Source organism: Chelonia mydas, chromosome 13, assembly GCF_015237465.2.
Source record: "Chelonia mydas isolate rCheMyd1 chromosome 13, rCheMyd1.pri.v2, whole genome shotgun sequence".
In the NCBI taxonomy this organism is placed as follows: domain Eukaryota; kingdom Metazoa; phylum Chordata; order Testudines; family Cheloniidae; genus Chelonia; species Chelonia mydas.
This window is the reverse complement of record NC_051253.2, coordinates 4,097,473-4,166,803: the sequence shown is the minus strand read 5'-3', so window position 1 is coordinate 4,166,803 and position 69,331 is coordinate 4,097,473. Positions and strand designations below refer to the sequence as shown.

The window sequence follows — 69,331 nt, the reverse complement described above, 5'->3', positions numbered from 1 at the left end:
GCTGACCGGGCCATTAAAAGTCCGGTCAGTGGCGCAGTGGGGCTAAGGCAGGCTCCCTGCCTGTCGTGGCTTCATGCAGCTCCTGGAAGTAGCAGCACGTCCCCACTCTGGCTCCTATATGTACGGGTAATCGGGGGCTCCGCACACTATCCCCACCCCAAGCGCCGGTTCTGCAGCTCCCATTGGCCAGGAACTGTGGCCAATGGGAGCTGCAGGGGTGGTGCCCGCAGACCGGGTAGTGCGCAGAGCCACCTGGCCGTACCTCCATGTAGAAGCTGGAGGGGTGGGGGGACATGCTGCTGCTTCCAGGAACTGCTTGAGGTAAGCACCGCCTGGAGCCTGCACCCCTGACTCCCTCCCGTGCCTCAACCACCTGCCCCAGCCCTGATTCCCGTCCCGCCCTCCGAACCCCTCAGTCCTAGTCTGGAGCACCTTCCTGCACCCCAAACCCCTCATCCTCATCCCCACCCCAAAGCCTGCCTCCCCAGCTGAAGCCCTCACCCCCCACACACCCCAACTACCTGCCCCAGTACTGATCCCCCTCCTGCACTCTGAACCTCTTGGTCCCAGGCTGGAGCACCCTCCTGCACCCCAAATCCCTCAGCCCTGGCCTCACACCAGAGCCCATACCCCCAGCCGCAGTCTGCACCCCAACCCCCTGCCCCAGCCCGGAGCCCCCTCCCATACTCCGAACCCCTCAGTCCCAGCCCAGAGCCCTCTTCTGCACCCCAAATCCCTCAGCCCCAACCCCACACCAGAGCCCGCATTCCCCAGCCGGAGCCCTCACCAACTCCCACACCCCAACCCCCTGAGCCATCCCGGTAAAAATGAGCAAGTGAGGGAGGGTGGGGAGAGTGAGCAACAGAGGCATGGGGGATGGAGTGAGCAGGGATGGGGCCTCAGAAGGGGCAGGATATGGGCAGGGCCTCAGAGGAGGGGCAGGGCAAAGGTGTTTGGTTTTGTGCAAGTAGAAAGTTGGCAACCCTAGGTGGATGGCAGACAAACACAGGCCTCTGGGCCTAGGCAGCAGGGGAAGTAGGGAGACTCAGGCCCACCCTACTCCACCAGGTCCCAGCCCAGGGCCCTAACAGCGATGGAGTGTTCCATCACTGGGTCAGCGGGGATCCAGCCGAAACCCACTGACCTGGATTCAGGCAACAACACAACCAGACGATAGTCTAGTGTCCCTGGGCTACTTCCTGCATTCCCCCTAAGGTGTACCTGTGACTCAGAGTCGTCCTCCATCTCCCCGGGGTATGCCGCTAATGGAAGTCCCACCAGTGCCTCGGCATCTCTGGCTGCAGGCAGCTCTGACGGCTCCTCCAGGTCCTTGGTGCTGTAGCGGTCTCTGACCAGCTCGAGCCCTAGAAGCAGGCGAGAGGTGTCCATCTCCTCCAGTGGCTCCAGCCCAACGGGACTGCAGGGCCCCCCTTTTATACTTTCTGTCCCGCCCCCCTGCTTTGGGTGGGCACAGATGTCCTGGCTCTGCCCACCAGGGGTGGGCGGGGGTTCCTCCCCATCAGGCTTGGAGGGGGGTCATACCCCTTCACTACACCACACATTATGTTTTGGCACCATTTTCAAGCCTTACCTATATTACTAATAACACTTTCGATTATAAAAACTGAAAGACCTGCAAAAATAAAATGTACTGTTTGTTTATTTTCTCAGTTTGGATGATGAAAATGGACTAGTCGGTTTCACTTTTGTTTGTAGTCAGCTTCACTTTCTGAGTCCCAATTACTATCTTAATACTACAGTGCATGGGTTGCAAACAGTGCAAGCATATGATTAAATTCCTACAAAAATGTTTCATTGAGGATGTTTTATTCAATTTATTTATTGAATAGAAACATTTCTTTTAAATTTTGTCGCATAGCCTCCTTGTACAGCCAGCTAGACTCCCTTAGGATTGCGCACTCTACCTTTGTACGTAGTAATCTGAGCTACCATCACTTGGACATCTAAGCACCAGAACACCACCTAAGAAGGTGCAAGTTCCCACCATACTTTAATGTACTCTCACGTCTTCCTCTGGCTCCTAGGCAGCTAAGTGAGACCCTCCTAGCCTCCCCTACGCATGGACCACGTGGGTGTAGGTCAAAGGGAGTCCAAGCTACTGTAAAGTTTTATATCACCTATGGCATCACCTCTGAATTTGGCCAATTGACTTCAATGGGGCAGTCACAGCAGTAAGAAAAATGGTTGATAGTGAGTGCGTGGAGGATCTCTCCTTAGATGAATTTGCTGAACCCCACAGTACTTCTCTGGTACATTTACGCTGGGAGCAGGGAGCATTTAACAGCCTCTTGGCCTCTCCTCTCTTCCTTCAATCTCTGCCTGTTCGGTGTCAATTTTAAGCCCACAAGTTGCCTCAGCTGGGTATTAGAGGCTGTGGTATCATAGCTCCTTCAGGACTTGTGAGTTAATAATTAAGAATTTACCTAAGCATTAGAGACCAACTTCCTAGCTAGATCTGGCTAAGACACAGCTAACAACTAATTTTGTTCAGGCAAACCATTTTGTAACTACAGTAACCATAAGCAGGTAAATCCTACCTATGGGTCTGTGTTTTTGTGTTCCCAGCTGCCTACTAAGAGGTGCCCAGGAGGTTCTGAATAGCATCTTGCCAGGAGCCCTAAGGTGGCACCAAAACTGTATAAAGTGGCCTAGATTGCAGTGTTCCTCATCTTTCATATGATGGTGTGGCCCATGGAGACTACAGGGCCCAGCCTTCAATGCTCCATCTAGGACACACGGCTAAAGGTGTAGAGCTTAGCGTTGCTGGGACACGAGGTATGCAAATGTGGCACATGCATAATGCATCAGGGCTTTTGGTAGTGAACCCAGCCATCATGAGGAAAGAACGCTTGGGTCAGATCGTACCTGAATGGGAGACCAGAGACTCCAGCGTACACCTGTCATAAGTTTTCCAGGGACCTGTGCTGGTGATACAATAGGTAATCCCCTTCCTTCTGAGCCACTACTGAACCAAAGGCCCAGGAGGATTCACATCTAGAGAAAATGCTCCTAGCTGCCTGTGGCCATTAAAGAACACAAGTCACTTTCTATATGTGTCGGAGCGTGAACCCAGGTGTTGTGGCCAAATTCCACACGAAACTATATCCCACCTACCTACATTCCCCCGGGATGCAGGATTTTGCTTCACATCCTTTCATAAGCTGTTGTGCGGTGCTGTGTCATGGCTGCATTTCAGTGGCCAGCAAACTGATCCCCACCAAAGCAGTGTGGTTAATTCGTTCACATCCAGAACGCTCTTTGAGATCCCTGGATGAAGAGTGCTGAGGACGAGCAGAGAATTACTCTGTCCCAGAACATTGTGGGGTCATTTTTTCTTTTTACTCTGCAGTCTGTGGTGCAAGCTGGTGGGCTTGTCTTCTGGAGGGCACATTCTGCGGTGCATGGAGTCTGCCTGCTGCTAACCTAGGAATCTGGGCTCTTTAGTTCTCTTTGGCTGTGTAGCTCCTCATGCTTCTGTGAGCGTATTTAAGTGTGCGCAGAGAGTTTGCTCCATTTATCTTACACTTGCCTATCATCTTGTGACCATTGTGTTACTGATTCATTTCCTGTCATCTGACGCCTTGACCTGCCAAAAGATAGATTCCATGACTACTGACCTTCCCTGCTAAACCAGGATAAGCCACAAAGTTTGAAGGTGGAGCCAAGCCAAAAGGTCTGGCTTGGGGGAGCCGGGTCACTGGAGCTGAACTCTGAGCATGGAAAAGGAAGTTCAGAAACTGATCTGTGTGGTCAGTGTGATCATTGGGAAGTGATGCCAAATAAATCTCTGGCAGCTTAGGTCCTCCTCTGGCTCGGACACATAGCTGGTTACTCTGCTCATGCTTAGCCTGAACGTTCGTTGCCTCGCCCATCTCTTAGTTCCACAGTTCTTGTACACGAGGAAAACCCTAGCAAGATCACGCGTGTGTGGACAGAAGTGGGGTGGGGGGGGGGGAGCTGAGAGAGGAAAGCATTAGGAGGAAGAACATGGACATGACAGGCCAGTTAGCATTTCTCTGAGCACCGTCTTCTCCCCCCAGCATACTTTCAGTGTTGGCAGCCAGCACAGTGGGTAGAAGCTTTCCAGACGCTCTTACTGTCTGCTTTACAAACCGGAGGCTGAAAAGCCAGGACAGAGTCAATATGGATCCCTCGCCTTTTGCTGCCCATGAAACGTGAACTTAGGTGCATCCGTCCATTCCGTTTCCTTGCAGCATGACGTATCTCGCTTGGCTGGCGCCTGGGGCCCTTTAGCTACAAGAATATTGAGGTTCAAAAACCTCTCGCCTGCTCAACCTCCTCCTGCTCTCATCAGGACAGTGAAATTAAAATTATGTTACTAGAAACCAGATTGTTCTCCAGAAACTACCCCCACCATGCCCCATGCACTGGGATGATGTTTTCTCCTCATGCACACAGATAACTTCTTTGGCGTTATTTTTATATTTAGTTCCTCCCACACGGTTTCCCTCTTTTCGCCAGGGAACAGCAATTCCTTTTAACCCTTCAGGAACCAAAACAGTAACTGAATAAATCCCCAAAGCCCCGATCGCCATACACAGCAGTGGATAACAGTCAAAAGATGGGTACAATTTGAGGTCCTGAGGAAGCACCTCACCAGCTCTGTCCCACCAAGTAACCAACCCAGAATGCTGGAACCTGATAAAGGAGCAGTTTTGGGGGCTGAAGTCAGACCAGACTCACCCCTCTAGAGTTCACCCCTGTGCACTGCAAGGCCTACATACCACTGAAGCCCTTGAAAACCTGGCATCTGGTTCAAACTGAAGTGGGTGGGACCATCTCTGTATTTGCATCTAATCCTGGGCTGGATGCCTGTTAGACTCTAAGCTGCCCAGGGCAAGGATTCTCCCTTCATCTGTGTGTGTCCAGTGCCTAGCACCATGCAGAGCCAATCCCGACTGGGGCCATGGGCACCACCGTCATGTAAATGATCAGTAATATTATACCCCTCTCTCCCCTCCACTCCCTTAGTGGAGAGCACCCAGGTCTTTCCCTTTGAGATACTACAGGAAGACTGCCCAGCCGGAGGCAGCCTATTGCAGGAGACTGTCCATCACGGAACAGTTACCAACAGGGTCTGTTTATTAGAGATTGCCTTAATCCTAGTGGGGCAGGAGGGTTCAGAGCTACCACACAGGAGGATCCCGGATTCCCATGTCCAGGGCTAATTCAGTAACCATAGCCCATAACTGCATTCACGTGATTTGCAAAGAACATACGGGTTAAGATTTTAGGCTTCCCTCCCGCCCGCTCTGCAGTCCAAGGCAATACCTACAAGAAGCCTGTGTGGAACAATCTCCCCAGAGAAGTCCTCGTACGTGCCATTCCAAACCAGATGGGACAAGGCCTCAGAGTCCACTCCGCAGGAGAAGGTCCTGCACAGGTGGAAGGAGCATGGCGGATGGACTTGCCGGTCTCTTCCAGCTCTAGTTTCCGTGACTACCTTGCCACAAACAGCAGCTCGGCTTGGTTTTGCAGTGTTTAAGCGGGCGAAGCACCCACTGACTTTGAATGGAGTTTGATGCAAGGATGGCAGGGCCCAGGGCGGCCAGCAACTGAGGGCACTGCTCGCTTTTCCCGTGACGGAGACTCCGTCAGCTTTCGCTTTAAACAAACCCAGTTGCTGGAATTAGTGGAGTTAGGCTAATGCTCCATACTACAGTCAAGTGCCAAAAGGATCCCTTGAGGGCTGCAGCCTGGAGTCAGCAATGAACATGAGCTCCGACTTCTCCAACTATCTAGATACTTATCTGGCCCTCCCAGTCATGAATGGATTTTTTCCTCACAGCACCCCAGTGTGGTAGGAAAGGGTTACCCCCATTTTACAGATGGGAAACCAAGGCACAGGTCAGATGAAGTGACTTGCCCAAGAACACACAGGAAATCCGTGGCTGTGTGGGCAATTGAAGCCATGTCTCCCAGTCTACTGCCCTAGCCACGGGACCAGCAGTCAAGCAGTGCAGGACAAAATGCTTCTTGGCCACATGGCTGACCTTCCTTTTCTGACCCTGCTCTGCAATCCTGGGGTTGCGTAGGTCACCGTGCCGCTAGGAGTGGTAACAGTTTGGGATTCACTTGCAGTCCAGGTCTCTGATTCAGCACACTCCCTTTTGCCCAGGCAACTCGCCACACCCGCAAACCTGGACAGGAACGGGCATCATGTGGGCAATTTTCTGTACATGTGCAAATGGGACAGCTGGGTTTGGGGTGCACAAAGCATATGCAATTGGTGCATTCAGCTGCCGGGATCAGAATCGGCTGTGCATATTCCAGGGGAGGCTGAAAATGGACCCCTTAATGAGCCCCAAGTGCAGCCCACCTGCCTTCACTGGACTGCTCCTTGGTAACCTTTACTGGCTAAAATGATGAGATTACTCCTGGTCATTCAAACCTGAGCTCTCAGACCCTGCCCACCTATGCCCTGGAATTGCTGCAATTAGTGCTGTGCTTACAGCTGTCCCTGCTCGTATACAATTCCACGGTCGTTACAGTATATGGACCAGTGCAGCAGCTGGGGGGGCGGAGAAGAGGGCTTGGTTAAACCCGCCTGCGTTTGTTGAGCTCGGAAAGAGTTAACAGCAGAACAACCTGCCATTGGCTGGAAAGGCAACGCCCCTTTTTTCTCTTTTCTCAAATTATTATCGAAATAACAAGTCTGGGCTGTTATCACGCTGGGACCCGGGTGTCAGCTTGCAGGCTGCCTTTTTTCCAATCTTGTTTAATCTTTAACATAAAAATGCTGAGCTGGCTTCTTTAGTCAATTTAAATATTATGCAACCACAGCTAATGTAGTTTGCAGCTGTTTCACAAGAGCTCCCCTGCATCGGGAGCCCACGGCACAGACACCCACTCTGCCTTTACCCTCTGGGGCCGAGGGGTCTCTGTCCTGGCTACCTTGCTCCTCCAAGGGGTCTCCAGGATGTTACTCTGCTTCCCCAGTAGATTGCCTTGTTGGTATCTTGTTTGGGGCAGACCAGATTCTCGCTGGAAAGGAGAAGATGCCAGATGGACAGTCCTGGGGCCTGACCTCCTCTGACTGTCCACAGAACTCGTACGGGAAAGGCAGCCGTGGCACAAGCCTCCCCCCTTGCGACCCCATCAACAGGCCTCACCCCTAATTTGGAGTCACCACCTAGATAGGGAAGAGGGACGCTGTAACCTTTTGTCCCCTCTTCCGCCAGCTCAGCAGGGCTTTGCCCTTCTCACTGCCTGCAGCCGGCTCAGCCTGCTAACACCTGTGGAGAAGGGGCATCTTTCACCCCGCACCTTGGATTGGCACATTTTCCTACCCAAAGGACAGAAGTCTGTTTTCCTCAGCTTGGAGATGAGCCGCAGGGATCCCCCGAGAAGAGCCTAAGTTGGACAGTGCCCAGTATAAACCAAAGGCACTTAGAAAATCAAAGCAAATGGCATTGCTCTACATGCTCCAGGAGGGCCAGCTCCACTCCTCAGCTCCCTAGACCTTGGCCGTTACATCCACCCTGGCTAGTCTACGCTTCTGGCTCCCCCTCAACTCCCTGGCTGCAAGCTGGAGGCAGCTCTGGCTCATCAGCCCCCTGCTGACCAGCTCCAGGAACATGCACCGTGCTCCGTTTAACTCCCCCTTGTGGGGAAAGCTGGAAGGTTGCAGCTGGGCAGGTCAGAGACCCAGAACACCGGGCTCCCAGCTGCAGCAAGGCAAACCCTGCCGCGAGAAAGCTGAATTCTGTGGTATCTTGGGGACATGCCCAGTTCTGCAGCATGGCGGTGTCTACAAAGCCCTGATCATACCGGGGCAAGTCCCACGAGGCGCGCGGCGGAGAGGAGCAGCTCTCCACAAGGGTTTAGGAAGAGATGGGTTTGTGCTGCATGGCTGGACCCCAAACACGGCAGGCACAGTTTCCATTCAAACTCAGCATCACCAACCCCAGATGAGTCAGGCCCCCCAAAATCATGAGATTGAAAAGAAAATCTCCTGATTTTTAAGTCAAATCATAAACTTGGGGTTCTTTTCACTTGGTTTCTGATTTTTGAGCCATTAGGCTGCACTCGGGTCATATTTTGATGCTTTTCTACACCTTCACAAGGATCAGAAATATGCTCTTTTTTTTTCATTGAAAGCTGAGATTTTCCCTTAATCCCTGGACTCCAGGAGCTGGGGCTTGACAGCAAACTCCAAATACCATGAGGCCGGTGACAAAATCATGAGTACTGGCAACACGGCAAACTGCACCTTTTTCTCCAAATGCTGCTCACACAATGCTACTCAGAGCGGGTTTGGGAGACCCCTGGTAGTCACACCATTTAATGTGAGCAATAGGCCCATCGCTGGCCTTGGCATAAGTGGGTGCAATTCCCATTGAACTCATCCGGCCACTTCCCAGAGCTGTGTGGGAGCCGGGCCACTGGCCCGACTCCAGCATTTTAGCCTGGGAGCGTTGTTGGGTCTTCCAGCCACCGGACCAGTGAAGTGCAGGTGTGTTGTGGAGAAGAATCCAGACCAAGCTCTTTTCTTTATTCCAAAGACACGTGCAGCCTGTGGGGGGCAGGGAAAGACCTCTGTCTTTCTGACCCTGTAGACTGGGCTAGCTAATGCTTTTAACCCAGGACACCCGCAGGTGAAACCTAGACTAGATTCTTGTGCCCATGTGGAATGGATTCTGGTTATGAGACCAGGTAGGAAGAGACTATCAGGAGCCTATCAGGAAATATGGGTGAAGATGCTGGTTAGGAGGGCAGGGTATATCAGAAGGGCACTGTTCTTGGTACCAGATGCCAATGTGAATGCAGATTGATGCCTCTCCACAATACACTTAGGCCTATTCTGACGAAGAGGCCTGGTCCGAAGGCACACGCACCATGGCCCCACAGAGAGACCTTTGCTGCACAGGAATAGGCTGGAACATGCACATCAGAAAAAGTCACAAGGCAAATGTTGATTAAAATGGTCCAGCTTTTCCCCCAGCCCACACAGATGCAGCTATTGTTCAGGACATGAAGCCAGCAATTCCCCTTCCACACATCTGTGCACAAAGCCATACGACAGAGATGGGACTATTCTCTTCTCCCTGATTTCTTCCACATCAGAAGAAGAGAATGGGTTCCCTTGTGGTGAGAGAAAGCCCCAGTTCTTGCAGCATTCCAAGCTCCAAACTGGGTTTGCAGACATGACGTTCATTTCCTTCAGCGCTCTCCAACCTTCGTTCTGGTAACTAGCTCGGGACACCATTTCCCAGCAGAAAAACTTGTCTGTAGCAAGGTCAAAGGGGTAATCCTTGGACGAGCTGAATAATGAAACCATCCCACTAGCATTAGCAGAGCCATGAATTTAAGGGGCTTTGCAGAAGTGGATGGGGCCAATAGTCATATCAGCCCCTTTGCAGGGCACACGATGGCCTGTCTCCCTAAAGTCAGAGCCCCAATGGGGGCAGTTATGTGACATGCATAAACATACTTGACTCCTTTAGGGCCAGATCCTGCAGCCTCGGGAAGTCCTTGGAGCCAGGGCAGTTCTGACGCAGTGAGAAGAACCCAGCCACAGGGTAGTTACGCAACCGGCTTCTGTGCACCCGAGCACTCGTCCACGGTGACTCTCCCTGCATTGCCCGGCAAGGGACTTTGCGGCCGAGCCAGGGTTGTGGCAAGAGGTTCCAGGACTCCGGTGAATCCTGCAGCAACAGGGGGAGTGCAGGAACCACAGATGTGAATGCAGCCCTGAGGGTGTGAAGCTTCACTCCTGCAGTGAACCCTGGATGCTGCCTGTTTATACAGGATTCAGACATGGCTCAGGACTGGCCCCCACATCCTCAGCTGTATGTCCGATGGCTCAGCAGGTTCCTCCCTTGCTGGGAAGCTAGCTGAGGAAAAAAGGGTGCCCTGCCAATTCGCATTTTAATCTCTCCCCAGCTTCCGAGCCCACAGGGAGGGAAGCTGTTCTCACCCAGGTGCTTCATGCCCCTGGGACAGTTCACATTTCAGGGCATGTTGCCTTTGCTGGCAGTTAGCCAAATCTAGTGTCTTTCCAAGAGTTTCTGAGCCCACCTAGGTCCTACCATAGCCCATAGGCTCTGGACGTTCCCACCGCGGGTAAACCCAGCCAGCCTGTGACAAGTAACGCAGGTTTCAGAGCTAGCTGGCCAGAGACCTGGGTCCTGCTGTAGCCTGTTTCATTGCCATCCAGGAAAAAACGGAGCTGTGAACTGAGCACTTCTGAAGATCTGCTACCCCCTGCCCCCCACCAGCACTCTAAGGATTAAAAAGCATGTGGCCATTCAGACCTTGCTGAATGCTTTGGCCAGCCCAGGCGTGGCAAACCGCTGCTAACGAGGGCAAAAACCACTTCAGCTCACCGATTGAGATCAGCTAGGCATGAAAGTCAAGCCATTCCCAATGGGAGTTTCCACTGCCCTCGGAAGACTTCATTGTCTTTGACAGCGTATGCTGCTGTCATTGCAGTCAGCGAGGAGGGGAAGCAGATAGCTCCTGAGGACCGGGCATCCTAATCCTCCACATCACTATCTCAGCACTGTAACTAACAAACTAGTTGAATGCCCAGGGCCAGAGGCTCAGCTGGTACCAACTGACGTCCCTTCACTGAAGTCGCTGAATGACGATTTCAATAGCCGAAACCCTGGCCCACGAGCGCTAATGTCACGGCACTTGGTTTGGTTCCATCAGCATCATTATTACTCAGGTGTGTTACAGGAGCAGCTGGAGGCTGTACCCAAGAACAGGGCCCCGTTGTGCTAGGCCCTGTACGCTCCGCTAGTGAGAGAGAATCTTTGCCCTGCAGAGTTTACAATGTACAGAGATAAGAGAGACCAAGCGTGGGAGAAAAGGAAGATTAGTAGCCCTGTCTTTACAGAGGGTGCCCAGGGTTGCTCAGGAAAGCTCTGGCAGAGCCAGGAATTTATCCCCTCTCTCCTGAGTCCCAATCTAGCACCTTAGCCACATACTTTTAAATTCAAAGCAGTCACATACAGCGTGCTAATGTTATAACAGGCTCATGATCTGATATGTCCCCTATCAGGGAACTGTGTCTGGCAGAGAGATGGGACCAGATTTCTAGCAGGGCTTTTCTATCGCTAAAGGCTGTGGTTCACCAGTAAGCATCAGTCTGACAAAAATGCGCGTGAAGAATGGCCCATTAACTCCCTGCTGCCTGGAAGGCTTTTAGGCTTAACGTACTTTGTGCATAGCGTTTTTAAAAGAAATTCAATAGAGGGTCAAAGCCACTCGGAGATGCTATGCGATTTCGATCCTGTGAAACGGAATGCCGGCTCTGTCTCTGCACTGGGACAAGTATCATTGCTGGGGCTTGGGATTTGGAAGACTATTCAGCCTAATTTCTGCATCATTTAAAAGTCGAGGTGTTACTACAGTGGTGAAAGGTCACCAATTGCTTGGTGCCTTGTGCTCAATGTCTATCTTGGCAGGATACTGCTTTGCCAGTTACAATCAAGGGTGCCAGGAGAGCTGTTAAAGGTCACCACTGTTTCAGTGCTTGCAAAGAGGTGCCACTGCAGGGCTATGTACCCTTTAGCTAAACTGAATGTAAACAGGATGGGAACTTCAATCAGAACCAACTGGAATTAAGCTGATTCCACCAAAGTAACACTATGCCACAGAGATGCACTAAACCACATTCAAATATGACCATATTTGCCTGTTCCCCATAATGCACGAGGGGGAAATATTTGATACACTATGTTAATGACACACGTTTGTTGACCCCTGTAGATTGCCTGCTCTGATCACCAGGGGAAATGAGAGTAGTAAATATACCTTAGGACCTGGTGTGCATATTTGTGCATCCCGATTCCAGGGCACAATGGCTGCAATTGCAGTAACACACAGCAAATGCACACTTTGGCACCTGAGAACGAGGTGCGCAGGTCTGAACATCTGGGCCACGGCACCTTGATAACTCATGGGCAGCTGAAAGGCAGGTAAGTGTTTCCTTAGCTTAGTATAGGACAAAGCGTATAGCCTAATCTATTTAATGGCCTTTGAAGTTTCCACCACCCGTGAAACATTTCCCTCCAGCAGGGATCCAGAAACTAGCCTACTCATTTGATGCTGGAGAGAGACAATGAAGTGCAAACCAAGTTGTCTCAGCTGAGGAATGCAGAGTTTTACCTGTATCAACATCAAACCTTCCCAGGGCAAATCCTGACTCCGCCCAGACGGGCCCACAATGCTCCAGGGGTTGGGAATAAGTAGGATTTACAAAACTTGGCAGAGGGGTTGCACCTCCAGCAGCCCACAATGCACCTCAGGGCTTTTCAAACGGTCACGCATGTGCGTGCGCAGGGCGAGGAGGGAGGTGTGCAGGCCTGAGGCTCTCGGAGTGGCCTGGAGTCCAGAGCTCCCCACTCCCTGCACGGCCTGGTCCCTCCAGCTGTGTTCTGGGTTCAGGTTTGTCACGAAGGGAACCATTGCATGGGGCAAATCTACACCATTTTTAGGCTCTGCAGAGCCACTTGTCGTTACCTTTGCATCCGAGCACTTTGGTAATGCAAACATGCTGGCACACTTGAAATGCCACCACTGTGTTTATTTGAACCCTGAAGCTGTCCTAGTGGACAGGACAATAAAGTCTGGGTTGGGTGGGTTTGGTTTGTGTGTTACAATGTGTCAGGAAAAAATACCCCAAACCAAAACCCAACCACAAGCCCGTTTTTTAGGTGAAAGTTTAAAAAGATGTTTGCTCCAGTATAAAAACACTCTCAGCCCTTTAATGATATTATTGTGTTATTATAGTGATAGGAAACTGCAGGGGGCTGCAGGCTTCCAGACCTTCAACAGCCAGCAGGAGACATCTAGAAGAAAAACAGTAATCCCTGAATCTGATCATCAGTAGATCTCAAAGCACTTTACAAAGGAAATCAATATCATTATCCCCATTTTACAGATGGGGAAACTGAGGCACAGATCAGCGACGGGACTTGCCCATAGTCACCCAGCAGGTCAGTGGAAGAGCCAGGAACAGAACCCACATCTCTTCTGAGTCCCACTTCAGTGCTCTCCTCACTAGGCAACACTGCCTCCCAAAGTTACCTTCCAAACTATCAAAGCAGTGCATGGAGGTTTGTGATTTCTGTTACAGGGTAAGGGCTTTACAAGGGTGCTACGTTACACAGAAACGCTACATACACAGCACGCATTTTGAACAGCAGAGCTCGTCAAGCTCTCTGGAACGCAGTCCTCGTCTCCGCTGGGATTTCAGTCAGTGGTGGAAGCCCCCAAGCACGCTTGTCCCCGGCGCTGCATGATTTGAACAGTTTCCTTGTAGGTAAGCCGTGCCAGCGGGCAAATCAGAGCCGCATTAGTGCGGCAGCACCAGTGGCTGGAATCCCAGCGGAGACGAGGCCTGACTTGCTTTCTGTGCAGAAGCACCATTTCTGAGGCGCCCTGGGGCAGAGTCCTCAATTCTCTCCTCCTTTGCTGGACTGCGGGTTTCCTTACACTGGAAATGCTTCTGTGTAGACGCTCATGACAGCGGGGGGAGGGGTCCTCCCATCAGCGAAGTTCCCCCAAGCGGCGGTAGCGAGCTGACGGAAGAACCCTCCCATTGATCGAGCGCTGTCTACGCCAGGGGCTAGGACAGTTTTACTCCGTTGCGAGGGGATGTGGGATCTTTCACGCCCTGAGCGACACAGCTGGGTCGATTTAACTTTTGAGTGTAGACCCAGCCTAAGGCAAGGCAGCTGTAGTGTGTGTGTGTGTGTGTGTGTCCGTCCGTCCCCACCACGAAAGGGTTAATTTGTACACAGCCCTAGTTTCCCCAAGCAGCAAGCACCAGTGTCTGGGGTTCTCAGGGTATTGTCAGCCAGCGTGGGTTCCTTGTGTTAATACGTTGGTTAGTGAGGAGAGGAGATTCCTAGATCCACATAGGGCAGGCGTTAGCCCTCACTCCAGCTCAGCCGTGCAGTTCTGCAGAAATTCTCTCTCTTAATAAACAGTCCTTATTTTGCTAATTTGTCTCTGGACTCTTCAATATTCCAAGCACTAGAGGAGCCAGTTACTCCGCGTAACCAGTTAGCGGGGCCCCAACGATAACTCCCAAGCTTAGCACATGGGCGTTCTGGGCCAGATGTGCAGCCCTCTGTCTGTCTGGCATGCATGGCTCTCGCAGAACAAGCAGTGCACCTGGGGACTCCCCTGACGCTGGAGAATCCCAGGGTGGCGTAAGAAGGGCATAGCCCGTTCTCAGCCACCACCAGGGAAGGCTGGCAGCAGGAAGGGCTGTGGCCAAAGTGGCAGTCCCTGGGCAGCGTAACAGGACCTGGAGGACCGTTCCTGCTGGTACTGTTTTGGCTAGGGGCCGAAAGGGCCCTGCTCAGCCCAAGGATGGAGGAGGTGTACAGGTGGCTTAGAGCCACCCTTTTCCCCCTGCCCCCAGGCCATGCACGTACACAAAGCTCTCTGGCTCCAAATCTGCTCTACCTGCTATGCATTCAGCCCCAAATGTCGAGCTCCACCCATTCACTGCACTGCCTCAATTTCCTGTCCTCTCCTTTTGCCCCTCCAGAGCCTGTGGCCTGCACCCTCCAGCCTGACTCAGAAGTCTGGCCAACGTTTGCCTCGTTTAGCTACCCCCGAACTGTTATAGCCCTGGGCAGCTCAGGCTGATAATGAGAGCTCCAAGGACCTGGACAGGAAACCCTCACCGTCTCAACTGGAACAAACTGGCAATGTTATCCCATTAAATGTGCATTCTCAGGCAATAAAAACCATCCTGTTTCTGGGTATCTCAGTTGCTGCATTGTTAGCCTGCTGGCTGGGACAGATGCAGAAATTCAGAACAACAGGATTAAAATACATATGGGAGAGTTCTCTTTATTAACTCAGCTGCCCCTTTCCTTAACTAGGTTTCTGTGCCCAGCTTCACTGGACCCTGCAGAAAGACTCAGGCAAGAGAGGTACCTGACCTGGGTGTCTGTGCTCCTAGAATGGGCACAGCCCCCAAGCAATGCCAAACCCCAGTGGGCACCTATTAGAATTACTCAGTTCTTTTGCCTGTAGTTTTCAGGTCACCATAGGTCCATGTAGCCCAGCGAACTGCCTCAGACAGTGCCCAGCGCCAGCTGCTTCAGAGGAAGGTGCAAGGATTTCTGCAGAAGGAGCAATGGGATACCTGGCCCACAGGGAAACTCCCATGAGTGACAGGTTGGCCTGAGACCTGAGGCAGGAGGATTTAGAGCGGGTTGATGTTTTTAGTATTTACCGTTGTGGTGTTGGATGTTCTTGCTGTGCCTCGCCACGTGGCTGAGATCTGAGACAGCTGGAGGTCTCGGTGGAGGAGCACAGATCGTCCCTGGAAGGGGCCAGCTATGCATAAGGGGTTATAAGTCTGTCATGTATATCTCCAAACCATTGGGAGCCATCAGGGCAGTTGTGGTCCTAGCGTCCCCTTCCCACATTTCGCTGATGCTTTCATACAAGTTCTCAGCAGGGCAGTTCTTGGTAGACTTGTCCCTTTTCTTGGGCTTTTTCCAGTTGACATCTACTGCCTCGTAGGCTGGTTCTGGGGATGGGTTCCTGCTGTGCTCAGTCCAGGATCCAACACTGATAGACTCATAGCAGGGCTCAGTGCGTGAGACTCGGCCTGGTGTGGACTGATACCCCGCCCTGACATCTCCAAGATGGGCAGCTGGCCACCCCTGTTCTCCTTGGCCCGTCTCCCCAGGGTCCATTCCTTCAGAGAGGGACGGAGCAGAGCCTTGGTGTTTCTTCTTCTTGCCAGCTTTGCACACCGTCGAGTACATTTCTTCTACCTATAAAAGAACACCTGCGGTTAGTGGGGATTCCTGTACAGCAGTGGGACAACAGAACCTGCCCGTGTATTCCTGCCTGTGACTCACGCTCTGCCCACTTGCTTCATAAAGTCACCAGTCCCACGCACAGAATTAAGGGCATCCAGGCATTTACGCAGCAAAGGTCAATCTAGACCAGGGGGTAACGGAGCCATGAGACAGAAAAGGTTGAGAACAACTGATCTAGACGTAACAGGCCAAATTCAACCCTGGAACAGCTGAACTGCGCCCATTTATGCCAGGCCTGGTTTCGCCCCAAGACCTGGATTTCAAAGAGGCTCTACATCTACCCGACCTGCCAGCAGGATTAACAGAGGCCCAAAGCACTTCCTAAACCATCAGCCCCTGACCCCTGTAACAGGGGTATTATATCAAGGCACGTTAACTTGAGGGCAATAGCTTAGTACTAATTCAGCAGGAGGCACGCCCAGCTGCCCAGGACACCTGAAGCGAGGGTGCGGAAATGGGGGAAGTTGCCTCCATCAGCCCCAGCCCAGATTTGTTACAGGGAATACTGGGCAGCCGTTTCAGCCGCCCTGTTCCTACCCGGGATGATCCTGAGAATTCAGTTCCTTTGATTTGCCTCCCATCCTTCCCTCCGGGGAAACATCTGATCCAAGAGAAACACAAGGAGCCTCCTCCCAGAAGCCTTTAGCCTTGGTGATGGACTGACTCAGCTCCCGATATAAACCCCTGGACAAAGTGCCCAGTACTTCTCAGTGCCCACCACAGCCCTCCTAGGAAGGCTCATGGTTTTGCAATTAGGACACCATCTACTGGTGAGGTTTCAGGGTCTAAACTTGGCTAACAACCCCCTTCTCCTTTCACTAACTTCCTCTTCGGGCAAGCCCGCGAAGCTCCGATCCTAGAGGGATCCATTTCAGAGTCTTGTCCTCACCTGCCTCTTGTGATTATTCGTATTCCTCTACTGCAGGAGGGCCCGGCAGCTCCCCTCGGGGATCAGGGCCCCACAGTGCTAGCTGCTGCACAGACGCACACTAAAAAGACAGTCCCTGCCCGTAAAAGCCCATGATCTAGGTTACAGCAAGAGAGCAACGTGCCGCAGGGAGATGAGACGAATGGGGCGGGGGGTGACGTAACAGCAAAGTGAGTAAATTATAGCACAAAAAGCCAAGGTCCTGGAACATCCTCTGCCGAGCTGCGGTCAGTGGCAAGTCCCTTGCAGGCATCACGGTAGCAGCACAGAGGGCTGGGGGCTGTCTGCAGTCCAGCCTGACAGCTTCTAGCGAGGAGACTTTGGCACATGGCTCTCCAGGCAGGTGCAGCATCCTCGGTGGAGGGCTGGTGGCTGTGCAACCCCCCGGCCCCCCCACTATGCAGCAACTCAGCCCGCGTCTGGCCAATTCAGTCTCGCTTTGGGGAGGCGTTTTTTCCGACGGGGCTGGGTCTTTGGGACACGGGGTCTGAGCAGGGAGGAGCTCTGCTGCCGTGGGGGGGAGCCTTGCCCGTATAATCACTTGTGTATGGCCCGGCCCAGCACTGCACGGCTGGTCTGTGTAGCAATGCACACGACGGCGCGTTACACCTTCAAACTCCACCCGCACGCCCAGGCCCAAGCGAGCTACTGCACGGGCAGAACAGGCCCCTCTTGGCACCGTTCCCCCGGTGTGGCGTGGCCAAGGGAAGGCCCGCGCCTTGCTAATGGGATGTCGATGCTACAGCGGGGAACGAGCCTCCCAGCCTGGGGAGACAGCCGTGTGCTAGCACGCTAAAAAGAGCCGGGTGGCAGAGGCTCCGACTAGCCACCCGAAACTACCCCCTCGGTGCAAGCTCGCGTGGCTAGCCCGCGCCGCTGCCAAAGCGCCCGCACTGCTCTCTATTAGTGCTCAGCATGAGCCCCGCCACCGGCCTTCTGTCTACCCAGCTCACATACCCAGAGCGTCAGCCCCGGCACCTTTGGCCCCAAAAGCCAGGGAGTGGGAGCTGCTGTTTATATTGCTATTTAGCTGTGGGGCTCGGCAAGCGAACATCACTGGCTCTGGACGCTCCCTTGGGAGACAGAGGAGGAGGAGTTGCTGGCACTCACATTCCCCTGCCCCCCCCCAGCCCCACCGGCCCCGCCGCTGAGGCTTGGGATGGTAACAATCAGCCTTTTGCTTTCTCTGAAGCTGTTAATGCTCTTTTGCCTTCTGGTCCCTGTAAATGCACAACCCTCGCCAGGGCTGGCTGGAGATGCTGCCACGGACCAGCCAGCAACAGTCCAGGAAACCCCGCCGGACGCTGGAGCCAGAAAGCTGGCGAGACAGGAGGGATTTTAAAAATAACACAGTGCGGAGACAGAAGGACTGGCAATCTGCTGCTGAATTCCCTCTGTCTCTACACGCTTAGTGGCTCGGTTCCTCCGGTTTGGACCATGGTTTGGCTTCTTGCAAACTGAACCGAGCTGGCCTCCCTCCCTCTCTCCTCCTCCTGAGCCACTTTATCCCAGCCCAAGTCACAGGTGCAGCTAGCTGCTCCTCTGGGACCGAGTCTGGAGTCCTCCGCTCTGCAACCAGAGGTCCACCCCCTTCTGTGGAGAAGCCACGTTTACCCACTGGCCCCTCTTGCAGGCTGCCCAGTTATGTATGAGACATCAAATCCTGTGACTCCAGAATTCCTGAGTTCTTAGTTCCGTGGGGGTAAAAGTTCATTGTGTCGTTGCCCGGAGCTCACTAGCTTCCCACAGTTCCACCATTGTCTGCAGTGGAAACAATCTACCTGTCTTCTCCCTGCCAGGCTGCTGGGTCTACCGTCTGTTAGCAGCTCTCAGCTGAGCCACGGCCAGGTCAGCGGCCATCGTCCCAGCTCGCCAAGGGGAAGGAGCATTATCCAGATGGTGCCTGCGCTCTGACAACATAAGGAAGGAGGAGGGAATTGGGCAAGGCTGGAAAAAGGCCTCCTGGATTTCTGATATGTGCAGCCCTATTAGGGGATCCCTTGCCATAACAACAGTCACTGGGCAAGTTCAGCCCTGCCCAAAGTCACCAGCGTTATCCTGGCTTACACCTGCCCTGGCCTTGGCCCGTTCTTTGCAGGGATCGCCCTCTGCAAAAATTCAGACCTGGGGTAAACGGGGGACAAACCTACTGAAGTGAATGGATTTGCCTTTGTCCCAGGGACTGGCTTCTGAGGAGCCAGCCAGCCAGCCAGCCAGCCTCCCTGTGACCGGCTCTTACTAGGGAGAGCAAGTTTCACCTGCGCATCATTAAGTGGACAAGTTGCTGAGCTGCAGTTAGTTAGTTAAGGAACACTGGGTTGCAAGGGCTCACAGGTGCCAGGCACCTTCCCCCCCGGCCACCACTAGGCAGGCCACCCAGAACAGCTGGAAGTGAGGGGCTAGCAGAACTCGAACCCAGCCCACAGGCACTCTCCACAAGAATCCAGCCCGGGGACGATGACTGGCCCCACCGATTGGCCTGACCAAACCATTTAAGCCAGAAGGAGGCGCAAGGAGTTGTCCAAGAAACTGAGCGATTTCCCAAGTGACTAATGCTCCCCAATTCCAGCTCTGACCCCTGGCTTAGAATCTGGCTCTGACCACCCTGGCTCTGACCACTAGATCAAACTGTCCCAGTCCTGACACTGGGCTGTATAAAGAGTTATAAAGCGCTCAGTCAGGAGGCCCCAGGACAGAGGAAGCTCCTGGGGAGAGAGAAGCTACTCCCAGTGATGCCACCCTGGAGAGTAGAGGCATCTGCTCAGATCCCCCCCAAAATGCAAAGAGGGAAAACTCCCAAGGAGAAAGACAAAGACCCCAGTTGTACAGGGGAGAAGTTACAGAGCTCCAAGCAGTGGAGAGGCCTGGAGACTTAGAGCAGGAAGAGACAGCTTATTTACATACCATGCTTAATAAACCAGACTCCAGAAGTGGCGCTTTTCACTGTATGCAAGTCTCATTGAACGTACTGAAAGCTTACTAGGGGAAACTGAGGCAGGCATAAGTGTGGTTCAACACTGGGCTGCCAGGGGGCACTTGTGGGATGAGTGCCTGCCGTTACAGCCAGGTCTGAATCCAGCACTTTGACTCAATGAAGCTTACACCCACGCACCCAGAGCCGGTATTTGTTAAAAAGGTCAAGTATATTTCACAAAAATGTCGACAGAAACAAAATGTTTTTTATTTAATTGAAATTTCCCACAATGTGTGTTTATTGGTGAAAAGACTGCCAATTTTCTGTGGATACAAACATCCCCACTGGTTTCCAGTGGAAAAAGTTTGGGGGAGGAATAAAAACAAGGGGGAAGAGGCTGGGATTTCACCCACAGCTCAGAATGGTTGGCTGAAAAATTTTGATCAAAATTTAAAATTTTTCTTTTGCAAAAAGTTTTATTTTTCTGAAAAACACTTTCATCAACCCCTCCCCCCATCTCACCCTCCTCCACCCCCACCCCAACTTTTTATCGGAAAGATTTTCACCAGCTCTAAGGGCTACGTACACATGCAGACGTGTGCACATGTTTAAGGGAAGTGTTTTCCCTCGGTCATTCCAAGGGGTCTCGCCCTCCCAAACCAATTTTGTATCCCCTCAGCCACCTGTGGAGTTGAATCCCGAGAGCCTGAGCCACGGCTTACCTAAAGCAAAGCGAAGCCTCCTGTTTCCTCCCATCAGCTTTGGATAAGGCCCTGACTGAACTGCCCGATGCCCCAGTGATCCCCCAAGGTGAGATCTGCCTTAGGGATTGTGGTGAACCCTTGTACCCTGCTGCACAGTTGATCCCCTGCAAGCTCATGGGCTCCTGAACTCAGTTGATAAGCTACTCATCAGCCCGGCAGATGCCCGGTTACAACAGCGAAGACAGGATAAACTGTTTTACTCCCTTCCAGAAGCACAGGCAAAATCCAGCCTAATCCAAATCCAGAGTTAATCCAAACCCCCTCCTTCCCTTCTGACGTGTGATTAAGGAAGGTCAGCTCATCAGTACAGGCAGGGGGAGGTTGGCACTCCTAGGAGCAGAGGATTTAATAGACCTAGAACCTTAGTCCAATAGGCATCAGCACCAGCACCAGCCCCATCAAGCTTTGTTTGAGGCGGACCTGGAATCTTCCTGTAAGGAAACCTTCTAAGGGTCATCTTGCAGCTAGTCTGCACCCACACCCCCCTGAGAATGAAAGCAACAATAACACTGGTTAAGTGTGTTCTTTAGTGGGGAAGGGAAGGAGGTGAGAATCTAGTTTAAGGGGGAAAGAAATCAAGGCCCACGTTTTCAGAACGGCATGCACATTTGCATGTGTATTTACTAAGATTGCGCACACAATTCCCAACACTTGGGCCTTTCACAGGCACAATATTTACAATTCTGGGGCTCCAGGCTCTAGTTCCACTTAGAACTTTCTGAAAGCTTAAAAATTATCCAGAGCTTCTGGCTTCCTTCTTGCGTTCAAGTTCTCTTCCCCCATTCCACAGGGGGGACCCAATCTCCATGACAGTGGGTTTGCAAGTCAATTCTCACCTCCTTCACCTTTCGTTACTAGAGGTGATGAGTTTGGATGAATATCCTCAAACTCGCTGTTCCCACACTGTTTGCTTTGACTAGTCATTATTCATGGCGAGTGGTTGGCTGCCAAAGTCACATTTCTGCTCCTTGATTGAATAACTGAAACATTTCAAATGGAAGGAGCTGACAAATAATGAATAAAATAGGTAGATTCATAAAGTTTAAGGTGAGATCATTTACCCTGAACCTCCTGTATAACAGGGGCCAGAGAATAAAGCACTCTGCTCTTTGGGGCTTGTCAGTCCTTGTGCTCTGTGTTTCTGCAGCTCCCAGCAATGGCCCCCTCTTGGTGCTATCGATAATAAATATACCCTTCCTGCTGACACTCAGGAGGCTGGCAGGATTTGTAACCATTTCCACAGATCTCCCCAGCCACCTGAATCCCCACAAATAAAGAACAATGTGACCCCCTGGATAATGGCAAGCCAAGCTCGGGGCTTCCATTCAGGGCCAGGCAGTGTGTTCCTACCCACCTAGCACCGACACTGCCCGTCTCCCATCCCACAGCATTGTGAGGCTCAGCGCGGGAGGAGGTGATGGATGTTACTGTACCTTCACCGCTGGGGGGTTACAGGCAGCTCCTTCCCAGCCTTCTGTGTCTGCAGGCCCCACGGAGGATTCACTCTGTGTCTCGTCCTGGAGCTCTGGCTGGAAATTCTTCTTCGCCTTGCGGATGCAGGCGTACTCAGCCGTCACTGCCTTGTCCGCCTCACTGAGAGGGGACGCCTCCACTGGGCTTCCCAAGACGGGCATTGGTTGAGGACCTTCCTGAGTCACGGCCGCACACTCGTACAGCACCTCCGGGGCTGGTTTCAGCGGGGCTGAGAAGAACAGGTTTGAGTAAGTCTGGTCAGGACTCAGGGCATCAGCCGACGGGTTGGAATGGGGGATCTGGGGCAGTTCTCGGTGCAGCAGGATGCTGAAGCTCGAGCTATACGCAGCTCCTTCTCCATCCCCCAAAGACCCTGATGGGTAAAGGAAATCCACGCTGGCTGGTCTTTGGTCTGGGAAGAGAAGAGAAGAGAAGGTGCGTGAGGAGTCTGCGCTGGCTCTTGTAGGGGACACTGGCTGGCTCTTTCAATGGACTCACCAAGCAGAGTTAGAAAGATAAGTGATAATAATACCCTGCCCTTGTCAATCCCCCTTCACCGGGAAGCTCATTCACAGCGTGAGTGAGTGTCATTGCTCATGCTAACGAGGATGACTTGCACGTGCAACTACCCCGTGTGGACACGTGTGATTGCAGGAATACACCAGCCATCCAGTAGCAGGCAACGCGGCCCTACCAGAGAGGATGTTGGGAGAACTACTACCCTATCCCTGCAACTGGAAGGCTGCGCTGCTCCTCAGGCATAGACACCATCTCCCTTTGCATCGGCGCACTCCCAGCCCCAGAGCCGCCAGATCTCTCTGCACGTCAGCTCCAGCTATGGTAGAATTTTACAGCCACTCACGCTCATCCACGTGCTTCACCCTGTTGAGCTCATGCAGTTTGGTGTCCGATTTACTGAGTGATCGGAGCTGCATCTGCCTCAGCAACGACTGCAAAGAAAGGAGGAGACGCACCGGTGAGACTCATAAGAGCGGCCACACTGGGTCAGACCAAGGGTCCACCTAGGCCAGTGTCTGGACTTCCGACAGTGGCTGGTGCCAGATGCTTCAGAGGGAATGAACAGAACAGGGCAATTGACAGAGTGATCCATCCCATCATCCGGTCCCAGCTTCTGGCAGTCAGAGGCTTAGGGACACCCAGACCATGGGATTGGATCCCCGACCGTCTTAGCTGATAGCCATTGACAGGCCTATTCTCCATCAACTTATCTAATTCTTTTTTTAACCCAATTATACTTTTAGCCTTCACAACAGCCCCTGGCAACGAGTGCCACAGGTTCATTGTGTGCTGTGTGGTGAAGTACTTCCTTTCGCTTGTTTTAAACCTGCCGCCTATTCATTTCATTAGGTGACCCCTGGCTCTTGTCCTACGTGAAGGGGTAAACAACACTTCTTTACCCATTGTCTCCACACCAGTCATGATTGTGTAGACCTCAATTCTCTCTCCCCTCAGTCGTCTCTTTTCCAAGTTGAACAGTCCCAGTCTTATTAATCTCTCCTCATATGGAAGCTGATCCACACCCCTAATCAGTTTTGTTGCCCTTCTCTGTATTTTTTCCATCTCTAATATCTCTTTTTCAGATGGGGAGCCCAGAACCGCACGTAGCATTCGAGGAGTGGGGGTACCGTGGATTTATATCTTGTCATTATGATATTTTTGGTCTTATCTGTCCCTTTCCTAACATTCTGTTTGCTTTTTTGACTGTCGCTGCCCATCGAGCAGATGTTTGCAGAGAACTATCCACAATGACTCCAAGATCTCTGAGTGGTAACCGCTAATTTAGACCCCATCATTTTGTAGGTGTACTTGGGATGATGTTTTCCAATGTGCAGTACAATTTGCATTTACCAACCCTGCCTGCCATTTGCTTGGCTACTACCCATTTTGGGGGATCCCTACAGCCAGGCTGCACTGCCCCAGGCCCTCCCCAAATGGCTCCACCCAGCAAGACTGCTCCATCCGCCTAGTGCCATGCTGGTGAACTTTACCTTCTGATTTAAGCACCATCCAGCAACAGCTAGGGCTCAGTGCCTTCTCCCTGTCACATACTATGCTTGGTGGAGGCTGGTCTCTGCTGTTTAACGAGCACTCCAGCCCCCTGCTGCTCGTGTTTTTGAATTAATGCCTCGGAATAAAATAACTCAGCTTTCCAGTGCATCTCTGGACACCAAAATATGCTGCTTCGGCTAGAACCTGGCTCCCAGCTCAGCTGGTCCCTCCCAGAGCAGTACCACAGACACCATTCGACAGGCCGTCCCAATTCCCCTTCCCGCGGGCTGCTGACTCCAGGCAGAGAAGACTCGCTCCACCTTCCACTTCGACAGCTCTTCCCCAGAGGCTTCCAGACAATCCTAGCGAGGTGCTGAGCACCCCCAATTCCCACTGAGCCAGGAGAAGGTGCTCAGCACCGTGCAGGATGGGGCTCTAAGACAGCTCATTTCTAGAGCTTTTCCTGCAACAGCTGCTGTCCAGGAGACGGCCATCCTGGCCCTTTCCTAAGGCAGTGCCGCTGGGCTCCCCCTAGGCCACCCATGCTCCCCTGGGGCAGGAGTAGCAGCCCCCCCTGGTTGTTGCGTGACTTTGGGGCCATAAGCTTATCTAGCCAATGTGCGCACTTACCACATCTACCAGCTTCACCCCGTCCGGTGGGACCACCTTCTTCCTAGCTTTCCTGCAAGGAGAGGGATTAAGCTAAAGGTTGGATGGTGGTGAAGGATCCGCCAGCAAGCACCCCGTGAGAAGAGCTCTCCTGTGGCCTGGAGGGCAACATTTTCAGACATGACCAGTGTTTCTGGGGGCCCTTGTGGAGAGACCTCCAACAGGCCTGATTTTCAGCCTGCCCCTGGGAATCAGGCCCCAGTGAGACGTCTCTAGTTGGGCACCCAAAATCACAGGTCACTTTCTAAAGCCTCGGCTTTAACGTATGGTCTCCGTGGCGCACTGGTGAATGCTAATCACCCAAGGAATCTGCTTCTCACGGCTAGCCCAGTGGATCCAGGGGTATTGTATCCAGGGTCTTACACATGCCCATCACCGTTATATCTAAGGCCACGTTTCCTACTGCAGTACAGTGGTCACGCGGACATTAGGAGCATACACCGAATGCTGGGAATGAGCCTAACGAGAGCACCATCGGCGAGCGCTCTCTGCTTCCTGAGACTTCTCAGTGCATCGTGCAGCTGCGCGGATCAGTCAGACGAACACACCACATCCTGCCTGCACGGGCACCAGCTGCAGCATGCCCGTGACCTTGTGCCTTGTCGGCACTGCACAGCTCCTAAGCTTGTACAACACGGTGCATCGCATTTGTTCCCGCCTCACTGCACCTGTGCCTGGGAGCCTGCCCGCCACTCTGGATCTATGCCCATGTGCTCCTGTGAGCACACCCGCCACTCTGAATCCACGCCCACGCGCTCTTGTGAGCATGCCCGCCACTCGGGATTCACTGTGCCCATACACCACTGTGAGTGTCCTGCCTTGTATCTTTCCAGAGCCCCCTCTAGCCAGGCCTGGACACTGTGTGAGGTGGCAAGCCGACTCTCTGTGCTTCCTGCAGCACTGCTCTCCTGAGGGCAGCTGTCACTTGGCCCCCACTCCCCTGCTCTTTGCCCTGCCTGTCTGGGCTCTCCGACAGCCTGATGCTGCAGAGCGCCCTGCTGCGCTCGACGTGGGAATCCTGCCCACTCCCTTTATCTTTACAAGACCTTCGACATGCTCAGTTGCATCTAACCCTGATGGAAACCTCAGGGCTCCCTCTTCAAAGGGCCTGGCATCTCCGCAGCTGTGCCGTGCCCTCCTTAGTTTACACACCAGCCTATGGGAAGTGTTTAATGAGGATCTGGTGGGACTGACACATGCCTCCGGGCCCTGGCAGCCTTCCTGGGCTCATGCTGCTGCCAAGGGGCGGAGGGGTGTTGCTAGGATCACTTCCCCCTGCATTTCAGACTCCCCTAACCTCCCTGCTCTGAATCGCTATGGTGGCGTAAGGGCCAACTCCTCCTATTAGCCATACCCCACCCCACATGGCATGGTGACACTGGGAGCAATGGCCCAACCCCACCTCCAATGGGTAGCCCTAAGCCTCCCTAGGCCCTTCCCAGGACAATCCTGTCTGGCCTTTAGTTCAAGCCCCGCCTCTGCAAGAAGGGGGATCTTTACTGGTCCCTTGGGTGGGGGGTTTAAGGCAGGTCCCACTGTACTCAGCCAGGACAGATATGTCCGGCCCCCTTTTTATGACAGCGATGGGCAGCTGCTGTGCCAGGCAAGTGCTGGGGCCAGAAGACCAGGCGGTGGAGAAGCATGGGGAGAGGCCCAGTCGTAGCTGAGAGCATAGGGCTGATTCTGATCCCATCCCCGCCCTGGGAGCCTAGCTGGGCTTTGTGGCTTGTGGTTTGGGTTGGCTGGAAGAAGCCGCCAGTTTGGGAGATACCGGCCTCTCCCTAGCCTGTGACTCATCTGTTTGCAGCCAGTGCAGCGCTGGCTTGGAGCTTTGTTCCTGCTTTGATGCTGGGGAACAAACCTGGCAGGGATAGTCCTTGGTGGAGGGGAGAGGAGTGAAGCAGGAGGGTGGGAGCTTTTGGAATCTAGTTGCATGTCTGCAGCAGGGGGTTTCAGGCAACTGAAATCCAGGCACTGGGGTCCTCACACTCCTGCACTGCTGGGCAACAGGGATAGGTGGGTATCCACACAGCATCAGCTAAGCTCCCCCAGCCTTGCCCCAGCATGCACAGCTCCATGGTTGGTTGGTTGCATTTGAGGGACAGTGGGACGGGGTGGGGGAGAGGGGCTGACATACAGACTGCCACTACTTAAGCCAAAGGAGATCCATGTATGAATTAACCCTTCCATGACCCATGCAAAACTCCTGAGGTTTGCTCTGCCCTGACGCGTGGTTTACACTGTGAGAGGGAGGCTCAGACACGTACCTTCTGCAGGCAGCACACAGGGCTGAGAGGAAGACCAGGACACCGAGCAATGCCAGTCCCAGGGCGGCAGTGAAGGAGGGCGGATGGGGCCCAGCCATCCTTTCACCACGATCTGGAGCCACTTCAGAAATCCACTTCACGCAGAGCTCTGCAGGAAGAGAACACTGGTAACTAGTGCACCCGAAGGAGAATGCAGAGGGCAATGCCCTCTAATGTCCCCGTCTCGGGCTGGGGCAGGCATGGGATCACGCAAGCGAGGGAAGTAATAGTGTCATGCTTAAAAATTTTATTAAAGCTAAAGTTAAAAAAATTATAGACTACATAAGTTGGGAAAAGAGTGTCTGTACATCTGGGTGTACTGCTTAGATTATCCACAAATATAAAGCTAGTTTTTAAAAGTCATATCATATATAGAGTACATAATCAGCAATAACCCAAGTTTAGGTGAACAGATTTAACAATACAGTTTAAAGTATCAGAATCTGAATACTCGGGTACATCACTCATGAGAAGTTGGACAGAGATTTGGTTGTGGAAAGCAAAAATATATCCATGAGTGGAGACTGTCCCTCCGTAATTGAGAATTCGGTAGGTTGTCTGTTTAGAGCCAGGTCTGAGCACGATGCCGGGCCCCAGCTACTCCTGTCCTCCTGTCTGTCTATCCCAAGCACAAAGCACCATAACAAGCAGTTGGTTGGCATGTCTTGAGTTTACAGCAATGTATCCACACGCAGTAGCCCAGCCCAGGATTCAGGCACCGATTGGCCCAGTGGGTCGCATCACCTGAGCCAAGAGTTTCAGGTGAATGCAGCTACAATAGCATCTTCCCAGCGTGGATGGGGAGCCACAATCCTTGCAGCCGATCTCCTGCTCCTCCTACCTCCGCTTCCCAAAGCAGCACCTCTCCCGCTGCAGCTACTGTAAGTTAGGAAGTTTAATTCAACAGCATAGACAGGGAGTCCAACAAAAATGGATCGAACCCCAGCACAGAGCGCAGCTCCACCCTGGAGGCAGGTACTAGCCGCTCAATAGCTACCTAAAGGATCTGCCTCGTGAATTACACTTCGGCAACCCGCACTAGCTTGTCCTGCCAATGAAGTCTCCTAGAACTGAACTGCTGAAATTCGTATGGATTTGCCACCAGGGGGAGCCAATAAGGAAGAAAAAGCAGCCGTCGTCAATGGACGCTTTGAGCCAAAGCATTCCTGGGGGCTGCCACTGTCTCCAGATCTGGCCCAATTTCCCCTTTTCCTAGACAAATGCTGAATGGCTGGAGTAAACAGACCTCCCTCTTTGCTGAGTTTCCGGGGCTCCAGGGCTGTATCCTGTACGTACTCTCTCTCAAGTGTCCTTTCGGGCAGAGTGGGCCGTGAGCCTGTGATCTCCCAGGTAGAGGTGTTTTGGGGGATGGATGCGGTTCCTCCCCTGGAAGGCAGAGTTGCCGCTCAGCAAGAGGGCACCCTCTTCCTTACTGCTGCTTTGCACCAAGCCATGGGAGAATCCTACGTGGCTGTTCCTGGCACAGCCCAGCCAGGTGGATTCCGGCATCGCTAATTCTCACCGTTCTATCACGAGTCTGGCTCAAGTTGGTGCTTTTCTTGAAGCCCCAGCTCCTGGGGGCATCACGTTATTAGGTGCCAATTGCAGCTTCCATTTAAAAGAAAAAGTTCCTAGCCCTAGAAACGCTCAAGAACATGACTCAAGTGCTCCCTAAAGACTCAAACAGCACGAGGCCAAGAAAAAGGACCCCAAATGACAAGATTTTGAAAAATCTCGTCATTTTTAAGCCACTCTTATGATCTCTGGGGGCCTGACACCTGATCTTCGAATACTTGGGGCTGCCAATACTAGGATTCCAACTATAAGCCAGGGGTCTAATGATTCCGGGGCCAAGTGGGCGTGACAACACTGAATTCTGGAGCCGTGGCACTTTGTCCTGGAGCCAGCTCGATGCTGGAGTAATGGCACCTGCTTGGAAGAAAGGAAGGGAGGAAAAAGAAGAGAAAAAGATGGGAGCCCAGCGCATGAGACTGCATTTGAACTCTGACCCACCTAATGCAGTAGAATCAGAAAGGGAGGTGGAGGGAAAGTTTCAATCTGGCCCATCAGCAGGTTCTTAACAGAGCAAGCACAGGGGTGATGTGCTTGGAAATGAATATGGAGTCAGACCAGCCAGGTATTTTACACTGAGCGGGGCTAAGAACAGGGCATCTGCTCTGCATTCAAGCGGGCATGGGAGTTGCGGGCTGAATCCAGGCTGGGATTCAGGTCCCATGGTGCTGCTGTCTCACAAGCCATTCTGGTCTTCACTGGTGGAAACCTTGCAAGATCGTCTGTTCTCATGAGATTTCTCCTTAGGTTCAAATCTCCCAAGAATGGCTGTTCAGGCCCTGAGATCTCAGTGGGTAACAGGCCCCTCCTGGTTCTGATCCAAAACTAAAGGTATAATGGCGTGGAGGAGAAGCTCTGATCCAGAGAGTCAGATCCTCCTGAAATTCAGGGAGTTTCAGCCATGAGGCTCTGGGTGGGGCCCAGCTTTTGGTTTAGATTCAACACATTTTTAAATCTAAAATGAGAGGCAGCCCCCAAGCCTGAAATCCCCAAGCTGGGTATTGGGTCCATGCAAAGTTGGGAGCCTCAGTGTAGCAAAAAATTCACGAGGGAGAGTTGGGTTGGCATTAAGTATTGCCATGGGGAAAAGTCCTGGGAGCTCCCATTCCCAGCCCCCGGAGCATCCGGCCTTGGTCTGGTGGCTGCATCACCGACCCCGCCCTGCAATCCCACTGTCCTTCCTCGGAAGGACACAGCTCGTACCCCCGAGTGTGCCTGCTGCCAGACTCTGCCAGGACATCCCAGAAGCCCTCTGCCATTAACAGCCTGCCTGCCTGCACTAGCCCAGCTATCACACCGTCACGCGCCCCCTCCTTGGGGCAACACCACATGGCAGATGGATCAGCCCGTTGGGACGTGGAAGGGCCACTCTGGCACTGGAAACAGGTGCCCCAATGTGCGCATATGGCTTGTGTGGACAGGCCTGACAAGGCCAAGTCCAGCTGGGGCCAGGGCTTATCTGCAAGACACTTTCGTGCTGCGTGCGTCCAGGTCACCCAACTGCTCTTTCCCCACGCCCTCCCCCCACTCACCACTCTGGCCGGCACATCGAGACCCTGGTCTCGTGGCTCCGGGGACGGGGTGGCGAGTGGAAATGCTGTGCCCACCGTCAGAGAGCTCAGCGGCCGCACATCTTCACGGCCTCTTGCAGAAGCAGGCTTGAGTTGTGGGGTGAGTAACAATGGGAAGGCAAACAGGCTCTGTGTCAGCACACAGGAAACCATGAGGGCTTCACAGTTAATCGCACCGCCCGCTTCCCACAGCCCAGCCAGCCACCAGACCTGCTTTAGCAGCTGTGTACAGTGGGAGTGGTTCTGGTATTCTCCTTGGGCCCTGATCCTGGGGCCTCAGCAGGCACTCCCCGCTCCCAGGCTTAGGCCCTCAAGAAGTTCAGCTCTGTAGAGCCGCAGCTTGCCAGTGACACGAGTCCTGTAGGCAAACGAACCCCCGCGAGAGCCATCCTCCGAGCTGGTGCAAGCAGATGCCATGCCGCTGGCTTCGTGGAGTTAGAGCTGGTTTAACGCAGCCGGTGGAGCAGCGTCACTGACATCAGCTCTGAGTGTGGCCCCAGGCCTTGGAGTCCAGGTCACACCAGCGGGGGAAAGCAGCCCCTCTCTGGTCTCTGATACGTACTGTGAGAGCTGATCTCTGCCAAGGTCAGAAGGGGGCTTAATGGGGAAGGGAAAACAAATGCATGTGGGACAGAAGAGCAGGGCTGCAGGCTCACCGCCCTTTGCCCTAGATATGCAGCAGGTTTTGAATCTCAGCCCGCCCCGGTGCTATTTCAGAATCCAGTGCTGGCCTTCTGCAAACCTGCTATGGCCTTTTTCCATTTCCCATGCACATTAAGTCACCACTGTGTGAGCCCAGCCACATCCTGGGCTCAAGGTATGGCCCCAATGACTGGTTCAGATGCTGTCTGTGACTGGGGGGCCCAATAACCAGGATGGGTTTTTTGGAGAGGACTGGCCAGCCATTCCTCTGCCTGGAAAAGGCAGAGACAAGACGCAGCCTCTGCTGGCTGGATTCTCCGCTCCTGCACACATCATATCTGGTACTGGAAACAAATTCCTTTCCTGGCCCGGCCTTTGCTAATTTCCCCTGGCTGTGGCAGCTTGCCCAGCCCCTGCTGGCATGAGGCGTGAGACCAGACTGGGGCTTCAGCCCCTGGACGTCCTCGCTGGCAGCGCAAGGCACCAGCCATTCACCAGTCTGGCTTGTAGCAAAAGTCACACGACTGGGGCGGTGCTGACTTACGGGGCTGGGGCGCAGCCAGATGTCTCACAGGAGCTCCTGGGGCCTGCAAACCAGTGGCTGTGTCTCGCTCCACCCACAGTCCACAGACAGACCCACACTGAGCAGTACCCTGCTCCCAACTGCCCCCTTCAGAGGGGCTGAGTGCTTCCACGCAGCCACGCTGGCCAGCCAGGCTTCGGGCAGTGCACTGAGGACAAGTCTCGGCTGCTGTCCCCTCCTGCCCAAGCTGCCGGAGCGAGTGGCAGAGGACTGGGGACGTTCATCACATGGCACGGGGGGTGTGGGATGTTCTCCCACCCGGAGGGATAGGAGGGAGGAGTGGCCCGGCTGGGAGAAGAGCCATCTTAGAACCTGCTTCAGCCTGACCATCGCCTGCCGCCCTGTTCACGAGCAGGCTTGGAACATGGCCCACCCACGTGAGTAGGAGCCAGGTGTTAAACATGGCACATAAGGACTCAGCCACATCACCAGCTCAGTAACAATCTGTAGTGCTGCTGACCCCTTTAGCAGGCCCCCCAATGCCGTCCCCAAGGGGCTGACGCTTTCCTGCATGCAAGCAGGCATGTAGTCACATCCTCTCTTTCTGGGCTGGCTCCAGTTCCATCTATCAGGGCAATCAGTTTCCTGTACTCCCCCTGCACCAGGCGTGCTCCTTGCAAAAGGGACCACAAAACGAAAAAGCCACAGCTCCCCTCCACCTGGCCTGCCAACCCCCCCCAGCGCGCTCACTGTGGTCTCCAGTGCATCCGACGGGCTGCAAGAGAAACAAGACGAGAGAGAGAGAGTGTGCGGCGGTGCAAGGTTTTGCAGAAAAGAGCAAACTGTGCAACAGCACAAGGGGTTAGCAAAACTTCCTGTGATGTGGGACATGAACCTGCTGTTGCCTCTTACCAACTACGGGCCTGGCCCTGAAAGGGCACCAGCAACTGTGTCTAAGCAGGGTGCTTGCACGGTTTCCATCATCACCGTGCAGAGGGGTTTCTCTTAGGCCACGGCTACACTACAAAATTAAGTGTGTCTACACTTAACTCCTGTTGTCGGTGGTACGTGTCCTCCCTTGCATCAGTTGTACTGTCAGTGCAGGGCATTGTGAGATGGCTCCTGAAAGACAGTCGACGTAAGGGACAGATAAGAAGACAGAAAATGTCACATTGACTCTAAATAAATCCATGGTACGTCCACATCTTGAATACTGCATGCAGATATGGTCGCCCCATCTCAAAAAAAGATATATTGGAATTGGAAAAGGTTCCGAAAAGGGCAACAAAAATTATTAGGGGTATGGAACGGCTGCCACATGAAGAGTGATTAGTAAAAGACTGGGACTTTTCATCTTGGAAAAGTAGATGACTACGGGGGGATATGATTGAGGTCTATAAAATCATGCCTGGTGTGGAGAAAGTAAATAAGGAAGTGTTATTTACTCCTTCTCATTACACAAGAACTAGGGGTCACCAAATGAAATTAATAGACAGCAGGTTTAAAACAAACAAAAGGAAGTATTTTTTCCACACAACACACAGTCAACCTGTGGAACTCCTTGCCAGAGGATGTTGTGAAGGCCAAGACTATAACAGGGTTCAAAAAAGAACTAGATACATTCTTGCAGGATAGGTCCATCAATGGCTATTTAGCCAGGCTGGGCAGGGATGGTGTCCCTAGCCTCTGTTTGCCAGAAGCTGGGAATGGGTCACAGGGGATGGATCACTTGATTCCCTGTTCTGTTCATTCCCTCTGGGGCACCTGGCATTGGCCACTGTTAAAAGACTGGATACTGGGCTAGATGGACCTTTGGTTTGACCCAGTCCAGCCGTTCTTAAGTTCTTAAGCAACACAAAGTCACTGTGCTGATTCATAGCTGTGGAGGATGTCGCCCTGTGTTTGTGAACTGGGTGCCAGCACTGGAGTTTACCTAGTTATGGCACAGACTAGGGATGGGGTAAGATTTGCTTCAGTGCCACCCACCTGGCAAGAATTAGCCATATTTGAACCCACCCAGGCTCTCCATTGGGCAGCACTTCCCGTGCAGAAAGGAGCTCTGCGCCTGTTTATAGAACGCTTGGCTGTAGGGCACGAGTCACAGGCAGTTCTAAGGGTGGGAGTTTCAAGGCCACATGCGTGTTGTCACACCACCGTTGAAAATGATGCATTTTCTGCCTTTGAGGTTTCACCCACTTCCCTCTTTGCAAAAAAGTCACCTCTTGGGAGGGGGACTCTCCTGCCTTAGCCGTTCTCTTGTTAAAGGGAAAGAACAACCCAATGAGCTTTAGAATCACAGATGCGGACAATGTGTTGGGCTCTGAGACGACTGTGAATCCTCCTTGTCCTATTCTCTCCTCCTTCGGCCAGGGGAGGCAGTGCCAGGCGGCATGGAGAGGCCAGAGTGTCAGCAGCAAGCTCGCCAGCATCCTCTCTGCCACTGATTCTCGGGGGGCCCATGGGAAGGTCACTTACACTATGTGCCTTGGATCTCCCTCTCTTTAAAAAGGGGATAATGGTATCGAAGCTCTAGGAAGCTTGGGAGTCTTAATGTCTGCCAAGGGCCTAGAGAATCTTGGAGTGCTGTAGAAGGACAAAGTATTTTATTTTGCATAGTCCTATGGAAAATAAGTCACACCTGGCCTAAGCCTGCTTATCTGTGGCTGGCCCTTCTCCCATACCCACGCATGCAGGCCAAGTGTCCAGGCACAGGGCCCTAGGCAACCCAACAGACAGCATAAACCCAAGGACCACACTGCCAAGGTGGATGTGGTGCTGAGTCCAGGAACTAGGAGAAGGCGAGAGTCCTATTTTCCAGGGCTCTTTCCGGAATCCCACTTTCCCCAGAAGATGTGGCAAAGCACAGTTGTTCCCCAGCTGCATCCACAATTCTCTTCCCGACCCCCTAACCTCGATGGGCAGGCTGCAAAATGAGCCGGGGGTTCCCACCCCCATGCAGATGGAAGGATGGGGGTTGCAAGAGAATGACTTAGGGCAACCTCCCATCGTTGCAGCTGCCATGCTGAAAGGAAGTCAGTGAAGGAAGGACAGGCAATGAAACAGCTGCTGCTCACGTCAACGGCCAAGAAGGCACAAAGACAGATTCACTACCTAGAAAAACAGCTCGCAGTCTGGATCGGGCAGAGCAGAAGCACACAACTTCAACAGCATCCCTGGAGGGGAAAGAACCAGCTCAGCCGTGCTGTTGGGCCCTGTGTGTGCCTCCTAAGTGCCCCGTCACCCTGCCCAATACTAAAGTACCTAGAAAAGGAAAACGAAGTCAGGCAACTACCCGGCTTCAGTCAGCCCATGGCAGGCCCTAGTGTCAGCCCCACACGTTGAAATTAGGGCTGATCTCCCTCATCTCCCTTTGATTACAGCAAGAGTGCACTCAGCAACTCCAGGATCAGCCTCCTAACAAAGCAACACAATCTCCAGCCACATCGCATTGGAAACAGAAGCCCTCAACCCTTCCTCAGCAGTCGAAGGCCATGTGCCTGGGGAAGCCACTTGAGAAATGGGAGCCGAAGGAAGCCACAGTCCCATAGACTGACCGATCTCTTCACAGGCTTGTGCGCCCGAAGGTACAAGCCAACGTGCGCAACAAATCCTTGCCCAAACAAACAGAGCACTGCCCTCGGACAGCACTTGCCACCTGAGAATCTCACCATCCTTTGAAAATGTTAGTGACCAAAGCCTCCACACCCAGAGAGGAATTATTCCAAGTTTTACAGATGGCAAAGCTGAGACAGAGGTTAAGTGATTTGCCCGAAGAGACAGCAAGTCAGTGCCAGAGCTGAGAAGATAACCTGAATTTTCTGACTTCCCGTTTGATGCTTTTACTAGACAACACTGCCTCTCTCTCGGAGGGGACAGGTCTTTTATGGGATACTCGCAGGACAAACACTAATTTTAGTCAGGTTTCAGAGTAACAGCCGTGTTAGTCTGTATTCGCAAAAAGAAAAGGAGGACTTGTGGCACCTTAGAGACTAACCAATTTATTTGAGCATGAGCTTTCGTGAGCTACAGCTCACTTCATCGGATTCATACTGTGGAAATTGCAGAAGACATTATATACACAGACACCATGAAACAATACCTCCTCCCACCCCACTCTCCTGCTGGTAATAGCTTATCTAAAGTGATCATCAAGTTGGGCCATTTCCAGCACAAATCCAGGTTTTCTCACCCTCCGCCCCCCCACCGACAAACTCACTCTCTTGCTGGTAATAGCCCATCCAAAGTGACCACTCTCTTCACAATGTGTATGATAATCAAGGTGGGCCATTTCCTGCAGAAATCCAGGTTCGTGGTTTTTGGAGTGGGGTGAGGGGGTGAGAGAACCTGGATTTCTGCAGGAAATGGCCCACCTTGATTATCATACACATTGTGAAGAGAGTGGTCACTTTGGATAGGCTATTACCAGCAGGAGAGTGAGTTTGTGGGGGGGGGGGGGGGGGAGGGTGAGAAAACCTGGATTTGTGCTGGAAATGGCCCAACTTGATGATCACTTTAGATAAGCTATTACCAGCAGGAGAGTGGGGTGGGAGGAGGTATTGTTTCATGGTCTCTGTGTGTATATAATGTCTTCTGCAATTTCCACAGTATGCATCCGATGAAGTGAGCTGTAGCTCACGAAAGCTCATGCTCAAATAAATTGGTTAGTCTCTACGGTGCCACAAGTCCTCCTTTTAATTTTAGGAAGTTCCCTTAGCTAGCACAGTCCTAGTGCAGCCTTAGAGTGTGGGTCCCGCAAAGCAAAGCTAACGCTCAAATCGACGGATACCTGGTCATGCACACATACTATGCATCCTCCAATATTTTTCACCCCTTAGCAGCCTTCCAATGCTGCCAAGTGTAGCTGCAGTCCAGAAGCATGAACACAGTGTCGGGTGTGCACTACAGCACGCTGATAGATTATTCTTTTGCTGCACAGAGCTACCACAATATCTACTCCCACCTGTTTTCGGAAGACCCAGTGCTTTAGGACCATATAATACAGATACAGCCTTTAGTATGGGGATCGGCAACCTTTGGCACGCGGCCTGTCGGGGTAAGCCCCTGGTGGGCCAGGCCGGTTTGTTTACCTGCAGCGTCCATAGGTTCGGCTGATTGCAGCTCCCACTGGCCGTGGTTCACCATCCCAGGCCTATGGGGGCTGCAGGAAGTGGTGCAGGCCAAGGGACGTGCTGGCTACCGCTTCCCACAGCCCCCATTAGCCTGGAGCGGCGAACCTGCGGCCAGTGCGAGCGGCGAACCTGCGGCCAGTGCGAGCGGCGAACCTGCGGACGCTGCAGGTAAACAAACAGGCCCGCCAGGGGCTTACCCTGACAGGCCGCATGCCAAGGGTTGCCGATCCCTCCTTTAGTATCAACGTACCAGCGTGAGGAGGTAAACATTACTGTCTATGTAGCACCAGCGAGCCGAGCCCCAGCCTCACGTTATAGGCAGCTTTCTTCCTGAAAGTTTTCAGCCAGGTTTTAACATTTCCTCAAGGCCCATCAAGTGTCCAGATGGCCTTGTACAATAATTCCATAAAATACAAATCACAACAGTCAGAACACTCAACCAGCAAAAAATGATCCCAGAACCCACAATGAGATAATGCTCTCATCTGGCCTCAAACTCTATGAATTTAAGAAAAAACAGAAGAACAAGGCAGGAATGAGGAGTGGGAGGGGAATCCTACATCTGTTGACAAAAGTATGATTACTTTTGAGAAAACACACTTTTGGGAGGCTGGAGTCAGCATTATGGACTATGAATCGGGGTCATCTGAAATTTTAAAATTTAACGGCTGACTCTGCTTACCCTTACTTACATGAGGAGTCTCTCCTTCTGCGAGTAGCCTCATGGAAGTCAGTGGGCCTCATTGCATGCATAAGGGCATGTCACACAATTAAGGGTTTGCAGGATCAAGTCCTTAAATGGACTTTGAAATGTGCAATTAAGCTCCCTGGCAATAAAGCTATTGACCCAAGCCCCTGCAGCTGTTCTCTAAGGTAAAGACGTACAGCAGTGCTGCACAGAGGACGAGCTTTACAGGCCATAGCAGCTTTGATCAGGCAATTACCATTATTAGCATGTGTTCAGAATACAGAAACACCCGGGCACTAGGAGAATTAGTGGGGAAAGCATGCAAAGGTAGGTGCTAATCAAGCATGAAAATAGTTCATTGCTGTTGATTCCCCCCCCCCCTTTTTTTTTTTTTTTGGCTGTTACAAGTAGGGCTTACATCCAAGCTAGGCTGCAAGAGTACCCGAAATGAAATTCACTGGGAGATGAAATTCGACAGGTTGTGTAAAAAAGGAGGTCAGACCAGATGATCCAATGGTCCCTTGTGGTGAGAAAAAAAAAAATCAATGAACATGAATCCACATTTAAGAAATAGCAGCTTGAAAGAGAGATGCCCTCAAAATCCCCCAAAACATTGGCTCAACTTTTTGCTGTTATTTGAGGAGGAGAAGGAGAGAGGAAGGTCACAAGCTGGGCACCACCAGAGATCATCAGCTGGACTGTGGCTGACACGGCTCTCAGGGACTCAGGGCGAGGAGGGGGGGGGTTATTGAAAAAAAGACGGTTTCTCCTTATCAAGATTTCTACAACAGCAAAAGCAGCCAGAGAGGTTCACTTCAACGAGAACTGCAGTCAGCCCAGGGCAGTATCATGGGAGGCTAATAATGATAAAGCACTAACAAATCCGAGAAGAACTTTTCAAACCTGAACTGAGCATAGAAGCACATGGCCAGCAATTCAGCAACAGAACCCATGGGAAGATGGGCAGGCTCTGAGCGACAGCTTTGGCTAATGGCTGGGGGTGGTGTGGTTTGGGTTTTTGAAGAGCCGTGCTGAATTTATGAAGGTTAGACTCAGAATGGCCAGGGCTACGGGCACAAAAACACAAACACTTCCGATTGCAGTGCTTACTGCTCCATGTAGGGTGGGGTTTTAAAAAGCATTCAGCGTTGGCCTAACTCTTCTCCCCGGAAGTCCATGGCAAAACTCTGAATGATTGCCATACAGAGCTGGGCCAATGCCAAGCACTCTTTAGGTGCCCGACAGCTTAGGCCCTGTTTTTGATCACAGCATAGGTGCTGCTGTTTACACTAAAAATAAGTAGAAAAAATAAATAGAAGTTTTGGTAAAGACACCTGTGGCTTTAAATGTTAGGTTGCCCTCCCATACCTTGAACACCATGGAAAACTTGAGATTCAGAAATTTGATTATTTTGTGCCTCCCTTCTGCTGACTGAGACAATAAAACTGTTTCTGCTGAACTGTATGTATTTTTAAAACATGAGGCAGGCACTGCTAGAGAGGTTTCTGATGCAAATATTGGGCTGGAAACAGCAAGGTAGCAGTTCTGGTGAGAATTCTCATTGCTACGTTTATAGAAAGCCAGATTACAAAATACCGAGTCGTGCTGTACGCCAGGAAGGTGCTTTTAGAGAGATGTGTTTGGTAGTTACTAGAATCATTCACCTGCTTCTGAAACCTCCATTTACACAGTTTGAAATCCCGGATATATGCTGTTATTTCTGTGATCAGTCTCTCCACCCCTAACAACCTCAACTCCCGTGGTGTGGTCAGTGATACTGGGGATTTCTACAAGAAGGTGGCTCAACCCAAACAATCAGGGGCCTGACTTTTCTTCTCTCCCACCCCTCCACCACAGGTGCTGAGCCTCCAGTTTCAACTGATTCCAAACTCAGCATTTCTGAAAACCAGGCACTAGGAAATGAAATAGTCCCCACTGTTCTTAACAGGGTGTCAGTTGCAGGGCTGTGAAGTTCCACTCATGAGATGCCAGACACATTATCAAGCTCAGGGGACCTTTCTGTGCATTTAAGCCTAGATGCTCCAATGGGTATAAATCTTAATTTGCACAAAGCTGACAGCCCTCACTGGCCAGTGACTAACACATGGACATTTGTTAAGTAACCTGACCAATACAGAGATAATTGGGGAGCAAGAATCTTGCCATTCCAGCAGTGCCAGCCTAACATTTATGTACAAAACTTAGAGGGTTATGAACAAAACTGGTTCAGATACAGGAGATGCAGCAATGTTTTTCAGTAGTTGATAAGGGGACACCTGAGTTTGCTTGGTAAGAAACGAGAAACACTTACTTTACAGAGACTCAGAAGAAGCCAGATAGCATGAAGAGCAGAAATCCATCCATATCCTCTTCCTTCCATATCCTTCCTTCCCTTCTATGCCTGCTCCCCTTGCACTGCAGAATACAACTGTTCTGAACTACACATTCTGGAGTGTTTCAAACATCTTGATTGTGCCTCTTTCTCAGGCTGCTCCTTTGTTCAACCCTGATTTTCAGCCAGAGATAGAGATGCCTTTGAGCTGAGACACCAGGCAGTCTAATACCACAGCTCATTTCCTGGCCTGCAAAAGTCATCATATCACCCAACTGACTTACTTTCTCTCTACTCTGCTTTTGCAGAAAACATGCAGGTGGATGGGATCAGCAGGACTATGTGCAACGGCACCCGCGCCTGGCCATTCATCAGAACTTGGCCTTATTTCTATCACCATTTACTCCTGGGAAAATTCTGCGCCACAAATTAAAAATTCTGCGCACAATATTTTAAAATTCTGCAAATTTTGTCAAAAACAACACTACATAATCACACCAGTTTCAATTATTTTGGTAATTTTATTTCAAAATACCTGTCAGTAAGTATGTCTGTAACAATACGGAGACACAAAAAAATTCCCCCAGGAGTAGAGTTAAAGAAACCCCCATGACAACCCGCTTCCTGTTTCTCTGGCACACCCCCCTCCAAGCCCAGCCAGGTAGCCAGACACCCACAACCCCTCTCCCCCAGAGCCCAGCTGCGGGCCCCCACCAGCCAATATACCTGAATCCCATACCCTGCCCCAAGAGCCCAGCTGTGAGGTCCCCCCCTTGCCCAGATATCCGCTCCCCTTCCCCCCCCCAAAGCCCAGCCATGGGACCTCACCCACCTTGACACCCACCCACTACCCCTCAGAGTCCAGCTGTGGGCCCCCTTCAGCCCAAACATCCATCCCCTGCCCCCCAAAGTCCAGCTGTGACCCCCCAACCCAGACACCCACCCTCCTCCCCTCAGAGCCCATGGATCCAGAGGGAGAAACAGCCTGATGCTGGGTCCAAGGCTTATGTGGAGTTTCCTGCATGCTGCAGTCTCCTTCCCTTAGTGTGTGCTGGGAACTGCAACTGCTAGGAACTCTCTGCTCTTCCCCTCCTATTCCCCACCCCACAGCAATGTCTTTTATGTGTGAGCTGGGCTCTGCCAGGTCCAGCAGCCCCTAGTGGCAGCCAGCAGCCCATTTCTGTGGGGGAAAGGAAACTGCGTGCACATTAATTTCTGCAAAATTCTGCATTGTGCAGTGGTGCAGAATTCCCCCAGAAGCATATAACACCTGTAGGGGTTGCTTGATTTGTTTTGTAGATTAATATAGTGAAAAAGAATAAGTTACCTTTTGGTATAGTATTGTTCATTGTGAAGGATCACAAAATGCTTTACAAAGAGAGATCGCTTTATCCACCATTGACATGCAACCGTCTCAAGGTGTAAGTGTTTAGGACGGTATGTGAGGAGGCAACTGAAACCACTTAGAAAATTCAAGGGACTTAAAATGCAGTTATGCTTATTGGATAACGAAACTAACACACCCGCCCTCACAAAATAAATAAATAAAAGATGACATGCCCACGAATACTGGCAAAAGAAGTTCCCATGCAAGACTCCTCCACCCTGACATGCTTTTCCAGTACCGGATCTCTCACACAGAGACAGACAGCCATGTGGAGCTGTGAATCTTACCACAAATTGTCACAAAGAGCACTCATATGAGACCACTAACTGTAACTTGGGAGCTAAGTGCGTTAACCTTCTTCACCACCTGTCTCCCATTTCCCAACCCAAAACAGCTTTGAATTAACCCAATGCAGAGAGAAGACCCATACTTAGTCACAGAATGATAATGCTTGTGGTGTTGGTGCTGATTAGTTGCAGGCTTGGAAGGAGACTGATGTGTTCAAGACAAAATCCACATCACTTTCATTTACACTGTAAACAGAAGAGATGAAACTTCAGCTCCTGTTTAAGGTCTTATGATAGTGCCCATTGCTGTAGGATCGAGTATTTCTCAGAAAAGGACAATCACGAAAGATCTAATTTTCTTCCTGCATCCCTGAAGTAGGCAAGAAGTTAGCGGTTTTTTTTAAAATGTATTTTCTCTCTCTCATTCTTGCCATCACTTCCTTTTCTGCTCTTAAGTCATGGGGAGGAGCCGGGAGAGAAAACTTCCACACCTCGGTCTGAGGCTGTGAAAGCTGTGGTCATTTGAATTCAATTGCCCTGCCCCTGTAGTCAAGGAAGCACTGTCTGCAGCTCTCGTGACTGTTACCCTTGAGGTTGACAGCTCTGTAATCCTTCAAAGGCATCTGAGAGGTGGAGATAAAAAAGCAAAACAAGTCTCTTCTAAGATAACAGGGGTCAGATATCTTTTACTTAAAAAAAAGTGTTTTCTCAAGACACCTGCAAAAATTACAGAATCAGAAAATAAAGGTGCACTAGAAAACACTTGAATGTATAGGCCTCTGCCTAACACAGAACGCCTGATAGAATCAACACCTCCTCTACAGCAAGAGCTGGCCACCACCGACAGAACCTGTCTGGGAGATTTTTCAACTGCCTGAGATTGCCTGTACCCACTGCAGGGCAGGAGAGTCTGCTCAGCTCTCCTGCCTCCAGGATTGCATGAGCTCTTTCACAGGGATAGGTATGTGTGGTGGGTACACCTGGATCTTGTGTCGTTTTGTATGGTTCTGTGGTGTTTCATAACAAGGAGAACCTACTTGTTCACATAGAGATCTAGAGCAGAAAAACTCAAAGCAGCCAGAGAGAAAGCAAAAGGCTGCCTGCAGTATTGTTACTGGCCGGCAGGTATGTAGCTGACCTGTTATGTACTTAGCTACTTATGTGGTTGCCACATTCCCCTACCTCTGGCACTCAGTGCTGTGATATGGAATGGGGCAGCATTCCATATTGGCAACATTAGCATGCAGGCTGACTTCACAGGGAGGGCCTTTTGTACTAGTTTGGGACCCAGTAATACTTTTGCAGTCAGCTGGCAATAGTGCAAGGCCTGGGGATCTCAGAACTTAACACGGTCCTGCCTCTTCTCTTTCTGTTCAGTGTGCTCGTGCTCTAAAGAGCTACTCTAAATATCACAGCAACATCAGAACTAATAGGGACAAACCCAGCATTGACCCCTGTGTCCCTGAGTGACACCCAGAGCCAAGGATAGAGGGAAGCTGATAGCTGAAGTGACCCGCCCTGGTTTTCACCAAAACCAGACTGTCTTTTCTGCAGTGCTGAAATGTGTTTGGGACTCAGTTCCCAGCCTAGTAGATAAACACACAGAGACACAACCCACTGAGTCTCCAAGGCAGAGTGACAGGCCATGGGGCTCCCATGGTTCTTCCCACCAGCTGATCTGTGAACCACTATGGTATCACCTGGGTGGCTATAGACTCTCTGGATGGAGAGAACTGCCATGGTGATAACTGGGAAAAGGGAACAAAAGCAGGGTGTAGTGGCCTTATTTCTTTATAGCAGGTCAATGTAATCAGCTTGGGCCTTCTGAACACCTTCAGGACTGAGCAAGTACTCACTCCCCCCTCTCCCCACCCAGGAAAGCTCAGCTCAGATAGCATCTGTTTTTTTGGGAGAACTGCTGCTTTTCACTCCAGTTTCACAGCTGGGTTGCCCAAGACCAGAGGAGATGGCCCAGCTCATCCCGGTTTCAACGCACGGAGTGCTGGCTCAGACATAATGACAACCAGTACATCACATCAACAACTTTCCTTGAAGACTAAAACTCAGTCATTTTCTTGTGTGTCTCCGCTTTCTTCTGCTCCTGCTGCAGGCTGGCTTCCTGGGCCCGCAGCTGCCCCAGCTGTCTGTGAGCACCAGCTAGTTTCTCCTGCAGCTGGGCTGCGGCAATACTGTGCCTGAAAGCAGAAGACAGGCACATTAAGGATATCTCGCATGTTAAGAACAAAGGTTCCTCATTAACATCTCCATTTTACTGCTAGGAATCCCACTCTCAGCAGTGGGGTGGATGTAAATGACCTGCTGGGAGCCATGAAGTGTCAGATATCAAGCAAAACATGAGCCAGAGAACTGTGATTGTTCTTGCCAGAGTACTACTCATAGGAATACTACAAGGATGGCCCCGATCAGTGTAAAAAAACAAAGAGAAAATTCTGCAGGACTCTGGAGGGTTCTCCTCCTTCCCCAATTTGGATTCTGGCCCAGGGGTCCTTGCCTTCTTAAGGCAGCAATCAGACACACAATCTGGTCCAAGTCATGGTTTGGAAGCTTTTGCCTACCACTTTATTCTAGGTCTCCTCCCATGCCAGTGGGTAGAGTAGGAACAGTGACAAACACCTTAGTATAAGTTCAGCTCTTCTCCTATAGAGAGCCACCTCAAGAGGTCATCTAGTCCCCTGCACTCACGGCAGGATTAGGTAGTTTCTATCTAGACCATCCCTGAGTACCCATTCTGAGTCCTCTTCAAAACTCTTACTTTTTAATGTAACATAATCCAACTCTTCACCTTCAGCTCCCATGACCCGCATGATCCACCCAAAGCCTGAGGAACAGGCAACCCAAAATCATTCTGGAACCCCAACTGGGGTTTCCCCATACCGTCCAACGTTGCGTGCCAGGGCCTCCTGGATTCCCTTGATGGTCTTCTGCGTTTGGTCAATCTTCTCCATTGTCTGGAAGAGGCGGACACTGAGGGCCTTCTTGGTGCTCTTACTGGCATGGTAGATCTCCTTGTTGTTTCTCTCCACTGGTGTCATCCCTCCATCCTGCTCCCCAGAGCCCTTCCCCTGAAGCTTCTCATTCAGAAAGTCAAAGACATTGCGAGAGGTCTTGCGGCTCCCTGCAGAGGGACGGCCAACATGGTTTGCCTTCACTCGCCGTTTCCTTGACTTAGCTGGATCCAGCTTCTTCTTCTGAAGGATCTCGGCACATTGGTCAAGGGACTTCCCTTTAGGCAGCACTATGGCTTGCACGGGCTCCACTCGGCCCTCAGCATTCTTCCCCAAACCTGAGGGAGGAAGAAGGGCACAAGATAGAAGCCAAATGCTAACAGTGGAGTCTCTTCATCCACCAATGATTCCTCCCATCCACCTCTGCACAGCCACCAGGCTCAGAACAACAGAAAACAGTCTGTTGGGGCTCAGTGCCGTTACCCTTGACGTCAACAGGAGCAGTGTTGGACTACATACTTGATGGTAACAAGAGATAAGATGCACCTTCCCCCATACACACACGATTCACACTGTTACGCACACATGAGCCTCAATGATACAGAACAGGGTCATGCAGCTGAGGTGTTGCAGGGAAGCCACGCTTGGATTTGCACTGTCACCTCCTTGAGCAGAGAAGACACTCCCCTTCAAAAGCAGTTTCAGTCTCTCCACAAGAACAGGAGGCAAGCATGGGCAGCAGGCTGGCTTCCCAAGCCCACTGGGCTTAGCAGAACTTCAGTACAAGTTGTCTGGAATCAGAAGCTGGCTTTGAAGTCTGTGTTTGGGGCTAGAAGTCCCTGAGCCAGATCCCCCACTACCTAATGCCCTACAGGACAGCTGAATAGCTAAAGCTCTGCTCTAACAGCTTTAATCATTTGGCCATTGCTTTAAAATCCCCCCCACCGATGTATCACTGAACATGAATGTCAACAAGCACACACCTGCATCCCCCCAAACATCGATATTAAAACTTTATCCCTTATCTGTACTAGGTCATATTTCAGCACCACCACACGTGTAAGCCTGCATTTAGAATTGAATGCATACCCCATTTTGGGCCTGATCCAAGCAATGCTGATTAGACTTACTGTCAATGGACAGAGGATTTAGTGTCAACCCATTCCCCCACTCTGCAGGAACAAGCCCCTGGTCCCTTTGTGAGGCTGGGATTAAGCAGCAGGCAACACACGCAGGCTTCTTGTCCTGCGGGTATTTTATTCTTCTGCCCTTACCTTTTCCAAACTCATATCCCATTTGAGCGAGTAGTTTGGAGCCGATGCCACGAGTATGGGCCTCCCAGCCACCAAAGGAGGAGCTGCAAGCTGGAGCCCCTTCCCCGTTCTCCAAGGGTTCCGAATCGATCACTGTAGCACAAAAAGGAGATTGATCAGTAAGGCTGAGGAAGCAAAGCACCAAGTGAAAACCTCAACAGGTATGAAGCTGTGAGCAATGGTGCAAAAACCAGCAACCTCTCCCTCCACACAAGCACTCAGCAACTTCACAGCCTCTTCTTCAGACCTCCGGAGTACAATCAGTTCTGGCCCCCCCCCCGTTCCTACTGAGCAGCCACTCCCAAATGCATCAGCCCAGGTGAGGAGCATGAGGAGTAAGTAGGGTTTTAAATGCTGGGGTTCACGCGGAGATCCCTATTTACTACACACAGAAACCCCTAAGTCAAGCAGAATCATCCAGCAGTGTTAGTGGATCCTTTCCATGCTCCTGGGGTCTGGCTAGATTTCACAGCTTCATCAGGACAGAATTCAGCATGCCGAAGAACATCATTCTGTGCTTCCATCGTACTTTTAACAGGTTCAATGGCACGGAGGAGCCTTTTCTCTATTTACCTAAAATTAAGGATCCCAGGACACTCCCTGTTTGTTTCTACGATGTGGTTAGGGCACTAACATAGGACTAGGGAGAGCCAGATCCCTGCTCTGCCAGACTCCCAGTGTGACCTTCAGCAAGTCACCTAGGGAACTGAGGCACGCAGAGGCACCTGTACAGTGGCGATAACAGCACTGCCCTGCCTCACAGGACAAGTGCATTAAAGATTTCAAGGCGCTCAGGTATTACAGTGATGGGTGCCATGTAAATATGTAAGACAGATGTCCTGGTGTCCTAGCAACGTCCTTTGGAAATTTGAAGTCTCCTTGTTTTTCATTTCATTTTCAAACTTTTTTTTAGTAAATAATTAATTAGCTCGACCAGAGTCACACAGCAAAACCGCACCACCACCACAGGGGTTCCTACTCCCAAACCGCATTTCACTCCGGTATGCTCTCTAGTCCCATTGGGGGTGAACTATGTTTCTTTTTCATTTAAGCTATTTATCTGCATCAGCTTAGTGAAAACCATTAGCATGAAACATCACAGAGATTTTAACTGGAGACAGTGATATGCATGATACTTAATGTCCTTTCATCTCCTCCTGCAGCAGAACAAGAGGTACAAAACATTGTCAAAGTTCTGACAAGTCGGGCAATGGTCAAAGAGGTCCTGAATTAAATAGCAGACCTTGATCACGGACAATTGCAGTTCACTCTCTGCCTTGTCTACCTTTAGCATAGCCAGAGTCATCTACATTGTCTTCCTCAGACTCGGGAGAGGAAGAGTCTTCCTCGCTTCGCAGTGGTGGCATGATGCCATCTCCCTCCACGACAGCCTCCTTCAGCAGCAATGACTCAAACTTCACCGTGTAGTAACCACTGTCAACATCTGTGGGAGGAAAAGCAATGGACCACATGAGCAAATCTCCATGAAATTACTCCTGGGGGAATTCTGCGCATCTGCGGACATGCAGAATTAATCTGTCTCATATAATTTTGTATTTTCCCGCATAAAAAACATTTTGTCTCAGAAGTGCTGCAGTTCTGCCTTTTGCCCACCAGAGGCTGCTGTGGCACCATAACAGCCAGCTGCGGTCATGCCGGCTGTTCTAGCACCACAGTGACCTCTGGTGGGCAATAGGCAGAACTGTGGCACTAATTAGGCAAAATGTATTTTATGCGGGAAAATACAAAATTCTATGCCCAGTGTTGCAGAATTCCCCCAGGAATAGAGTTCATCACAGCACCCTGCCCATGGAGCCAGGTTAGGACAGAGTGGGGCACACACGGCTGCTGGGGGTTCAGAATGGCTAGTGGGGGGGACAGATTGGAGCATGGGCTCAGGAGTTAGTGGGGTGACAGCGTTGAGACAGACTGCAGAGACCCATGAGGAGGAGAGGTGTTGGAATAGGGGCAAAAGTGCCTGACTGACAGAGAGGCTTGGGATCAGACAGGGTCTGCATGGGGGAGGCTTCCCAACATCCTAACAAGCCCCCCCAACCCCAAAGAAAAACCTCTCCCACCCACACCCAAACCCAAGAGGCTCATTCCTAGGCTCCTTCCCTCTCCCTCAGCTCTTCCGTTACCCCTGACCCCCCCAAAGCCTTTGCACTGCTTCTGAAAAGTGCAGGAAATACAGTTCTGTATTCACAAAAAGAAAAGGAGTACTTGTGGCACCTTAGAGACTAACCAATTTATTTGAGCATAAGCTTCCGTGAGCTACAGCTCACTTCATCGGATGCATGCATCCGATGAAGCGAGCTGGAGCTCACGGAAGCTTATGCTCAAATAAATTGGTTAGTCTCTAAGGTGCCACAAGTACTCCTTTTCTTTTTGCAAATACAGACTAACACGGCTGTTACTCTGAAACAGTTCTGTATTGTAATTTAAATGAATTACACAAAGTTCTGTATTAATATGCCTAGTAAGGAATCTATTTGTCAAAAAAAATTACCAGAATTTTTTTTTGGTCTGTATTGTTACAGACATACTTGCTGACAGATATTTTGAAATAAATTACCAAAATAATTGTAACTAGCATGATTATGTTACGCTATTTTGACAATATGTAGAATTTTCAAATATGTGCAGAATTTTTAATTTTTGGTGCAGAAGTCTCCCAGGAGAACAAAATGTAACTAGAGGACCATGTTCATTCCATCTTAGCTAATCACACTGACTTAAATGGAATGACACCTATGATGAGTTTGGTCCAGGAACATGGATTTAAAAGTCTCCTCTTGGCTTTTTCTGCTTCATCTATTTTGGGTTTTCTGTTAGAAGGTGGATCTATCATCACCCACTGCTACCATCAGATACTGCCACATGGTACAAACATAGAGCTAGTGTCATAATAAACAGTACTAGGGTCATCACTTATCTTCAGTTTCTAATGGTTCCAGTGTGTTTTACAGCATCTGAGCACATTACTCAGAGTTTGTTCTTACAGGGGAAGGACGACACATTTGAAGAAATATAAGAAATGCTACTTCACAGAGCTTTGAGATGAAGTGTGAGGAACAAATCCAACCTCCCCACACACACAGTGAAGCACCAGTCTAACACTCCTCTCAGTGACTGGTGTGCAGGTGAAGTTCTCTAGCTTTGTTTAAACTGGAACTGGATTAAAACAGAGCCAGTGGTTCCAAGTATCGAATTTCGGTATTTGACAAGATATCAGGAATGATATTTGGACAAAGCTGAACAGGGGGTAGGAAAATAAAGGACAATTTACTGAATGTCTAGTTGTTTGTATTGATTTTTTCATTCTCTCTTTCATTTCTATGTCCTCTGCTCTGCTACTATTCTCTTCTCCCAAGTCTCCCAAACTTTCCCTGTAGATCCCTCCCACCACTTTTATGCCCTCCCATCCCTAAATCCTTCTCTGGTTCCCCTTTCTTAAAGATCATCTGCCTTTGAGGATCTCAAAGCACTTTACAAACATTAATGAATTAAGCATCACAACATCTGAGATCCCCCATAAGCCACCCCCAAAGTCTGTGGCAGAGAACTCAGTTGTCTCGGACTCCCAGTCCTGGGCTTTAGCCTACAAGACCATCCTTTGCTCTGTTTTGTCTTAGGAGTTTAGTTAGAATGAAGATTGACATACTTCTGTTCACCTTTCAACACCCACCCAGATAAAACAAGACTCACCAGTGATTTTTGCAGCATACCATATTCCATCATGGTGCTTTGCCAAGCAAGCTGAGCCCACTTCTAGAGAGCTGAGATTGGGCTCCTGAAATGGATGAAGCTCGTCTACAGATACCACTTGCCCATGGGAAAACCTGCAGGGGATATAGGGAGACGCAATCAGATCTGCCCTTGTTCGAAGGGGATTCTAGAAAAAGTTTCCTTCCCTTATGGAATTATGGGCAAATTGTCTGCATTGTTCTCACCAATAACTGTGAAGATCTCACCACTAGAATAGTTTCAACTGCATAACTTATTCTTCACTGTGTCTTAAAAAGAGACTGTTTTATAGCATTACTGTGTTCTATTAAACAAGTGTCACATTTCACCGCAGAAGCGGCTGCATTTCACGGGCCAGTGACAAATCCATTAAAAAAAATGACAGGGCTCACATCTTTTAGGATAAGATACACTAGCTAAATGCAAAGTTCTTATTAAGATGTGCTATTTTCCCTACAGTAGATTTTATTTTTCCCTCTTTAGCCAATATTCATTTAGCTACCCAATATATTAGAACTAATCCTTGTACTTTTCCCTCTAAGGATTTTCCATTTTCTCCATGGGTTAGCTGAAGGAGTGTACGCCCACTGACAAAGCACAGTAAAATGACAACACTTTAAACAAATAGAAAATTGTTCGGCAAAGTTGCAGCTGATTTAAAAACCAAGTAAGGTGAGATATTTACAAGCGAGAAGTTGTTCCCACGGGCTGACATTGCCACTAATTGCCCTCTTACTACACAATGGAGAGAAGCTTTTTTACCGACAATTCTCTTTAAATCTGCATTTGCCATCCAAGAAGAATGGACATGGCTTCAAGGACTTGTGAGTTGGGTAGAGATACAGCACTCTGACTCCTGCACTGCCATCTTCCAAACACTCTGTCCCCACAATCATGGCATTATGGTACTCCAGGGTACCCCATGGACTGTAGTACGGCGCTTTAACCTTCATCCCACTCACTTCCTCCTCCTCTTCCTCAGATGCTTCTTCCTCTTCACTGTACTTTGATTCATTTCCCCCATCTGCCTCTCCATCTTGCTTTGGAGAGGCCTCATCTTCAATACTCAATGGCTTGAGTTCAGCAATAGCTTCCTTAAAAGCAGCATACTCCTCATCATTGCCGGACCTGCCTGAATTACTGTCCTGTTTTAGGTGACCTGCTGGAGAGATGAAGGGTGCATCTGTGTCTAAAGTAGCCAGTAGTTTACTCTTTTTCACTGACACCAGGCTGGATTCAGTCAGTTCTATCAATTGTTTCAAATCCTCCTGCAGTTGGATCAAGTCAGACTGCTGTGATGGATCCAGCCCCGCCCCTAAAGCCAGTTCCACTTGCTGCAATTGTGCTTTATAGGTTTGAATTGCTGTTTCCAGACTCTCCTCATCCATTGTTATCATGCAAAAAGCTGTTTCGTTGATTCCTTTCTGGGAATTCAGTACATTCTCAAGTAATTTACTAGACAGTGATGTGAAACATTGAATCTTTGTCCCAACCAGCTGTCAATCTTCTTGGTGGTCCTGTGTTTTCTTCCCTTTGGTGCAACCAAATGAAGATCACTGCAGTGAACAAATATTATAAAGCTGTGTTAAAGAAAGGGTTCACAAGGAAGGTAGCCATTCTAAATTGAACAAAGCATCTTTAATGCAGACAGCTACCACCATGTGGCATTATACCCACCTAGCACGAGTCATGTACATTCAACCTGACACATCGCATTTGCAAAACAGAGAATTAAAGTGCAAACTATTAAGCTTTTAACTTAGCTCAGCGAATTCAAGCATGATATGTTATCCTCTCTTCATAACTATTGCATTGCTTCTCTGTCCCTTTAAACCTGCAGCCCCATGACATAACACCATCACTGCCTACCTCCTCTTTAATCCTATCTTTCCGCACACTTTGCCTCGCACTCAATGGCATGCAGCACCTCACCTGCTATGGAACTGGGGGCAAAACCACCTGTGCTGCTCTCAACCTGCACCTTTCCAACGCCTCCCACGCTCCGCAGGCCCCATCAGGAGCCCCACACTGCTTCCTATTCACAGGGGCACAGAGTCTACCCTACCACCTAGGTGAGGTGCTTAAAATCCCTCTCCCTCATTCCCTCCCACTCACTGGGGTACAAAACAGGGGGAACAACTGCCAGTACTCCTTAAGGGGACCCAGCACTCCCCAGCCATGGAGACCCCAGGGGAAGGGTTACTTCCACCCCTCCCATTGAGCCCCAGGGGAGGGGGTTACTCCCAAACCCCCCAAGGGGGCCCAGCCCCTCCCCAGCCATGGAAACCCCCACCCTGATGGAGCCCCCCGGGGGGGGAGGGGTTACTCCCAACCCTCCCAAGGGGGCCCAGCCCTTCCCCAGCCATAGAGCCCCACCCCCAAGACCCCACTCACCTCAGGCCTAGGCCTCCGCCTCCCGCTCAGCCACCGCCACGACACCCTCCATTGCCAGGGTTTCCGCCTCCCCCCACCGAGTCCGAACGATAGATACCGCCCGACTTCCGGCTAGAGCTGACTTCCGCCTCGGCCGCCATCTTGGGCCGGGAGGGGGACGAGTCCTCCAGCTCCGCCTCCTATAGGATTTCCGGCTGGCCGAGGCAGGGACGCCTCCCGTCGCCTCGGCGCGCGGAGCATTCTGGGAGTGGTAGTCCACTAGGCCTCCCTCTTCCGAGCCGCTGGCGCGGGCCGTCTGAGCCGGAGGAACTCCGTTTCCCAGGGTGCCCGGCGGGACGGGGGTGCTGCCCACCCAGGTGGGGGGCTGATACGGAGCCGCAGCAGGAAGCGGGGGGCTGCGGGGCCGCCGAGACCCGTCACCCAGGTAGGGGGCGGGGCCTTCACTGCCCCCCGCTCGCCACCGGCCGGGTCGAGCTGGGTCCGGGTCGAGCTGGGGGGGGCCCCGGCGGGCGGGGATGGGTCGATGGGCACGGCCCAAATCCCTGCAGCCGGAGCCGGGTGACCCCGGGGATATGGGCGGGAGGGGGAATCTCTGGGCCCCGGCCCCAGCTCGGCAGCCGGAGCCGGGTGACCCCGGGGATGGGGGGCGTGGGCTTGCGGGCCCTGCTGTAGACTCTGGGGGCTCTGTGGGTCGCTGTGACTGCAGGCCTCTGGCTCCCAGGGAGAGGCCAACACCCCCTTGTCATAGGTGTGGAACGGCATCGAGTTCAGCCATCGAGCCTTCAGTCCTCGACTTCAGCCTCCTGCTCTCACGGGCCACCACATCAGATCATCCCATTCATAAACTTGAAGTAAACTTGGCCTCGGTTGGGCGAAGTGTGTGCGCCCCCCTGCTAGGCAGACCCCATGGAAGAGGGCTTGTTTGTACAGCAGGTTTCAGAGTAGCAGCCGTGTTAGTCTGTATTCGCAAAAAGAAAAGGAGGACTTGTGGCACCTTAGAGACTAACCCATTTATTTGAGCTATAGCTCACGAAAGCTTATGCGCAAATAAATGGGTTAGTCTCTAAGGTGCCACAAGTCCTCCTGTTCTTGTTTGTACAGCAGCCATCTGGCTTTGTCTGAGTCTGCCACCCTCACTCAGGGTACGGACTAGTCGGTTTCACGGTCTGGTCCTCATGCAGGTGGTGATGTAATGTGTATACTGCAAACCCTGCAAGAGGAGGTCCTGCCGGGAAACGTTTGAATTCTGACAAGAAACTGTTTTTGTAGGTTTTTAAACCATAGGTCCTGTCTGCTCAGTGTAATCGTTAAGTGTGCCCCAGTATGTCTCATCAGAGTCAGGGATTGCCCTCTGCATTCTTAGTCAAAATACCCCCTCTCTGCACATGTGTGGGTGCTATGCATCTGGCTGTCGCCCTTCCTTTGCGGAGGTAGCTACATTTCAGAGAGCTATCTAGACTAATACTCACGAGTGCTCAGCTCCCATTTAGTCACCAAAATAAGTGGCTAGATTTTCAAAAATGGTCAGCATGAGGGGTGCACATTAGGTGCTGAGCTCTTTGGAAAATCTGGCCATCAGTGTCATGACAGAAGCTGCTGGGTGCTGAGCGTGTTTGAAAATCTGGGCCTATTTAGGTGCCTAAACAAGAGTTGAGCTGTCTTGAAAATCCACCCCCAAGTATTGAGTTTGAGCACTTGAAAATCTGGCCTTGAGTTCTTTTTTAAGGTCAGTCTCCTAGAGTCTGTGAGTTGCTCTGTGATCCCACAAGGTGAGGTGCTATATAAATATAAAATTGTATTGTCATCTGGCAGTGAACAGAACTATACAGTTGAATGGAAGGCCCTGGGAAGACTCATTTGCTGATGTCTTGATATTTGTTGCAGGAGCAGGATGTATACACTGCTGTCTGGACTTTATAAGTACATGTTCCGGAGGGATGAGTACTGCATTTTGATCCTTGGGCTGGACAATGCGGGGAAAACGGTACGTGCTTTTAGTTACCCGTTAACATGGAGGGCACATGCAGCCCCACTCACTCCTCCCCCAAAAACACAACTATGTTAGCACGGGCCAATTTCTTCCCTGGTGTCATTTCACTTGTTTCAGTGGTGTTATCCCAAGTATGAATTTGACCCCCCCGCATCTAATTTTAGTACAATAAGCCTTCAGAGACATACCAGCATGGGCTTCGCTAAGCGCATAATCACCTGTGAACTCTTCCATGGCTCTATGCTATAGTGGAAAACTAAGGTCTGTGTTGTATTCTAAGATTTCATGGCAAATCCTGATCCAATAGGGGGAGAACAGGTCTTGGATAGGATTGTCCTTGCCAATAAAGAGTATATAATACTAGCTAGTTTTATTTCTTCTTCCCTTTCAGACCTTCCTTGAGCAGACTAAAACCCGATTTAACAGGACCTACAAGGGGATGAGCTTATCCAAAATCACTACCACTGTGGGCTTAAACAGTAAGTGAATCTGTTTAGAGGTTCTTTGCTGCCTCATACAAAGTTAGACAACAAGTGATCATTCCAAGAGTTTACACTGTGAAAATAGTTCCTGATAAGAGCGACTCTACCAACACCCCCCCACCTACCCTCGCATGCTTTAAAGAGCAAATGGACTTCTCCATCAGATGGAGAAAACATGCTGGATCTGAAGGCGAGTGTGCCCCATTTAGTGATGCTAAGCCAAATTCAGCACTGTAACACCATTGAAGTTAGCCTGATTCTCATCTTATTTACACTGGGGTAACTCCACTGAAATCAATGGGTTTCTATCTGCTGATACAAAGGTCAATTTAACCCACTATCTGCCAATGATAGGTACTGCTATCCTGCTGAGGATTAACACTGCTCTTCCAACCTGCCTTCCCTCCTGTGGGACTATGCATGCCTGCCTGCTTTAGAGAACAGTCAGTCTGCATTGGGTTATTTTTTCTTCTTTCCCTTCTCTAGTTGGTACTATTGATGTGGGCAAAGCCCGGCTAATGTTCTGGGATCTTGGAGGACAGGATGAGCTGCAGTCCCTCTGGGACAAGGTAGGGGAAATAACTTCTCTATTTTAAATGTTTTGTGTCTCAGAGTTGCAGAGAAACAGGGATACTTTAATTAGCCAGCCCTGCTCCTTAGCACTGACCCTTGTGCTGTTGTTCCACTTCTGTTTGAGAGAGTCACAAAAATTAATATTTAACAGTTACACGTATAGTAACTCCTCACTTAATGTTGTAGTTACGTTCCTGAGAAATGTTAAGCGAATCCAATTTCCCCATAAGAATTAATGTAAATGGGGGGGTTAGGTTCCAGGGAAAATTTTTTTGCCAGATAAGACTATATTTTAATATATACACACACATACACAGTATAAGTTTTAAACAAACAATTTAATACTGTACACAGCAATGATGATTGTGAAGCTTGGTTGAGGTGATGAAGTCAGAGGGTGGGATATTTCCTAGGGAATGCCTTACTGCTAAATGATGAACTAACACTCGGCTGAGCCCTTAAGGGTTAACACATTGTTGTTAATGTACTCTACAAGGCAGTACAGAATGGAGGGCGGGGAGACAGGGCTGACCCCACTCTAAGTACATTGCCTTTTTAAGTAGATCAGCAACTTGAGACAGCAGCTACTGTCAGTAAGCTCCCTCCATCCTGAGCCCTGTCGTGTCCCTCCCCTGCTCTGTGGAAATGGGGTAAAGTAGCAGGGGGGAGGAGGAGGACACCCTGACATTAACACCCCTCTCCTCCCCCCCCCCCCCCCCCCCACAGCAAGCAGGAGACTCCCGGGGAGCAGCTCCAAGACAGAGGGCGGGAGCAGCACATGGCAGTGTCGGGAGGAACAGCTGAACTGCTCAGCGCAGCTGGGCTGCTGCCACACAGGGAACTTAGGGGAATGGGGAGCTGATGGGGGGCTGCTGGTCCACCCTACTTCCAAGGCCCCACCACTGGCTCCAATGGGCTGCTCTTTCTGCAAGCAGTGAACAAAGCAGGCGGCTGCCAAACGATGTTACAAGAGAACATGTTCTCTAATTGCTCAGCAATGTAACAACGTGAACCGGGACGACTTTAAGTGAGGAGTTACTGTAGTTTTGCAGACACTAACTACTTCTCACAGCACCCATGTCAGGTAAGTGCCACTATTCTCATCCCTATATAACAAGTAGAGGAAATTGGGGCAGAGCTTAATTAACCCAGAAGTTATGTGCACAAGATCACAGAGGGACGTGGTAGTCTAGCTTGGATAGCTTCTTAAAAGATAGGTTATAAAGTGTAAAATAGGAATATTGATACTGACTTTCATTGTGTAGTGCTTCTCATCCATAATCTCAAAGTGCTTTACAAGAGCTAGGTATTATCGCTCCAACAGGAGTTACGGGTTTGATACAAAAATTATTGGGGGAGCTTCTCTTGCCTGTACTAGAGGAGGTCAAATAGTCCCTTGTGGCCTTAAAAATCTATGAAAGCCAGTATTAGAACTTAGGAATTTTTGGCTTGACCATGCCTCTTGGTTATTACAGCACTGTGAAAAAGTAATGTCTGTAACTGTTAGCAGCAGCAGTCTCCATCCCTAAGAGCCCTGCGTGCTGGGCACTAACCTCTCCGGCAGAGTCCTGTGTCATGTTATAACCTACATTGCCAGGAAGAATTATTACATACCCTTCACAATAGCATCTGGCTGCTGTCCAATGTAAAATTGAATAAATGTACCCGCAGGTCATCCAGACAAGCCACCTTTACTGTTGGGTGTACTTGTCTGGCAAACGGATCCTCATAGCTACCAGATCAATAGTTAATAGAACACTTGACTAAACACACTTTGTACCATGCTCTAAAAGCCACCCAATCCACGCTGTGGTGCTCTGTTGGGTGAGGCCAGCTCAACCGGTTCAAATCTGTTTCCTGGAACAAATGTAATGAGTTTTGTCATCTCTGCGTAGCCCTTTGTGAATTTGTGCACATCTGAAAACATCCGCACAGCTGAGTACCACTGTCAGGCTCTGCTTACGAGAGCCTGTGGCACTGGACTAGCACAGGATGCTGTAAGTCGAGATTGAGGTGTATTGGCAGAATTCAGTAGGAGGCCCACAACAGGAGGAGCAGGCAGTGCATCTTACCTGTCTGGATAGAGGAACTTCGGCAGATCTGCGTAGATGGAGCTTGCAAAATCAACTGCCGGGACCGTGCCTGGCTCTGGCTATTTGATCTTGGTCCGTCTCTTTCATGAGTACCAAAAATCATATTAAATCCACACCAATGTTGAAAAGACAAGCAAGCATCCCCAGCTGTTAGAGACTAACGCCTGTGCTGTGATTTCAGTACTATGCTGAATCCCATGGGGTCATCTATGTTATCGACTCCACTGATGAAGAGAGGCTCTCAGACTCTAAAAGAGCTTTTGGTGAGTACGCTGGGCTTTTACCTGTAGTTATGTCCTTATCATTATATCCTGTGAAGACTTCCTTTTATTTCAGTCAAACCCCGTCCTGGCACTCTGATTGAAATATACCGTTGATTGTGTTACGCATGTGACCACCTATGGGCATATCATGGCTTGCATACTTTGCAGGTATATGTTTTGAAATCAATGGGGCTGTTTGGGCATGTTGCGTGTTCTGTCATTCAGACATTGTTACTGACAAAACCTTTAGTTGTAGTCGCCTTTAGTTCTCTTGGATCTTTCCTTGGTCTTGTTTTCCTTGTCTGTCAGCATTTTGTCCCTTATTCCAAATGTAGCAAATTTTTTATAACAGGTGTTAACCTATCCAATTAATACCTGCATAAAATACTCAGTTGATCAAAGTAAAGGGTGGGAGTTGTGATGTTTTTGTGCCATGACTAATTTGGTTCTAGGTGTGATCAAAGTAAAGAGTGATGCACGTGGTGCCTTTCACTCCTGTCTATCCAGCCAGTGTAATGTTTGTATTTGGAGGAGTCTCTGTGTGTTCTAGAGTTACCTAGACATTGCCTGTTTCTGTGATTTACAGAAAAAGTGGTCACCAGTGAAGCTCTGGAAGGGGTTCCCATCCTGGTGTTAGCTAACAAGCAGGATGTAGAGGTAAGATCATCTCCCGAGGTTCCACCCCCGTAGATTGTGTTCTCAACTGAGCAAATTTCTTGCATATTATTTTAGCTTAAAAAAGGTGGGCCATGTATTCACTCTGCATCTGTTTCCTGCTCTTAGGCTGAGCAATGGCAATGCTTTCTTGCTATTCGACGTAATTGCTGTGAATTTGATTTTCAAGTATTTTCCTCCCTCCCCTCCCCTCCCCTCCTCCCACATTGTAAAATGACTCTATAGCAAATATTTCCATCTTTGCAGTAGCTGTCGTGTACTTTATGTAAACGCCAACACAGTACAGGGCTGGTTTTTTTTTTAAATGTTGACCTAATACAGCTGATCCAATTTTTGATGAGTAATAACACCCAGTGAAACTCGGTGCTCATGTAATCTCATACCGGTGTGACAAGTCATGTGATGAGATGCTCTCGTTGTTCTTTCCTTGAACCAGACCAGCATTACTCAATGAGACAGTCTCTGCTACAGTTCTCCATTGGAAAAAGCTGTGAATGGCAGAAGATGCAGCCTGTTTTTTCCTGGGTTTATAATTTCAAAACTCTCTTGGATATCTAGAATTACAGAATAGACCTACTGTAGTTTCAGATCAAATTGTGGATACTGTTTGGGTGACAGTTTGCTGTTCTAAGGAAATGTAAGACTTCTCTCTTTCCTTTTTGCATATGGTCTACCTGAAATTCCAAGAGCTGCAGTAACATCTGTCATCCTCTAGAGAGAGCCAGATACATTTTAATAAAAAAGGAGGACTTGTGGCACCTTAGAGACTAACAAATTTGTTTGAGCATAAGCTTTCGTGAGCTACAGCTCTCTTCATCGGATGCATCAAGTGCACTCCGCAGATCTCCAAACTTTGCCCACAGTTCTGAGCTTTTTAACTGAATGAGCTTCATTTCGAAATCTTCGACACCTATCCACTGAAATACAGACAAATCCAAGTCACTTTCATTGAACTTTTCAGGTTTAATTAGAAAAGAAAGCACTGGGCCAAATTGCTGGAAATCTTGAAATCTGTCAGAAAAGTCTGATTCCAGTTCTTGTATGAACATTCTAATCTCAACGTCAAATGCAGTGCGCTGTTCCATGTGGCAAATCAGGACTTAAAAATATCCCAGTACAGTGGCACTGGAACAATTTTTAAGGTGGGGGTGGTGAGCTGTGTCCCCTCTTGCCCCTGTCTGCACCCCTCACTGCCGCATGCTGGGGCCAGCTGCAGAGTGGGCTGAGTGGAGCCGGCGGATGGAACCCCAGGCAGGCAGCGGAGCCCCCAGGACCGGTGGCCAGGACCTGAGCAGTGTCAGTGCCACTGAAAATCAGCTCGCATGCTGCCTTTGGCACACATGCCATAGGTTGCCTACCCCTGATCTAGAAGAATTAGTATGGGCCTGAGTGCCAGGGCCTCCTGAATTCTAGCCTTAGTTTTGCCACTGACAAGCTCTGTGACTTGAGGATGTCACTGAATCTCTTATTTCAGATTCTCTATCTGTAAAAGAAGCTGCTTTACTGTGGGGAAACTGGAATATAAGCTGTCATGAAACACTGTAATTTACACCAGGGCCCCATAATCCATTTCCATCTTCACTCTCATATTCAGCCACTCACAACCAGTCATATACACTGGTTCCAAGAACTGTTCCAGTTTGCCCTGGCACTTCAAAGTAACAGCATTTGGCATTGTCAAAAGCATAGAATGCAAGTTCAATGCAAGTAGGCTGCACCGTGCTCACCGGAGTGTGGGACCCCACCAATGGTACCATACAGCTCCTCTTAATATATCCGATGCATAGTCAGTGCTAAGTCTGAAGATTCAAATCAGAACTTTTTGCATTTAGACTGGCTGAAGACAGACTGGTTTGGTGACAGAGCTATGAAACCTCACAGTTTCTCCCACAAAGATATTTCAAGTGGTTTTGAGTGGGAATCCCTAATGTTTAGACAAGTTTACATTTTTTTGATTGCTTATCCTAGTCAAACCTGCATAAATGTGAGCTTACTCTCTTTTTCCTGTGTGACTGGGGTGATAAAAATGTCAGTGTCATGGGAAAATTGTGGGGCTGAAACTTCATGCAAAAAACATTTTATTTTGGAAAACTGTGACCTGCCCATTTATAACGTATTCTGAGTATGGGCTGTGGTATGTAAATCTAGGGAGATGTGGTCATTGGAAGGGAATCATTTGACATTTCTGAAAATGAAGTCTGAAACCCCAGAGCTTTGGAGAGCCCCTGTTTTTTTTCTGATAGGCCTTTCAGAAAGAGATGGGAGGAGTACTGGTGGATAGCTGTGTGTTCATGGAGTTTGGTGATCTTGCCTCGTAGTTGTTAGTGGTGCAGAATTTAGGAAATTTGCCTCTTCCTGCCCCTACTGGCAATTCCAATTTTTGATAATACCTAGTTTATGTAGCACTTTTCAGCAGTAGATCTCAACGTGCTTAATAAAGGAGGCTTGTATTAATATCCTCATTTTATGGATGGGAAACTGAGGCACAGAGGCAGTGACTTGCCAAAGGTCAGCTAGCCTCTCAGTGGTAGAGCCAGGAACAGAACCCAGGTCTGAGTCCCAGGCCAGTGCTGTATCCACTAGGAAACACTGCATCCCTACTATTTTAACCTCTCCATAAAATAAGATTATATTCTAGGAAGACAAGAATACCATGGCAGATTGGGTATGCTGGTCATGCATTTTCTTTTCTTTAAATGTTTCTCACAGGCAGGGTTGCTGCCCATCCTGGAATTAGCAGAACAGTCCCAATCTTATTCGTATCCTGCTAGTCAGTTGCTTGAGAGGCATTTAAAGAGCCCATATTTATTTCAAGCATATTCCCGACACTGTGGCTCTGCGACATCACTGTCTTTTTCCAGTCGAGGACATGAAAATAGACAGGGTCCCTACAGGTGCAGCACTTCCCCTGGAGCCCTCTCTAGATCCTTCATAAAAGGATTTAAGCCTGCTCCTAAGATTTAAAAGCGAGACCATTCTGGGAAGTGACTGTTTCTTGGAAACAGCCATTCTTCATAAAAGGGATTTTATGGAATTTACTGTTTATGGAGAGTTGAGGTGCAGATTTATTCCTCAAGTGAAAACAGTTTCCGCAGTTATGTGACTTTGCTTTGAAATAACTAATGAATCTGACCTTTCCAGGGCAGTCTTTGTGTGGGTTGTAATGACATGCTATCCCGTGTGCTTACTGATCTGATTTCCAAGACTTTGTTCTTAGTTCAGATGGTTTTACGTCAGAAACAAAATGACGTTCTAAAACATCACTGTGCAAGCATGGGGGGAAAATAATCTTAAACTATGCTGACGTTCTCTCCCAAGCACAAAACATTCAAGTGTGTCTGGCCGAAAGGAATGGTTTTCAGGATCCCAATTCATGCCTTCCTTTTGGAGGCTGCAATAAAGCAACTACTCTGTCAAAAGTGGTATATCCTTGTATCAGCAACCTACTGCTGACCCTGCTGCTGTTTTTCCTCTTGAGACAAAGCGTGATTAAATCCTCAAAGCAGATTCTTCATCCTAGTGCACTGGCTGCTTAATGTAGTCAGCATAAACCCTGCCTTGGTTTTCCTCTGACCTGCGTTTCCATTGAGGGTCAATGATTGCCTGGTTCTATATGTCACAATAAGTAATCATCATTGCAGGGCCAACAAGAAAGAGAAGTGACCGAAATAGTGTGTAAAAGTTGTTCCTAGCCTCCTGGATGACTACAGCATTCAAAACTACTATTGAGGTGGAGCCTCTCCAAGTTTGTTTGTGCCATGAGTGGTGAAAATATCTCCCCCCAAGTCCTTCGTAGAGATCTGGACACAGTGAAGTAGACTGACGCTCTGGGCCTCTACATCACAGCACAGAAGGGCTTCCAATGGCCAAACATGTGAAGTTAATAGATCATGGAGAATGGCCACCCGTAGGGGGCTGGTGTGCTTGTCCCTTGGAACTACAGTGCTTTTGAAAAGCCTCCAGGCTGGCTATTTTGCGCTGGACAGAGGGAGCAGCAGTGAAGATAGTCTTTATTTCTCATCCTGCTTTCTTTTGTTCTGGCCAATCCTCCAAAGCCTGTGAGTGGGAGCCTGGGATATCTTCTGAAAGCCAAATCAGTTTCCAGCTTATAGTGAGTCTAAGGCCGGATCGGCGGGTAGTGATCCATCTATCCGGGATCGATTTATCGCATCTAGTGTAGACACGATAAATCGATCCCCGATCGCTCTGCCGTCTACTCCGGAACTCCACCAGGGCGAGAGGCAGAAGCGGAATCGACGGGGGAGCGGCGGCCGTTGATCCCGCGCCGCGAGGACGCGAAGTAAGTGATTCTAAGTCAATCTAAGATACGTCGACTTCAGCTGCGCTATTCTTGTAGCTGAAGTTGCGTATCTTAGATCGATTCCCCCCCTCATAGCGTAGACCAGGCTTAATATCAAACTAACCTGGCGTTGTAGCGGTGTCCACTGTACCACCATGGTAAGGGTCAAGACTGTAAAGGGGTTGGATGAGAGAAGTCACCGCACGACTATTGTAGCATTGCCTCTCTGTTGAGCGGTAGCAGATGGAAGCCAACAAGCAAGGCCTCAAGAAGTGGAGGAGAAACCAGTGATGCAGAGTCTGGCTATATTCCAAGTGTAATCTATTGACTGTAATGAAACACATACCAGTCCTGGATGCCAGATGCCAGCAGTCTCAGCCCAGCACCAAAGCCTGATTCCCAGGGAGCAACTCTGCCTTTAGAATTGACTCGAACCAGAGCCCACAGCAGAGAGCAAATGCTCCTGCTTTGCACACCACTCCCTCTACCCCAGCACCATAGGCAGCCACAATCTAACACGAGTATTTCTTCCATGACAAAAGTTGCTTGCGCACAGAGAAAAAGAACTTGGCAGGCTGGGTGTAACAGCAGCAGCAGGTGATGTCTGCTGTAACAATAGTGTGCCTTACCGGCCTGTTTGGATCAGGACAAGTGAATTCATTGAAGTCGGTACACCTTGGGCCTCGCTCGCTGGTGCGGTACAGTTAGAACGCTTGGGGTTGTGATGATGCGTGGGCTGTTGATGTACCCACGCTAGAGGGAGGGGGGAGATTAAAGGGGGAATATGCAGTTGAGAGGTAAAAGCCCCCTATTACTTAAGGCCTAGATCCTGTCATTCAGGAGAGTTTTTACAGATGGGGTAGCAGGGGTGCATATGTGCATGTGCCCCCTCTGCTCCATCCCAAAATACCAGTCCAGGCAGTAGAACTGTTCTCTTCCCTGAGCTCCACATCGTAACACAGAGCATCCTACAGGGCCCTCTCGCCTCTTCGCTTGCATCTTGCTGCTCCTTGGAATTTTTCAGAGATTCTGAAAAGTCACATCGGACGTTATAGCCAAATGAGTCAGTGCTCTGTGCTACCCACAAGCCTTCCGTGGAGAATCTGATGTAGCTTATCAAAACGTGATAAGCTGAATGGTGTCCCTTCAATGTCAGTAACCTTAGAGGTTTTAACGTCCAGCAGCTTAGCACTGCAAAGTCGCACTTTCCAAATAAAAAAAAGGTCATGTTACAGTAAATACTACGCATTTCCTAGCAGGCATTTCCTGGTAGGCAGCACTCTTCATCTTCACTAGTACTGATCTTGGCCTGAATTTCCATTTGTCAGGAGGTGATTAGCTCTGCCCTTCTCTTTGCTCAGTGAACATTGTGCCTGAGAGAATGCCTACAAAATCTGTAGGGGCGCAATCATTTCAGTGTGGTGGTGTCTCACTCACCTTCCAGACCCTCTGTTGTGAGTTCTGCCTCTCCAAGGGCCCGTCTGACTCACAACGCAGTTAGGGTTCGAGTGAGCCACGCAACAGGTGACTGGACATATTGTATTTACACGTTGCAGCCGATTAAAAAAGCAGAGAGTTGATTGTTATGGCTCCACGGCTGGCGAACTGTAGCATATGGTCTAAGCCAGGGGTCTCAAACTCAGTTTACCTTAGGGCCAGTGCCAGTCCTCAAATCCTCGCAGCGGGCCAATGATTTCACTCATGTTGCCCAGAACTCGCCCCCCAAAACTCCAGCCCCCGCCAGCCTAAGGCTCTGGGAGGGAGTTTGGGTGGGGGAGGAGGTCTGGGGTAGAGGATTGGGGTGCAGGCTCTGGGAGGGAGTTTGGGTGCAGAAGGGGTGAGAGGTTGGGCTCTGGGAGGGAGTTTGGGTGGGGGAGGGAGTCTGGGGTGCAGGCTCTGGGATGGAGTTTGGGTGCTGGGTGCAGGCTCTGGGCTGGGGCAGTGGGTTGGGGGTGGGACGGGCTGGGGATGCAGGCTGTGGGAGGGGGTGGGGGTGCAGCGCTTACCTGGAGTTCTTGGGTGGGCTGGGGGGCTTCCGCACGTGGCTGCCCCCAGGCACTGCCCCCGCAGCTTCCCATTGGCTGCAGGGGCGCTCGGGGTGGGGGCAGCGCGCGGAGGCACAGCCCAGGGCTGCAGGGAGGGTCCGGCAGACATGTGGAGCAAGCAGGCAGAAGCTGCTCAGCTCCACTGCGCAGCCGGTGCCCTGGGTGGGATGCATGGTGGGCCGGGGGGGGAGCACCTGGGGGCGGCAGGCAGGGCCAAGGGAGAGACCCAGCCCCAAAATTGCTGGAGTCCTGCGTGCCACATTGGGGAGGTTCTTGGGCTGCAGATGGCCTGTGGGCTGGGAGTTTGAGACCCCTGGTCTAAGTAGTACAGTGGATTTGTACACTCGCCTTTCGCTGCTGGAGAGCAGGAGTTCAAAGCCCATCTTGGGGCACAAGAGAAAATGGTTTCCTATTAGTCCTGGTTGGCTCACAAGAAATTGCACAATTAGCTGTCACTGTTCAAGTGCAAGACAGGGCTAGAATAGCAAGGGGAGGTGCACAAGGCCACAGTCGGGGGGCATTGGCTGAGCTGGGCAGGGAAACACATGCTAACCCTGGCTCCAACTGCCAATAGCCTCTCGCTTTCAGGAGCACTGAAGAATAATGGTACTCCCTTCCAGCACTCCTCCTCAGAGGATTCCCCTATGTTAACCATGCAACGCCTCAGTGTGCTGCAATAGGTATCAAGGATCATTATCCCCATCTTGCAGACAAGGAGGATAAATTTAAGGTCTAGCCTTGTTGAAGATGGATTTTCATCTGGCGGGCACAATCTGCACAAATTATACCAGTAGTGTTTTTTCCTTGTCTGCATTAATTGTGAATGCAAAATACTGCTCCTTGGGCAGATAAAGTCCTGATTTGTTCCTTGAACAAGATACTTAACTGGCTCAAAAGTACGTGTGAGCCTGTAACCAGTTGCAGGTTCAAACTATGCTTGCAAAGAGGGAGGCTGGGCTAATGCCTAGTTAAAAATAAAGCACTGAAATGACCTGTCCAGGACTACTAAGAGAGGATCAGTGTTGGAACAGGAATTAGAGCGTATGAGATCCCGGCTCCTAGACTTTACTTAGGCCACCACATGTCGTCATCACATCTCCTCTTTTCCACCCTCCTGCTCTAATTTAGAAATGTGGAAACTCTGAACCAAATCATTTCCTGTGGCTAACATTCATGTGTACATTAATCACGTTTTAATTAAACTTCTCAAATCTGTTCAGGTCTTTTAGAGGCTTTTTAATTAATCACTGCTGGTTTCTGGAGCCTGAGCTCCAACTGTCTTTTGCACAAGCATGTAAGAAAATGTCAATGTGGCCGTTAGCAAGCAGGACACAGATAATTATGAGATCATGGCTTTCCATTGACAGACAGTCTGTGTCACTGAGGGAAGCCAGAGCGAAAATTTCAACAGCTACGCTTTCATTTGACCCTAACGCTTTCTAAAGTTTCTGTAATCTGTGTCTGATTAGCAGTGACGGGAACGAGAGGTGAGAACTACAGGATTCCAGTGGTGCCAGGAGGAGGGGAGAACCAAAGTTCTCTTGCCATTCTGACCCGAGAGGTCGTAATCTGAAAGCCTGATTCATTAGTCTGAGAAGGGTAAAGCTTCCTCATGGCAATGTTGTGTCGGGGAAGGTTAGGAGCAGGGTAGGTCACGTTGGCCTCCTCTTCTTTTTATTCACTTACATGTTCTAAAATCCACTCCTCCTAGCAGTCTGGGCACGTGGACAATGTACCTGCACCCAAGAACTGGTCAGCCTATGTCAACCGAGAACAAACTGACCCAATGGCATAGAAAGTATGCAGGCAAAGCGAGTTTGAGTCACGGGCCCACTAACAAGAATACACTACTCCCTGCCAGAAGAAAAGTCTAGGGAGGCCACATCAGCTAATGGAAATGTTGCAGAGACGTGAGCTGAGATGACATTTGAGCCGTTTTCTTTGAGTTCTGCTAGTGCACTCAGTGCTAAGGAAACACCATCTCTTTCCCAGGGTCTGCTACAGAAACAAAGTGGTTCCTTTCTGTCTAGGATTCTGGCCAGAGCTGAGGTTGGTGCAGGCCCCCTGTTGAGGTGGTTTTGGAAAGGCTTTGTGAAGTCCAGGTGTTGTAGGGAGTGATTTGGAGGAGGAGGGCTTGTTTGGTGGATGGGAAGAGGGAGTCTTTCCATGCACATGGGATGGAAAAGGATACAGAGGGTGCTCTGCTCTGTACTTCACTCCACAGGGGATATCGATCTGTGTCACTAACCCATTGCACAATTTGGCATGACAGTTTCTGCCTCGGAGAGGCCTGTGCCTTGGAGAGCCAGGTTTATGTACCTAAATATAGACGTGTCTGAAGCTAGTGAGGGCATTTCTATACTTTCAAAAACACTAAAGCTCACTCCAAAGACTAGATCATTCAGTTTCAGATGGAAAGAAAGAAGGGTGAGGCTGTGATGCTCTGGTTAGCGATGGTCAGAGAGCAGAGTTCAAGTGGAGCACCGTGGACAACAGCTGAAAACCTCTCTGCTTTCCGTAGGAGGTGGAATACTGGAAACTGCTCTGGGCACAGTAGGATCCATTTCAGGAAGGTGGGCCAATGATCTCTATTGTAGCATATGAGGCTTATATTTTATGGCTTCCCTTACAGACCTGTCTGTCAATCCCTGACATCAAGACAGCCTTTAGTGACTGCATTAACAAAATTGGGAGGAGAGACTGCCTGACGCAGGCCTGCTCAGCTCTCACTGGGTAAGTGTGGGTCTGGACAGCGTCCTGCGGAAATACTGCCGCAACCGAGTGTACGTTGCTAGAATGAGCTAACCACATGCAGGGTGCTCAGAGAAGCGGGGCAGGGGAAAGGAGGACAGCATTGTGGGCCTAGGGATTTCTGTGTGCACTGCTCGTCTGCACCAAGAGCAGGTACCCTCCCTGGTTCACGAACTTGCTTAGTGCTATAGGACCTTGAGACTTTGGATTGTGCAACAGTTGGTGACGGCTTTATTGCCTAATGACGCCGCACCATGATCCCAGTTGCATGAGTTAACTTTTCCGCAAGGCATTTTCCACAGAAACCAAATGGGAATATGACTGCGTTTGTGACTCTTGGCAGTGGGAGGGGTGGGTGGGTGGGTGTCTGTTCTCAGAAAAAGAGAAGTAACTCCCCTCTTGCCATCCTTCTGGTTTCTCAGGCAGGAGATGTACTTACATTTCAAAGTAGATAGGCCTGAGAACAATACTGCAGCATGCGTGCACAGGTGACTGAGGTGCTGCTTGCGGTTAGAACAAGGGGGTCGAAGTCAGGTGATCACCCAGTGTAACCTTGCGGAAAAAAAATCACTTAACTTCTCCAAATGTCGCCCTCTGTACCGTGGGGCTAACAATCACTACCTACTTTGTATAAAGCTCTTAGGATGAAAAGTATTACTCTGTATAAATGCAAAGTCGTATTATGAGTGGTTAGAAAAGGCTACAATGCAGGCTCTGAATCCAGTTCATGTCGAGCGTACCCTGCCAGCTTTGGTTAGTTGGCAGCAATGCCTTGCAAGCCTACGGCAGTAATACCAGAGAGAGCAGGAGAAAAGAACCTTCTCAAATTGGAGAGCTACTGATGTAACCCTTGCACAGAAGTAATTTCCACCAAGGAGATGAACAAAAGCTCGGTATCTAGGTGATGCCTGGAGCAGGAATGGGTGCCAACAGCCATGTGAAATGCAGCCTTTCCAGTTCCCAGAGTTGTGCGCAAACACTCTGATCTCTGCGGAATTTTCTTCCCAAGTGTTTGTTCTGAGTTTGGGGTTTGACCTAATGGAAAATTAATTGAGAAACTCAAACGGTGTTGAAGCCTGGCAGAGCTGTGAGTACCCAATCACAAAGGGGGGCCCTGCAAACTGGACTCAGGTGAGTCTGGGAGGTTTACAAACCTGGGCATAGAGCTGGCCAGACATTCAGAGTAAAGTCCCTACCCTGCCGAACGTTGAGTGATTTGATTTGATGCTTTGCATGAGCCTTTCACGCAGCCACTAAGTACCAGCAAATTGGATCTAAAACATGGTGTACGAGCTGGGACCCACATCAAAAGGCGTAAACAGGGAACCGAAGAGAGGAATATTTTTAAAATGTGATGCATACAACTGAATCCTGTTCCTCAGATGCGTGAGGAGCCAGTGTAATAATCCAAATGAAGGATTGCAGGGAATAGGGAGAACTAAACATGCCGGGGTGGGTGGTAGGCATGGCATGGCATGGTGGGGGCCGTGACTGCTTTTTGTCTTGTGTTTCCTCAGCAATGGGGTGAACGAGGGAATTGAGTGGATGGTGAAATGCGTGGTGAGGAACATTCATCGGCCCCCCAGGCAGAAGGACATCACGTAAGAAGGTGCTGGGTAACTGAGGCCTGGACAGCTTCTTCCCATACAGACTGCTCTCTACAGAAGAAGGTCCACAGGACTCCTATTACACCTGATTCTTTCGTTTGTTTGTTTGTTTGTTTTTGGAGGCAAACATTCTTTTTCTCTATCTAAAAAGAACTGTAAGAGCAAAGGATTTGGACTAGAAAATGTTTCTAGTGTTGTGTATTAATCCCTTGGCCTGAGAGCACCCAGCCTTCCCAGATACTGAGTGGTAACTCATGCTGCGGCCAGGCTGTGCAACTGCAGAGGATTTAGAGATTTGAACTTCATCGCTTTAGGCTGTGGGATGTATGATTCTTGGGTTCTTAATCTAATAGATGCTGGAGGCCAGTTCATTGGATTCTCATGTTCCAGTCACTGATGGAAGCTACTTCCAAACCTTAATTGTATCAAAGGTGGTAGCTCTGTGTGTGTGAGGGACAGAGGGGAAAGGTCTGCACTCCACCACCCCAGTGATCATTGGAGGTGGTATTACTGGCCTTATTTATGCAGTTGTTAATGCAATGGGTAGGATCAATGTTGATTATAGTTCTATTTCCACTGTGGCAAAGTGAGCTGTGACTTTACAGTACCGCAGAGATGGAAGCCAGCACCCCAGCAGCTGCATGATGGCATATAAGCTCACAATGGGCTATTTTAACTGGAAAATGACCTTCAGAAGTGTCGCCTCGTGTTGATTGTCAATAGCACTATTGTGCTATCTGTCTAATTGAGAGAATACCTGGTGTCTGTACTGTAATTAGGAGGGATTGAGGCCCTCTGTATGTGTGTTCCAGGATGAAAGCTGTGCCTGTAAGCTGGGTGGGATAAGTATACAATAAAGCTTCATGCTGCTCTGCCTGTCTCCCTTGCTGATGTAGTTGTTTAATAGGCCTCCACGCTAAAGAATTAGTGGCACTCGCCCTTTGCAGCAGGCTTCTGGTCACCGGAAATGAAATAGAATGCAAAAATGCCACTCTCCCAGCCAAACCCCAGGCCTGTTGGGTGCCTGCTAAAGTGATCATAAACTATTAATGAGTCAGTACCTTCACAAGTGCTCTGTTAATTCCTCTT

General features: G+C 50.2%; 4 protein-coding genes across 7 annotated transcripts in view; 1 reads left to right on the top strand and 3 right to left on the bottom strand.

The window, feature by feature from the left end:
- The window catches only part of SLC2A4RG (SLC2A4 regulator), a 53,138-nt gene extending 51,778 nt beyond the window's left edge, over positions 1-1,360 (bottom strand). The window contains exon 1 of the mRNA XM_043527403.1: positions 1,222-1,360. The gene's annotated coding sequence lies outside the window, so the exon portion shown is untranslated. The remainder of the gene's footprint in view (positions 1-1,221) is intronic.
- An 11,376-nt stretch (positions 1,361-12,736) lies between these two features.
- On the bottom strand, positions 12,737-39,880 carry LIME1 (Lck interacting transmembrane adaptor 1). Of its 2 annotated transcripts, none has more exons than XM_027824943.3 (6): positions 39,349-39,880; positions 26,874-27,021; positions 24,568-24,619; positions 22,790-22,877; positions 21,888-22,339; positions 12,737-15,800 (listed from the first exon to the last, which is right to left on the bottom strand). In XM_027824943.3, exons 2-6 carry the CDS (start codon positions 26,969-26,971, stop codon positions 15,369-15,371), a joined length of 1,122 nt encoding a protein of 373 aa, XP_027680744.2. In that variant the 5' UTR covers positions 26,972-27,021; positions 39,349-39,880; the 3' UTR covers positions 12,737-15,368. The 2 variants fall into 2 exon arrangements, with proteins under 2 accessions (XP_027680744.2, XP_027680745.2); XM_027824944.3 differs by lacking the exon at positions 39,349-39,880 and adding an exon at positions 30,017-31,805.
- A 1,824-nt stretch (positions 39,881-41,704) lies between these two features.
- Positions 41,705-51,650, bottom strand: ZGPAT (zinc finger CCCH-type and G-patch domain containing). Its single transcript, XM_007062516.4, has 7 exons — positions 51,464-51,650; positions 49,832-50,625; positions 49,031-49,164; positions 46,608-46,766; positions 45,284-45,415; positions 43,939-44,347; positions 41,705-43,238 (listed from the first exon to the last, which is right to left on the bottom strand). Exons 2-7 carry the CDS (start codon positions 50,464-50,466, stop codon positions 43,100-43,102), a joined length of 1,608 nt encoding a protein of 535 aa, XP_007062578.1. The 5' UTR covers positions 50,467-50,625; positions 51,464-51,650; the 3' UTR covers positions 41,705-43,099.
- Positions 51,651-51,668: 18 nt separating this feature from the next.
- Positions 51,669-69,114, top strand: ARFRP1 (ADP ribosylation factor related protein 1). 3 transcript variants are annotated; one of them, XM_037915783.2, is made up of 8 exons: positions 51,669-51,819; positions 53,348-53,447; positions 53,845-53,932; positions 54,422-54,504; positions 56,783-56,864; positions 57,451-57,521; positions 66,517-66,617; positions 68,153-69,114. In XM_037915783.2, exons 2-8 carry the CDS (start codon positions 53,355-53,357, stop codon positions 68,238-68,240), a joined length of 606 nt encoding a protein of 201 aa, XP_037771711.1. In that variant the 5' UTR covers positions 51,669-51,819; positions 53,348-53,354; the 3' UTR covers positions 68,241-69,114. The 3 variants fall into 3 exon arrangements, with proteins under 3 accessions (XP_037771711.1, XP_037771712.1, XP_037771710.1); XM_037915782.2 differs by having other exon boundaries at positions 51,703-51,887; XM_037915784.2 differs by lacking the exon at positions 68,153-69,114 and having other exon boundaries at positions 51,700-51,887; positions 66,517-66,621.
- The last annotated feature ends 217 nt before the right edge of the window (positions 69,115-69,331 follow it).

What these genes read in the sequence shown, in the direction of transcription:
- ZGPAT (XM_007062516.4), bottom strand. Translation starts at nt 50,466, where the DNA reads ATGATAACAATGGATGAGGAGAGTCTGGAAACAGCAATTCAAACCTAT. An exon ending in GGGATATGAGTTTGGAAAAG is followed by an intron (nt 44,348 to 45,283) that starts GTAAGGGCAGAA and finishes TTCCTCCCTCAG; the next exon opens with GTTTGGGGAAGAATGCTGAG. An exon ending in CTGGCACGCAACGTTGGACG is followed by an intron (nt 43,239 to 43,938) that starts GTATGGGGAAAC and finishes TTCTGCTTTCAG; the next exon opens with GCACAGTATTGCCGCAGCCC.
- LIME1 (XM_027824943.3), bottom strand. Translation starts at nt 26,971, where the DNA reads ATGGCTGGGCCCCATCCGCCCTCCTTCACTGCCGCCCTGGGACTGGCA. An exon ending in CTGTGTGCTGCCTGCAGAAG is followed by an intron (nt 24,620 to 26,873) that starts GTACGTGTCTGA and finishes CTCTCCTTGCAG; the next exon opens with GAAAGCTAGGAAGAAGGTGG. An exon ending in GTAACCCCCCAGCGGTGAAG is followed by an intron (nt 15,801 to 21,887) that starts GTACAGTAACAT and finishes GTTCTTTTATAG; the next exon opens with GTAGAAGAAATGTACTCGAC.
- ARFRP1 (XM_037915783.2), top strand. Translation starts at nt 53,355, where the DNA reads ATGTATACACTGCTGTCTGGACTTTATAAGTACATGTTCCGGAGGGAT. An exon ending in TGCAGTCCCTCTGGGACAAG is followed by an intron (nt 54,505 to 56,782) that starts GTAGGGGAAATA and finishes CTGTGATTTCAG; the next exon opens with TACTATGCTGAATCCCATGG. An exon ending in GCCTGCTCAGCTCTCACTGG is followed by an intron (nt 66,618 to 68,152) that starts GTAAGTGTGGGT and finishes GTGTTTCCTCAG; the next exon opens with CAATGGGGTGAACGAGGGAA.